Source organism: Ambystoma mexicanum, chromosome 2q (genome assembly GCF_040938575.1).
Source record: "Ambystoma mexicanum isolate Mex_15411 chromosome 2q, UKY_AmexF1_1, whole genome shotgun sequence".
NCBI classification, from domain to species: Eukaryota; Metazoa; Chordata; class Amphibia; order Caudata; family Ambystomatidae; genus Ambystoma; species Ambystoma mexicanum.
In genome coordinates this window covers 496,594,983-496,667,071 of record NC_090924.1, presented here as the reverse complement: position 1 = coordinate 496,667,071, position 72,089 = coordinate 496,594,983, and positions in this window count along the sequence as shown.

Genomic DNA, 72,089 nt, shown 5'->3' with positions numbered 1-72,089 from the left:
ATGAAGTCACAATGCAACCATTGAAATGTACAAAGCACCCATGCATGCCAACGAACAAAAGCAACACAAGAGGGGCCAATGGGAGCTGCAGGGCACAGATGGCACGAATACAGAAGCCATCCCAATGGACATGACCACAGTCCCCCACCAAGAAACGCACGCAAACACAGGCACCTGTGCCCAGCAACATTCCGAAAATCACATCATTCCACCAGTCCACCTGGCTGACCGCCATCTGTTACACAAAACCCAATCCCCCGCCCCTGAGCATGACAACATCCAAACTGTCATATAGGCAGCCCCCATCCCTGACCTCACGGGCTCAGTAGGCAAACGCGCCCAGCACAGTACCACGCAACTAAACCCCGAAGCAGGAACCCAATGCAGATCTCCTCACAATACATCGCCCCACAAATAGGCACATGCCACATCACTTGCAAAGAAAAACGCTACACGGGCCAAATCAGAATAGAAATTTAATGCACAACAAAATCACCAAGCCCATACAGCCATCAGGCCATGAACTCCAAAACACATTTCACCATTGTGGGCTGCATCCGCAAGAAATGACCAGCCACTACTTGTGTGACGCCCTGTCCCATCATGGTACACAGAGCCACAATCACGTACGAAAAGGCAACATGGAAGCGCACACAACCGCAGGGCCGTCCCAATGGGGAGGCACTAGTCCAGCTGAAAGGCCGAAATGTTGCTCCGAGCCACCAGTACTGCGTAAGGGCATGTGGGCCACTGGCGATCGTCCCATAAGATCGTAATGCTGCTCCACCGATTAACACGAAGCAGCAGGTGTCGGGAGTAAAATCCATCTGCAGGAGTGGCATACAGATGGCAGTGGCAAAAGGGGAGGAGATACCTGTCAACCAAAAGAAAAGAACAAGAACAGAATGGCCATCAGAACTACATTCGAACAACTCACTTCAATGAGCACACGAAATCCACAGCCATATGCATGCTAGCCCACTCCAAAGGATCATCACCACCCCAAAGCCACTTGCGACTCATAACCATCTATACCTAGGTGTAAACACCATCACGAACGAGTGTACCTGTGCATGCGTCTGCCAAAACAGAATCCATCAGATGGGAATGTTAACGTGCATGGACACAAGTGTCTGAGGGCGCGTCGAGACAGGGAGGGCTCAACAAGGCCAGATAGACGATGGTCCCACTATGGCAGCCCTGCATCACATAGCGTAGGGGAGGCGGATAGATCCCAAGAAGCCCTGTACATGGCAAACTCTGCATCAAATCACCTGCCCATGCATCCATTCATCATTCCCTCATCCCGGGATCAAAACGCCTGAATAATTACTCACATGACATTAGAAACGTCCATTGAGTCTGTGCGTAATGCAGCCTGCTAAATCCACAGTGCCCCAGCCCGTAAATCCAGTGTTGTGAAGTAACATGTATTTGGGAATGGCCGGCCTCATCGCCCACGTAGCTATTGCGCATCCCAAACTATTCATATCAATCATTGCTCCCTCGCCATGGGCCCTGTCTCAAGGACATAGAACAATAGAACGTTATATTTGCAGTCAGACCTGTGGGCATCTCCTCGCCGCTAGCTGGAAACCGAAAGCGCCGCCCTTCGAATTCCTCATTTGCAACATCACGTCGAAAAGGCATCTGTGGCCGTTTGAAATCACTAATTATTCCATCGAGTGCGGCTGTGTGTGAAAATGGCAACTGCCTTCACCCACAAATGGGACGCCCCGCCCGTCGTTGCAACTCGGTACAGTGATGCATGAGGGCCCACCGTTACTCGAGTACTACGTTCCACTGACCCTTCACAAGTCCGTTCGCGACTGCACAGATAGTATGGGAAACAATGGGACCACAGCAGAATGAACATATCAACCAATCTTACACGCCCATCGGGTACAAATACATGATTGCAATAGCAAGATACCATTACCCGATTTGCAGCGTTGTGCGCGGGACGTGCTCGGCCAAAGGGGAGAGCAGTTTGCACAGGTGGAATCAATCACCACAGGTGGAGGCCATACAGCCTGGAAACACATAAATTGCACAGCCAGTCTCCTCCCACAACCACAGCGAAATGCTACCGGCAGGACTCGCGATGTTGGCCCTGGGGGACCTGATAGCACTGCAAGTGCTCCGACTCCAAGAAGAAGACGAACAACAACTACAACCAGCCGCACGGAGGAGACGCAGGAGGAGGAGGAGGCCAAGGCAGGGCCAGCAAGGCCCAGCAGCACAGCCACTACCACCACGCAGGCAGCCCGCAATCCCACGCCTCCGAGCACATCCGTTCAACCTCACTGATGAGCAGATCCACACCCTCTACCGTCTGGACCGGGACACCATAGCCGCCATTGTGGACATGACACAGGCTGACCTAGTCAGCATGATAGATAGCCCAACCGCCATCCCACCCCTACTGAAGGTGGTGTCTGTACTCCACTTCTTGGCCACAGGCACCTACCAGCACACAGTCGGACAGTTGCATGGCATTTCTCAGCCACTGTTCTCACGGACACTATTCCAAGTGCTCGATGCCCTCCTGCAGCACGCAGACGACTACATCTCTCTACCACGCTCGGAGCAGGAAATAACCAACACAAAAGTGGGATTCCATGCACTTGCCGGCATACCGGGTTGCATTGGTGCCATCGACTGCACCCATGTTGAATTGGTCGTGCCACATGCCATGGAGGCCCAGTACCGCAACCGAAAACAATTTCATTCCCTGAATGTACAAATGGTGTGTGACTCCAACAGGATCTTTACGCATTGTTGTGCCCGATTCCCTGGATCAACCCATGATTCCATGGTCTTGAGGAACTCTACCATACCACGCTACATGGAGCGACACGCAGGGAACAGATCCTGGCTACTCGGTGAGTCTCATTGCATGCATGATGATGTGGGGTATGTGATTTGGCAATGTACTGGCAGGAAGGGGGGGGGGTGTGCGTACGTATCAATGGCATTCCACATCCTACGTTTCTCGTCCACATACAGGTGATGCTGGATATCCACTGAAGAGATGGCTCCTCACACCAGTCCGGAACCCACGGGACCAGCATGAGGAGGACTACAACCATGCCCACTCACGTACCCGTGTAGTCATTGAGCAGGCATTCGGCCTACTGAAGGGCCGTTTCCGCTGCCTCAGCAGGTCTGGCGGGGCACTCCTGTACCGCCATGAGAAGGTTGCAAAGATGGTGATGGCATGTGTCATGCTCCACAACATGTGCGTACGTAGAAATGTGCCCATGCCCCCTGACGCAGAACTGCAAGCACCGGATGATGGTCATGATGAGGGTGGGGATGTGGCAGCACCTCAAGGAGTCTGCGAGGCACCGGAGGCCCGTGACATTCGTCAGCATCTCATTGATGTATGCTTCTAGCACTCATGCCTGGTGGCTGATACATGGACACGGGACACGTGGCACTGTGTGTGTCTGGAACATGCACAAAATGGACTGTACGCCTATGATGGCCTAGTACACAAAGATCAATGTCCACACATCTCATTGGTTGATCGTGCACTGTTTATGGCATATGTGATATCATGTTGTACACCCTATCGACCCGCCACCCAAGTGAGCCCAACACACCCCCTCCACCCTCCTACCTCCCCCCCGAACACCAGTGTTCAAAGATGCTCATTGTCAGTGGGCTGTCGCTATTGCATGCCCCCTCTGCGGGTATCAGGGGCACCCCTGCCTGTGGAGCGCCGGGTCCTCCCAGATCTACGTTGGGGGCTGCCCTGGACGGAACTTGCAACGGATGATGTGTCTGCCTGCTCACGTCCATGCATGTCCCTAAGGGTTTGCGAGAGCTCAGTGAGCACACGGCGCACTGCGGCAAGTTCGGCACATACGTCTTTGGACGTCGCATGCAGTTCCCCCCTCAGGCTCTCGGTGCTTCTCTCAATTTGTGACCTTAGCGTCTCTGTGCCTCTCTCCATTTCTGCCCTAAGTGTCTCAGTTGATGTTTCTATGTCTGCCTTGGTGCCCCCACATTCATCGGCATGGTCCTTGAGGAGTGTGGCCAGTTGCTGCTGTTGTTCGATCAACTGGTCGAGGGACTGTTGCCTCTGCTGGGCCATGGCCATTTGCGGGGGTGTCGCAGAGGGGCTGTTGACCTCATGTTGCCTTCCCACAGGGCTTGGGGGGGATGGCCAGTCGTCGTCTTGTGGGTGCCCCTGCGTGGTATCCTCATGTTGTACAGGATGGGACAGACAGGGGGATTGGGACAGGTCATGGATGGATCTGACTTCGGCATCCCCGTTTTCTGTGTCCGAGCATGCTGCCATCAATGGGGTGTCACCTATGGTGCTGCTGCCACCAGAGGCAGTGCCTTCTGTGGCATCCATTGGGGGGACCTGTGGTGGTGGTGTTGTGGGCATGCTGGCTGCTGGGGTGCCTGTTGATGTTCCCTCCTCTGTGCTGCCACCTGATTTGTGCTGCTGCCGTGTCTTGATGCGTGCAGCTGAGGTGGAGGGTCTCTGGCCGTTGGTCTTGGCCCTCTTTGCAGGTGTGCTGGTAGGGGTGTCCTGTTGCTCGTCGTTTGGATCGGACCCTGTGGTGGAGTAAAGGAGAGCGAGGGTTATTGATGGGTCTGTGGGAATTGGAATGGCATTGTATCACATGCTTTGGGGTGGTACCTGAGGGTGTTTTGGGTCGGGGCCTTGGAGGTGCTTTGATTTGTGTGTGGAGTGAGGGTGCAGTTGTTTGGCAGCCTGCAGTTAGGGTGTGCCTGCTGCACGTGTAGTGCGTGTTTTAGGGGTTTTTAATTATTTATGTATTTATTGTGGTTTTTAACGTGCGCTATCAGGCCGATGTGTGTGGACGTTCTCCTGGACATGTGTTTCTGTTGCACTATGTGGACGCATGGTACTTCACATGGATGGACTGTGTGGATTGTTTTATCTGGCCCACCTACCTGAATCTTCGGATGTCTGCACTCCTTTCTCCATCCCTCCGACTCCCTCTATGCTCTCCATTCCGATGGTGGAGGCACATATTTCTTCCCAGGGGGTCAACTTGATGGGTGATTCAGGACCTCCCCCGGTGGCTGTGGCAATGTTGCGGTTGGCAGAGAGTATGCTGCGGACGCGTATCCGCAGGTCGTCCCATCGCTTGCGGCATTGCTGTGGGGTGCGGGGTGCGGTCCCCACCGCACTTACCCGCTGTGCCACCAGAGCCCATATGGCCTTCTTGTTTGCAAGTGCCGTCCTGGTCATTTGCGTGGAGAAGACCACGGCAGCATTCTCCTGGAGGGTCTCTGTTAGCACGGTGAGTTCCTCACGGGAGAAGTGGACCTGCCGCTTGCGGTCGCACGCTTTCTTCGCTACTTTTCCCATTTTTCTTGGTTTCGCTAGGGTGGTTGACGGGGTGGGGTGTGTCTCAGGGTAGTGTTTTTAGTGGTTGTGTGGTTTTAGTGTATTTATAGGTGTACGCCGGGATGTTTCCCGTTCCGGGCCCGTGTTTTAACTTCCGTTTCCGTATATTTCCGGCCACCGTACTTTCCGGTAGGCGCACACTGCGGTGACCGCTAAGAGGGGTGGCGGTATTGCACCTGGGGCGCCGTACGGCGGCGGTGTGGGCCGTTTTGGGGTCATTTCCGCCATTGCGGACTTTGCACTTCCGCCATGCCGTGGTGCTCGTGCCCGATGGGTCGGAATGGGCCGCACTTTGCTCCTTCGTGCAATGGCGGAAACGCTATTTACGCTGTGGCGGTCCGGTCAGTCGCTTTCCGCAAGGGTCGTAATGAGGGCCCATGTCTGGTACAGAAGGCGGTCTTCCACTCATCCCCTTGTCTAATTCGAATAAGATTGTAGGCCCCCCTGAAATCAAGTTTGGTAAAGATAACGGCATGAGTGAGGTTGTCCAGAAGAGGATTAATTAAGGGAATCGGGTATCGGTTCTTTATGGTGATTTGATTGAGACGGCGGTAGTTTACACAAGGGCGTAAGTCGTCTTCCCTCTTGGGGACGAAAAAGATGGGACTGGCAGCAGGGGACTGTGATGGACGAATGTGGCCTATTCTTAAAGCGGTTTGAAGGCAGTCTTTGAGGGCCTGATCTTCCGTGGGGGACAAGGAATATATCCCACCACAAAGGTATTACAGCGTCAGGGACGAGGTCGTTAGGGCAGTCATAAGGTCTGTGTGGCGGGAGATGTTCAGCCTTTTTTTGTCAAAAACATCCAAGTAATCCCCGTATTCCGCAGGTATGCCAGAAGCGGTGATTCCCACTACATGATTAGGAGTGTCGGACTCCATATCATGCTCATCCATGAGCTGCAAATGGGCCAAAGCGCCCAAAACTTGAGAAGGGGAGGCCACCGACTCAGGGTATACCAGGCAATGATTTTGGCAATAGGGGGATTCGAATAGCACTTTGCTCTGGGCCCAGTCAATGACTGGATTATGGGTTCGCAACCACAGAAGACCCAGGATGAGACCAAATTGTGGTGTCGTGATGAGATCAAATGAAAGGGTTTCTTTATGTTTTTCGTGGATGACAAGGGTCAAGGGGGCTGTCTGCTGCTTGATTGGGCCTGAGATGAGCGACGAACCGTCAACAGCTTGCACAGGTTCCGGCCGTCGTTTATTCAAAATGGGTAAATTAAGTGAGGCGGCTAGCGCTATGTCTACATAATTTCCCGTAGCCCCTGAATCAATCACTAAGTGAACCTGATGTGGAGTGTTGTCAGTGGAAATCAGAAGGGCCTGAATGTGCATGGGTCCCAAAAATGTTGAAAGTGTTTCTGAGGAGGAAGAAGAGGGAGGACCCGTCCGAACCCCCTCGCTTAGGTACGGGCTTTCAGAAAAGCCTCTGCTTTAGGTTTAGGGTATCGGGGGGCATTCCCAGACGTAATGGCCATTCAACCCGCAGTAAAAACAGGCGTTGGAGGTTCTACGGCGTTCCCTTTCGGTAGCTGTGATAGGGCTGCGGACCCCGCCGATTTGCATGGGCTCACTAGTGGAGTCGTTGATGCTTAGGTTTGAGAAAGGGACAGATTTTCTAGATTCATATCTTCTCTCAGCCCTTCGGGAATCGACCTGTAGTGACAGTTCCACAAGTTCGGGATATTGTGCAGGCAACGAAGGCACAACTGCCAGTGCATCCTTCATAGCCTCATTAAGACCACAGTAAAACACCACAGCCTTTTTATTTTCCGCCCATGCTGTCTCAACTGACAGTAGGTTGAAACGTGTAATGTAATCAACAGAGCGGACTCTTGCCTTGAGTTAGTTCTAATAATTCTAGATCCCGTGTTTGTGCTTTGTGTCTGGTATCAAACACTCTTGTCATTTCAGCGATCAACAAATCGAAATCGTATAACACGGGGCTGTTGGTCTATAGCAATGGGTTGGCCCAAGCGGCTGCTATGCCCCCCAGGTGTGAAAGTGTGAATGCCGCCTTCATTGTAGAATCGGGGAAAGCTTGAGGGCGGCATAAAAAATGAAGTTTGCACTGATTTATAAAAGTGCGGAACTTGCTAGGATCGCCCTGAAACTTTTCGGGAGAAGCCAGGGGGAACGGCGTGGGAACGTAGACCGGGGCAGGAGTTGGAGCAGGAGCAGGTGGGTTCATCTGGGGAGAGCTATCCCCGAACTCAGGATCAGGAGGGAGTGCGTGGTGTTCGCTTTGTATAGTGTCAAGTCGCTGATGAATGGCGGCTGTAGCAGCAGACATATCAGCTCTGAGAACCGTAATGGCCTGGACTAAAGCAGCCACCTGATCCCCGGCGGCGGTATCCATAGCCAAGGCAGAGAGGGCTTCTCAGTCTGTCATGCCGAAAACCTCTGTACAAAGCAGAAAAGGTCCAAGATCCGTGGAAGGCAAAACCCAAAAGTTCAAGAAGCCAGAAGTCCGAAATCCGTAGGGAGCAAGTCCAAATGTGCAAGCCAAATGTCCAAAGTCTGAGAAACTGAGTCCGAGCAACAAATCCAAGGAGCAGGCAAGGCAATCCAAAATCACCAGAAACCAAGGTCCAAAAGCCGGAATATCAGGTTCTGAAAAAACACAACGCCACTCGAGATGCTGAGAACAGCTGAGAAGTGCAGAAGATCGGCTTCAGTGTGCTTTTGAGCCGGTGCTTGGGTCATGTGATCGCTTTCTCATTGGGCCACGTGAGGGTGTTGCGTGTCACGTGACCCTCGCAACCAGGAAGCAGCAACAGGATTGGCTGGGCGGGCCGTCCCTTTAGTATCACGTGAGCGCTGCACACGTGACCAGGAAGCCGGGTCAGTGGAGACCGATCCTCCCCAGCGCCACCGCGGCCATAGTTTCCATGACGCCATACGCCGCGTACCCCATGCGGGGAACCCGGCGCCATGGACTCTGAAGGGGCGTGCCCGGGAAGGGTTACTGCCACAGGTATGGTGCTGCTGGGAAGTGGTTGGTGTTGTGTGGGTTGTGCGTCTCGTGACAACGATTTGCGAAAATCCTGGAATAAACCGCCGATAGAAATTGGCAAATCCGAGTACACTCTGTACTCCTTTAATTGATGTCGGAGATGGCCATTGAAGAATTGCTTCCACTTTCGGAGTATCCATGTGTACCCCTCATGGGGTAAGCATAAAGCCTAAGAACTCAACTTCTGTAACGTGAAAAAACATTTTTCTAGTTTATCGAATAATTGGTTCTTGCAGAGCTTTTCCAAAACATGGCCCACGTGCTCTTCCTTGGATGCCGAATAAATAAGGATATTGTTGATATAAACAAGGACACAGACGTCTAGCAGTTCGTGGAGTACGCCGTTCATAAAGAACTGGAATGCGGCTGGTGCATTGCATAGCCCGAAGGGCATAACCTGGTACTCGAAAAGCCCATATTTGTTTCGGAATGCTGTCTTCCATTCGTCGCTCGTCGCCCTTTTTCACTCTGACCAGGTGGTAAGCTCCTCGTAGATCTAACTTCTTATAGATTTGAGAATTCTTTACCCGGTCGAGTAGCTCAGGAATGAGTGGCAGAGGATACCTATTTTTTACGGTAATCTGGTTTAACGCCCTATATCTATACAGGTCCTGAGGTCCCCTTCCTTCTTTGGTACGAAGAAGAGAGCTGAGGAGGCTGGAGACTTGGATGGGCGGATGAACCCATTAGCTAGATACTGATCAAGATATGTTTGTAAATGCTGATTTCCCTGCTCAGTCAGTGCATAGATTCTGCTGCAGGGAACTTGTGCCTCGGGAACCAGATCGATTTGGCAATCGTAAGTTCTGTGTGGTGGTAGGGTGTTGGCTTGTTCCTTTTGGAACACATCTGCAAAGTCTTGATATTTGGCAGGCAATGAGCCCGATATTCCCAAAATGGGTTTGTCCTTCTGTTGTAATCTCCTCACATCCTCAAGGTAGCAGCTCTTGGTGCACTCTCGAGGAAAGGTCAGCTTTCTGGTGCGCCAGTCGATCCTTGGGTTATGGGTTTCTAGCCACGGCATTCCTAGAATCATTTGGAACTGGGGGGCCCCTATGAGATCAAAAGTGCTTTCCCGGTGACCATCCTGACATGTCACCATTACCTGGTCGGTTTGTTGAGTTACTGGCCTCGAAGACAGCTGAGAGCCATCCACTCCAGTGACTTTTTCCGAGTGTGGTTTTTGCTGAAGTGGGAGGCCTATCCGTACAGCCAATCCCTGATCGATGTAATTTCCCACCGCACCACTATCAATGTAGGCTTCTAGAGCATGTACTCTCGATGGTTGCTGTGGGTGGCTATTAATACTGGAATGACCAGGTATGAGGTCGTTACAACTTTCTTGATTCCGCTCGACAAGTGGACCTCTACACTTGCCATGCGTCCAAGTTTTCTGGCTCCTGTTCCTTGTCTTTGTTGTCATTGTCCGTGGCAGCTACCACCTTCTTGGGAGGTTTTGTAGGGCAGTCCCGTAAGAAATGTCCAGCTTTTCATCAATATAAACAAAGCCGCTGTTCCCTTTGTTTTTCTCTTTCAGCTTTAGAAATGGGAGCCTGTAATCCTAGTTGCATAGGTTGAGGGGTTTCATGACCCCTGGTCTGAGTGTCCCAAGGCCTTATGTAGACTGATCGTCCCTCAGCCCTTGTGCAGTCCATTTTTCGGTCTTGTAACTGGTGATCTAACTGCACAGTTAGGTTGATATAGTCTGCACAGCATTCGAGTGGGTTAACAACTTGAGCTAGTACGTCCTTTAACTCACCACAAAGCCCCCGGTAAAACAGTGTGGTCCTTTTCTCCTCCAGCCAGTTGGTCTGTGCTACTAGGCAGTTGAAGGTGGCAATATAAGTCAATAAATCCATCTGGGTGGCGCCAAATGTGCCCTTCCAGATGCTACAGGCCACGGTGGAGCCGGATGGGAGGATGATAGCGATTCGGGGGCTGCTAGAGAATAGAGAAGTGTGTATCATAAACACATACGCACCTAACCAAGACGCAGTGACCTATTTTAAGACACTATACAGCAAGATCAGTCCCCACATAAGAGGAGTGGTTATATGGGGGGGGATTTCAACTGTACGCTGAACCCCAAAATGGACAGGTCAGACACGAAACTAGATAAGCCCACCCCCGCAGCAAAAACTCTACAAGCCCTGTTGAGAGACTTCGGACTGGAAGACATATGGAGGCAGCAACACCCGAACGATAGGCAATACTCACACTACGCCACCCCACACAACCTGTACATGAGGCTGGATTACATGTTTGCCACTCCGGAACTAGTGGGGGAAATAACGTATTCAGAATATAAATCGAGAATATTATCGGACCATTCCCCTCTGGTTCTGACGTGGCGACATCAGCCCCCCAGAGGCAGGATCCCAACATGGAGGCTCAGAGCCGAGGCACTGAAGGACACCGCATTCCGAGAGGACTTAAGGGAGGAGATAATTGGATATTTTTAAAATAATACAGGAAGCGTGGAGTCAGAGGGCACCCTGTGGGAGGCCTTTAAGGTGGTGGTGAGGGGAGCGGCCATATCCATATCCAGAGGGCTTCAAAGAGGAATAGTGCGAGAGCTACAGGAGACAGAAAAGACACTAGAAGCATTGATGAAAAAAGGGGGCACCTCACAGGAGGATGCTGAACACATAAGCCAACTACAACAGGCATGCGCTGGGCTCTGGGAGAGATTATTCAACCTGAACTATAAAAAATACATCGAGAGACAACTCGCAGGGGGAGCAAACCAGGGAGGCTGCTCGCTTATAAAAGAACGAGACACCAAGGACAGCAATTAGAGAGGTAATGGGAGAAAAGGGCAAAGTCTGGAATACCCAGGAGAGTGTGAACGAGGGATTCCTTAGATTCTATAAACACCTATATGAAGATACAGGAGAGAAGGCAGAGCGGGAGACTTGGGAGATGCTAGAAGACATAGGACTTCCCAAATTGAGCGAGGAAGAGAGGGAGAACCTGGATGCCCCTATTACAATAGAGGAACTAGAAACAGTGGTAATACACCTGCCCACGAGCAAAGCCCCAGGGGCGGACAGGCTCCCCAGTGAATTTTATAAAACATAGACAAGAAGTGCTCTGCCCACTACTAGCAATGTTAAACGAGGCCTTCGATAAAGGGAAACTGCCGGAATCTCTGAGGGAGGTGATAGTTATTCCTCTCCTTAAACCGGACAAGCCAAGCACAGACTGTGAATCGTATAGACCACTGTCCATGCTAAACCAGGACAGCAAAATTCTCACGTTGGTGCTGGCGAATAGACTTAAGCAGGTAATAAATAAACGTATACACCCGGATCAAACTGGATATGTCCCAGGTAGGAGCATATCTGATAACCACAGGAGGCTCCACCACATTATAGAACAGGCAGAGGGCGACCCAAGTGAAATAACAGTATTTTCGCTAGATGCAGTGAAAACCTTCAACTCTGTAAGGTGGCCTTGGATGATAGCGGCCTTGGAAGAATGTGGGATGGGACCGGGGTACCTGAGGTGGGTGAAAATGGTGTATAGTTCCCCATCAGCCAGGGTCAAAACAGGCGCGATAATTTCAGATAAATGGCAACTTAGTAGAGGCATGTGACAGGGCTGCCCATGGTCCCCAATGCTGTACATCCTCGCCTTAGAGCCACTAGCGATCTGTTTGAGACAGCAGCATGAAAAAATAGGGGTCCGCACCAAGGGGGGACCGTACCTTGTATGATTGTACGTGGGTGATATGCTGCTATACCTGCGATACCCAGAGGAAAACTTATCTATCCTGGAGGTGATGGAGCACAATGCGACTCTCTCGGGCATAGCGGTGAACCCCAAATAATCATGTATGCTCCCCCTGGCGAGGTCTAGAGGAGTTCCGCAGGAGAACCTACCCATTTTGCAGATAGCCTGGCATTCAGATACCTGGAGATTAACATATACCATACGATTGCAGATGAGCACAAATATAACACGGAAAGAGCAGTAGAAGGTATCAGGAACAGCATGGGGTTCTGGGCAAAGCTCCCCCTAGCCATGATGGGGAGGACGGCCCTACTCAAGATGGTGGTCCTGCCTAGGCTACTACACTGTTTTGTGAATTTTCCACACATGCCGCCCAAAAGATTCTTTACCAAACTTCAGAGTTTATGTAGAGACTTCCTGTGGCACAACTCCAGAAACAGGGTGGCCCTATGGAAACTACAGAACACTTATGACAGAGGAGGGATAAACCTGCCGAACTTCGAGATGTACCACGTGGCAGCGCAGCTACAATATGTCGCCAGGGGGCTGTCGGAAGACGAGACAGCAGAGTCTAGACTGCTAAGGGGTGAATGCGACCCTTATTTCCTAAAAGAACTGATATGGTTACTGTGATGTGGAAGCAGTAGTGGCCGCCCTGGATCACGGGAGAAAGGAGGGGGATGGGGAAGAGATCAGCCGGGTGCCAATGCTGGCCTTTAAGGGAAAGGAAAACAGGAATAAGACTACAGATCCCAGAATGCCCCGCGGAATACCGCATCAGGGAGGGGGCCCACCGATGGGAAAAGAAAGGAAACTAAGGAAAGGATAAACCGGGGTTCCTTATCGTATCAGACCCACCAGAACAGACACGAAGTACAGGGTTAACCCACAGCGGGCAGAGCAGGGAGGAGGTGGGGAATCAGGGTCAGGTGAGATAAAACGGTTGCTGGGAACACCCGAGGCTGATTACGGGGGGAGGAGCGGGGCAAGGGTTAAAAGCAACTCCAAGAGACTCAGAGGAGGTCTTCTCTTGCAGGAACAGCCCATGGCGATGGGCGCCGCACCCGATTGGAGTGAGACCAGCGGTGAGTACGAGGGGGTTTACTAGGAAGAAGCGGAAAACCCACAGATTGACGCCGTACCAGGTCCGAGGCTCAAGACAGAATTCCAGAGAAGAAAAGCGGCAACCGGAGGAAAAGTATTACGAGGGGTGAATTGTGGACAATTGCTATAAAAGCATAAACCGCTGAATTGCAAGTAAAGCAAGTTGCAGCACCAAGGCCTGCGAGGTGAAAGGAATCGTCATCAGTTTGACTGAATTCAATGACCTGTGAATTGCTAGTTGTGAAAATAAACAACTTTGAAAGAAAAACCTTGTTTGTCTACGCCTGACCACTTAACAGTGGTGGCAGCGGTGGGATTTAAGAGGAACGCAACTCCCCATCAGCATGGAAGCTGTTTTAAAAGCACTGGCTGAAGGCCAACAGCAGCTGCAACAGTTAGTGCAAGTACAAGGGCATCAAGCGCAAGCAGGCCCTACAACAGGCTCTGCAAGTGCAAACAGCAGCTCAGGAACAGGGCAGGGACGCATTGAGGATTCTGGGTGAATCAGTGGCGACACAACAAGCCCATCCGGCCATTCCACCCTCCGTACTTCAAAAATACCAGGCAGGGGGATGACAGTAGTTATTTCTTTGTAAACTTTGAAAGAATAGCCAGAGCAGCTTTCTTTTTGGCGCCCCTGCTTACTGGAGTGATGCAGGGCGCATATCAGGCGGCTAATCCCACAGGGGAAACCCATATGCGGACATCAAGAAATCAGTGTTGGAAAGACTGGAGATGGATGAGGAGTCCTATAGTCTCCAGTTTCGAGAAACCAGACTCAAACCCGGCGAGAGCCCCAGGCAATTGTTCTACCGCATTCAAGATTTAGCAGAATAATGGCTACAACCCAACACAGCCACGATTGGACAGATTAAGGAAAAGGTGATGTTGGAACAATTCATTGACGCCCTGCCTAGTCCCATCCAACGGTGGGTAAGGCAACATCACCACCTTACTCTGTCTGAAGCCATAGATGTGGCCACCGCCTATCAAAAAGCCGGAACACCCCGCACCTTCACAGCACTACCAGCGAGGCCCCACAATGAAACTCCTATCATGCGCAGCAATTACAGGGGAGCCACCCAGGAACCACGGAATAGACCAGACCCTAAGCCCACCAACGGAACCAGCGTCCTAAAAGGACAGGCACCCCAATGCTTTGAATGTGGGGAATGGGGCCATATAGCCCGGTTCTGTGCCAGAAAAACCAAGGCAGAACCAATGGACATTGGAACGTTACAAGCACCAGGATATCGGAAGAAACTGCCCTATGTGATCGAGGTAACGGTGGATGGACATCCCCAACCAGCCATGATGGACAGCGGTAGCAGACAGACGGCCATACAACCGCATGTGAGCGAGCAAGACCCTGGAAAGGTGAGAACCAATGACATAAAATGTGTACATGGGGATGTAAAAAGGTACCCTACAAAAGACATTAGGCCTCATTACGAGTCCGGCGGTAACCGAGGTGGTAAAACCACCTGGTTACCGCCGGACTCGTATTACCATTCCGCCTCTGTGACTCCCGGAAATACCAGGGCATTACGAGGGAACATCTTCCCTCGTTTCAGACCGAAACCGGACTGGATGAAACCCTAAAAAGGGCCAGGGAGCAAGCACAAGCAATGAGAGGGACCCCAGTTACCACTCCCTACTTCAAGGAAAATCAAGGGCTAATATATAGCTTATCCGAGGCTCGGACAACCAAGAGAGGGAGCAATTGCTGGTTCCCCAGTCATACCAAAAAACTCTGATTCAACTAGCACATGATCACACAACAGGGGGCCATTTAGCAGAAAACATGACAGTGAAAAGGGTGTTGCAGAATTTTTACTGGCCTGTAGTGTATGAGGAAATAGCCAACTACTGCCAGGAGTGTGCCATATGTCAAAAAGCGAGTCCTCATACACCGGCTCAAGCACCTCTTCAAAGAATGCCTCTGATTAAGGAGCCCTTCCAGAGAATAGGAATGGACATTGTAGGGCCATTGGAGCCCAACAGTAGAGGGTTCCGGTTCCTCTTAGTGATTGTGGACTATGCCACTCTGTGTCCCGAAGCTTTTCCTTTAAGAGGAATCTCAGCAAGACAGGTATGCGATGTGCTTATGCCGTTCTTTGCTCGAGTGCGAATACCCATGGAAATAGTAACAGATCAGGGGAGTAATTTCATGTCGGTGGTTATGAAGGAGGTGTGCAAAACCTTAGGAATTCAACACTTGAAAACCTCAGTGTACCATCCCCAAACGGATTGGCTGGTGGAACGATATAATGAAACTATTAAACAGATGATAAGAAGAGCCACCAGTCCCACAGGGTTGGTATGGGATCAGGTTTTGCCGTGGGTGTTGATGGTACTAAGGGATACCCCGCAATCCTCAACCGGATACTCCCCTTTTGAATTGTTATTCGGAAGACAGCCCAAACCCCAAATTGGGATTACTAAAAGACACCTGGGAACAACAGGAGGAAACCACGCTCACAGACTATGTTAATGAACTTAAGAGAACATCTAGGTAAACTGAGAGATTTTGCCTAGGAAAACCTGGGGAGGGCCCATGAAAGACAAGAGAAGTATTATGATCAAGGGAGCCAACCTCGTTCTTTTAAGGTAAGGGATAAGGTGCTGGTTTTACTACCTACCCACACAAGCAAAATGTAGGCCCAGTAGAAGGGCCCGTATCGGATAACCAAAAACCTGGGCCAGGTGAATTATGAGGTGGAACAACCGGACCGGAAAAATTGTTTCAGAATTACCACATTAACTTGCTGAAGTTGTGGAAAGAAGAAACACCGGGCGCATTATTTGCAACACACTCAAACATGGCAGTCTCAGAACAAATGGTCCCTAATAGCCGTAGTAGCCTGCAAGAGGTGGAAATGGGCGAACAGTTGAGTGAGACCCAAAAGACCAAATTATTGGATACCTTGAAACCGTGGGCCGAGATCTTTTCAGGAATACCAGGACGAACACATATGGCTACCCATTCAATACCCACGGAAGAAGGAAAAATTGTACGTCTCAGGCCTTACAGAATTCCGGAGTCAAAACGTGGGGAAGTAGCCAAAGAAATAGATAACATGCTAGAACTGGGGACCATTGTGTCTTTCAAAAGCGCATGGTATTCGCCCGTGGTCCTAGTACTTAAACCTGATGGTACTACCAGGTTCTGTAAGGATTTTAGACAGTTGAAAGCCATATTCCAATATGAATCCTACCCAATGCCCAGAATTGATGAACTGATAGAAAAGCTGGGGTCTGCAGCATTCCAGAGCACCCTGGATTTAACAAAAGGGTATTGGCAGATTCCCCTCAAACAAGCAGACCAAGAGAAAACCGCTTTTTCGACCCCTCAAGGCTTGTTTCAGTTCACGGTCTTACCCTCTGGGTTGCATGGGGCACCTGCTACATTCCAAGCCTTAATGGATAAAATCCTGAGACCGCACAAAGAATATGCCGCGGCTTACTTAGACAACATAATAATCTTCAGCCATGCATGGAACAAACACCTGGCACATTTGACCCAAGTGATACAAGCATTAAAAGCGGCTGGTCTGCACATTAACCCCAAAAAGTCCAAACTGGCAGCACACACCACCAAATATCTGGGGTATGCAGTGGGAGGGGGTGATAACCCCACTGTTGGACAAAATTCAAGCCCTACAGAAGCTGTGGCCTCCTGAAACTAGAAAAGAAATACGAGCCTTCCTGGGATTTGTGGGGTATTACAGGAGATTTTTACCACACTTCTCCACCATAGCTGCACCCCTTACGGATGCGCTAAAAACAAACCGTCCCCTACAGATCACCCCGGAGGCCGTGCAAGCTTTTCAGGAACTGAACTGGATGATTTCCACAAAACCTGTTCTCCATTGTCCTGATTTCTCAAAGGAATTCTATTTACAGGCGGATGCCTCGGGATGTGGTTTAGGAGCGGTGTTGTCACAGGGTACGGAGCAAAACCTTTGCCCAATAGCCTTCATCAGTAGGAAATTACTTCCACACGAGATTCCGTACTTAACGCTGTAGAAAAAATGCCTGGCAATAAAGTGGGCGGTGCAGTCTCTCCGGTATTACCTACTGGGTAGACGATTTACCATTTTTACCAATCATGCTCCCCTGAAATGGTTAGCAACACAAAAAGACTCAAACCATACGGTTCTGCAATGGTTTTTGACGCTACAGCCTTAGCAGTTTGTGACTGTTCATAAACCAGGAAAATATCAGATGGTGGCTGATTACTTGTCACGTGCCATGGACCTGTCCGAACGGCATGGGTCCTCGGGGGGAGTATGTGATGTGGAAGCAGTAGTGGCTGCTCTGGATCACGGGATAAAGGAGGGTGTTGGGGAAGAGATCAGCCGGGTGCCAATGCTGGCCTTTAAGGGAAAGGAAAACAGGAATAAGACTACAGATCCCAGAATGCCCCACGGAATATCACATCAGGGAGGGGGCCCACCGATGGGAAAAGAAAGGAAACTAAGGAAAGGGAAAACCGGGGTTCCTTATCGTATCAGACCCACTAGAACAGACACGAAGTACAGGGTTAACCCACAGCGGGCGGAGCAGGGACGAGGTGGGAATCAGGGTCAGGTATGATAAAACTGTTGCTGGGAACACCTGAGGGTGATTACGGGGGAGGAGCGGGGCAAGGATTAAAAGCAACTCCAAGAGACTCAGAGGGAGTCTTCTCTTGCAGGAACAGCGCGTGGCGATGGGCGCCGCACCCGAATGGAGTGAGACCAGCAGCGAGTACGAGTGGGCTTACTAGGAAAAAGCGGAAAACTCAAAGATTGACGCCGTACCGGGTCCGAGGCTCAAGACAGTATTCCAGAGAAGAAAAGTGGCATCCAGAGGAAAAGTATTACGAGGTGTGAATTGTGGACAATTGCTATTTTATTTTATTTCGTTGGGCCGGCAGGCGAGCAGGTTGAGGGGTGAAAGCCTATACACGCCGGGGAAATATAAGAGACTATTTGGGACTTATAAAAGCATAAACCGCTGAATTGCAAGTAAGCAAGTCGCAGCACCAAGGCCTGCGAGGTGGAAGGAACCGTTATCAGTTTAACTGAATTCAATGACCTGTGAATTGTTAGCTGTGAAAATAAACAACTTTGAAAGAAAAACCTTGTTTGTCTAGGGCTGACTACTTAACAGTTACCCAAATCAGAGATGCATGGCCGATCAAGATTGTTGGAAATGGGGTGGAAGATGTGGCAAAAAGTGTGTCGCGCTATAGGAAACCTGACCCCAAGCTCCCCGCAGGCGCCACTTGTGGCGCTACACGGGGTGGATGAGCAACTGAGGAAAGGGATCCGTAAATAGTGCGAGCCGGTAGGCTTAGTGACCTTGGGAGACATATGGCAAGAGGGGGAGGCACTGGACTTTCAAACGATGGTGAATGAAACTGGGATACACACGCGGCAGTATATCACATATACTAGAATAATTAAACGGGTGAAGGAAACGTGGCCCGAAAGAGAACTAGCAGAACAACCTGATACCGCCATAGAACTATGTATGATATCTGGGAGGGAGGGCATGAGACATCTCGGATCTACGAACTGGTAATGTCCAGAGTGGGTAAAGAGTTGCTCCAATTGGGACAGGACTGGGAGGAGGAGGCGGGAGAATCTATGCAAGATGGACAGTGGAAAAGAGCTCAGAGATACCACAAAAAGGTGTCCAGGAATGCAAGGCTACAGCAGATACAGTTATATGTCACCCATAGGGCGTACATGACTCCTCGAAAGATTGCCAGGTTTGGAAGTGCAGAAGTACAAAAATGTCCAAGGTGCGGGGAGGTGGATGCCGGGATGATTCACATGTTCTGGGCGTGCCCGGTGGTGGGAACATTTTGGGATGAAATCAAGCTACGACTATCTGAAAAGGGAATCAACCTAGATGTGGAATCGGTGTGGGCGTGCATGATGGGGGATTCACTAGACCACGCAACCATAAACATGTATGCAAACTGAAGGACCTGGCCTACATTTTGGCCAAAAAGAGAATAGCCATGAGCTGGAAAACAGCTGGCAGACCCAGATTAGAGGTATGGTGGAATGATCTCCTGAAATGGGCAGATGCTGAGACAGTAGCATGGTATGAGGCAGCTAACAGGGGAGAGGTTGATGAAGTAGGATCTCTGATAGCATGGAGACAAATGGTAGCCACTCTGTCAGGATCCCCCCCGGCCAACTACAGTGAATGCGACACGCCCGAGAGCGGCGAAGGGGATTAAACCCGGATAATGAGGTGGAAGCTCGAGTTAAAACGGGGGAGGGAGGAAGACATTAATAAATAACATGCAAATGTACGCTAAAGAACTTGTACCTGAAAATGTCTGGTGTGATGGTTATGTTTTGTTTGTTGTGAAAACCAATAAAAAAAATTATAAAAAAAATAAGTCAATAAATCGTGGTTTCCTTGCCTCAGAGACAGTAGCTCATTGTCTAATGCTTGCCCTTGAGGGTGTCTGGCGAACAGTTTCCCATTTACCGTTGGAATTCTGCAAAGTTCTGAAGTATTGCATCATCCTGAGCCACCAATGGAATGGACCAATCAGCTGCGCAGCCTCCCAAATAAGAAAGCACAAAGGCCACCCTAGCACTGTCATTAGGGAAGGCTCCCGGTCGACACAAAAAGTGGAGGTGGCACTGATTCTGGAACACAGCGTATTTGTTCGCGTCGCCAAAAAAGCGTTCAGGTGGAGCAAGTGGAACTGCCCCTGGGAGTACCACCTGTACTGGTGGTGAGGGCTGCGGCAACGGGGTTGGTGTAATTCTGGGTAACGGGACTTGTCCTGCGTGTGACTGAAGCATTTGTCTTGCCAGGTCATCTGTTAGTTCTCGTGCTATAAGGTCTCTCCTCAGGGAATTAGTCTCCTGTCTTGAGGCATGCACCTCGGCCCGTAGCTCTCCCAATAGTTGGGCTAACTGGTCGGTTTCAGAAGTTTCCATAACGCACAGACAGAAATTTGGAGTAGCTTCACGTTCTGTTATGCTCACCTGGTCTCCGCGGGGGCGTTGGGGCACGGTTGGAGCCCTCCCTTGACTTGACTCCTCGGAATCGCCTTCCCCTCCAGATAGCGGTTGGACCTGTGGCTCGGGAGAGGGATGTTGACCCTGAGTGAAAAGGAGAGGCAATGAAAAATGGAGTGGGGATATCGTGACTTCCCCCAACCCTTTCATAACAAAATATGGTGTGCAAGCGCTTTCCCATATAAACTCACCTGTAGTTTTGTAATGTTGAGCTATCTGTCCTGCTTATCCTAGCAGGGGCGCGTAGAACGGACCAAGTTACGTCACTGGTCCATGGGGGTGTTGATCCAGACCAGCTGCGACCAATCCACTTAGAAGGTAAGTCTTTTGTTATTTATTTATTTATTTATTTATTTATTTATTTATTTAGGATTTGTAGCGCGCACTACAGCCCACAGGCATCGAGGCACTTAAAGGATACTTAAGAAGGCTTGCTTGAGGGTTACAATAAGCGGGCCAAGAAAATTTCTTAGATACAGTTAGTTAGGTTACAATTGTTGACACATTTTTGTTACATAGTACTGAGTGATGCATAGAGAGGTGTGACATATTCATGAAAAGCGACAAAGTGGTCACGGGTGATGACGGGTAGCATATGTAATACATGACTTATAGGGATGAGCTCATTAGACAAAGAGCCTCGTTTTTAAGGCCTTGCGGAACGCTGCGTGTGAGTCGATGGATCTGATCTGTGCTGGAAGTTTGTTCCACATGGTTGCAGCCATTGTTGGGAAGCTGGCGCCTCCCGCACGCACTCTGCGCGTGTGAGGAACCGTGATACGGTTGGCATAGGCGGACCTTGAAGGTCTAGAAGCTGTTTGTTTGGTAATCCTCTGCGCTAGGTACATGGGTGCCAGACTGTGAAGACATTTATGTGTTAGGCCAAGTGTTTTAAAGACAACCCGTTCTTTGATGGGAAGCCAGTGTACCTGCCTCCTGACACCCGAAATATTCTCCCTGCGTGAGATGCCTGTTGCAGCCCATAAGGCATTATTTTGGGCAATCTAGAGTTTCGCCAGGTTTTTTTTTAGAGGTTCCAATAAAGAGGGCATTGCAGTAGTCCAGTCTGGAGTTATGAGTATAGTTCGATTAGACTGTCCGTATTTCGTCTAATAATGATTCTTGCAATGTCTCATTCCATTTCCATAGGTACGGAGAAGTAAATCGGGACCAAAGAGAGTCGGGAAGACCTTAGAGGCTGATGGTGTTTCAACAGTGACAGGTAAGTTGGTCTTTATAATGGAACTCTAGTCTCTGTATGATGCGGCCACGCGTTCAATATGCATATGAGTTCTAACCTGTTGTGTTCTTATTTCCTCGCAGGTGCAGGCCGACTATGAAGAATGGAGTCCGGATTCTCGATGAAGATTTGCGGTTGCAGGATGAAGACTCCGACTCCGACCGTGATGGAATGCCAGTGAGAAAGAAGATAGAATGCAGGTAAGAAGCACACTCAGCGATGTAGCGGCTGGCATCAGGTAAGATGAGCGCCCAGCGATGTAGCGGCTGGCAGCAGGTAAGGAGCGCCCTCAGCGATGTAGCAGCTGGCAGCAGGTAAGATGCGCGCCGAGCGATGTAGCGGCTGGCAGTAGGTAAGGAGCGCCCTCAGCGATGTAGCGGCTGGCAGCAGGTAAGATGCGCGCCCATCCATGTAGCGGCTGGCAGCAGGTAAGGAGCGCCCTCAGCGATGGAGTAGCTGGGGTGAAAGGCCGCGCGCATCGGATGTAGCGCTAGACTGCAGGTAAAGAGCGCTCTCAGGAAGAGCTTCAGGATGGGGCTGCAGGAATCCAGTGATGCGCAGGTAAGGACAACAGAGAGCGTTACACTGCTGAAAGCAGAACAACGCGAAACGAAGGCATGTGGATGGGCTGGCCTTATATAGGCTGGCTCGGGCCCCTCCCTTTAGTCCCGCCTACTGACTCCACCTTGCCCTTCTTTGGGACTGTAGCACGTGCCTTCCAGTTCTGTTCTATGGCCACGCCCGGCCCAGCTGCACACGCCCTTGGCATAGAGTGTGCAGAGCACACTTTTAAATGAGCCTGGAGCCATAGGTGCCAGGACTGGGTCCAATGGGCCCCTGGGGTTGAGGAAAGACTGGCCCCTTGACTGGTGGCCATGACAAAGACTCTGCCAATAGTGAAAAAGAATCAGACTCAGGTTTACATGTACCTTCTACCTTTACTCCTCAGGAATACCAAATTCCACGGGATATAATCCACGGGATATAATCACATTTGAAAAAAGTCTAAATCCTTAAAAAAAGAACATTCCTTAATATAATGGGCCTCATTACAACCTTGGTGCTAAGTGCACCAACTTTACCACCATGGTGTAAACTTTGTTTACACCATGGTGGATGGCGGATTTACCGCCCCATTCCAAGGTGAGTGGGGCGGTAAATCCCCATTTCCCATTTTCCCTTCCCCATTCCCATTTTTGCCCCATAGGGCATAATGGGAGTGGGGAAGGCGCTAATTACGCCGCCGTAAATTACGGCGGTGTAATTAGCACCATGGCAGGTTAGAGTCATGGATTTTAACGCCTGCTAGAAGCAGGCGTTAAAATCAGAATCAGGCGTTAAGGGTTAACGGTGGCGTTAACCCTTAACGCCTGAGTTGTAATGAGGCCCAATATCTCCAAAGATGAAAATGTAGCTCTTAAAGGCCTTTCAAAAAATCCCGACATAATCATAAAACCAGCTAACAAAGGTGGAGGGATTATTGTCCACTTCTTAGTATCAACAGATAGTAAACACCCTGTTACAGGACACAGAGAGTTATAAAACCTTGAAAACCTTGAAAGAAAAAAAACCCACCAAGGCTCTAAAAACAACTATTGAGGAAACAGTCATATTCAGTTTTGACCAAGGATGGATCACAGACAGAGAATTTGAGTTCCTCACAACCAGTCAGGGTCGCATCCCCACCTTTTATGCCTTACCTAAAATTCATAAAGATCCCGTCACCCTGTCTGACAGACCGATAGTCTTGTCATTCGCCAATTATTTGAATATCTCAGAGTAATTTCAGTAATTAGAGTTCCACTAACCTTGGTTCCTGGACACCTTGGTTCCATGACAACCATACGAGGTAAGGAAAGCTCCCCCGACTCGCCCTACCCCCGCTTCTCATAAATGAGCTGAGAGGGCAGGACTTCCCTGTAAATTCTCTGGGGAATAAAACCTGGGGATGTCTTCTCAGATCTTCAATCTTCGGTCATCAATTGCTTGCGTAGTTTCTTTTTGTCATGGATTCAGGGAGTTGGCGGACACCTCTTCAGCAGTTACTGTGGTAATATAGAATGAGGACTAAGTTTAATAAAGGCAAAGGACAAGTGAACGTTTTACGTGGAATGGAAGAAATGTTACCTGGAAGGTGTACTCTATACTCTCTTATTTTGGATGTAACTGGACGGAGAAGAAAGCACTACTGTGGAAGAGGGCCGAAACGCCTTAAGAAGGCTTAAGGAGAGAAGGAAAAATAGATGTTAGTAATCCGCACAATGGCGTTCCCGCTACTATGGAAGCGCCTAGCGAATCAGAAGAGAAGGGGTAAGTTTATAGAATCAGTAATGGTACCTTTGCACTTCTGTCGGATTGCATTTAATTTCAAGAATGATTGGATAAGTTCCGTTGCAATCCTAAAGAAAGAACCGCATTTAGAATATGTACTACGCTGTAGTTTGGGAAGCCTGAATAACGGTTGTTATGGTAACCGAGTGCATCCTTAGCCAGAAGGATGGAGAATTCTTTGTCAGAGAGTGGCGTTCGAATGGTGCTAGATTGCTTTGTGTTCGTCTGCGGAAAGACTGTAAGTACAATATTAATGTGGCAGGGAAAGAATCGTGAGTGAGAGCACGTCTACCCTGCAATCGGAGGCGTCTGATCTCCTGTGTAGCCGGGATTCCCTGCAAGACTGTGTCGGCCCCTGGGTGCGGATTTCTGAGCAATCGGAGAACAAGAATTGATTATTAATACAGAGAGAAAGCATAGAATGAAAAGATCCAGGAGTAGTTAAGGGGCAAACTTACGAGCGTTGGCAGTAGAAAGTAGCAACACAGAGAGGTTTCCAAAACACCGGCAGAAGAGGCGTCCGTAGTGTAGGGGGCAGAGCTACCGGAGCCTGATACGCCAAAGAGGTGGAACAGCACAGAAGGGAACGGGTGCCATATTGGATGTAGAAGGAAATACAGCATTACTATAACGCCATCTATGCCAGAGGGACCAGCAAAAGCGCTTCCTCATAACAAGGCTCAGGTTGTGTCTCAATTCCCAAACCACTGTGCAAATTTGTAGATACTTTTCTCAAACCAATGAGTATGTTGACAGCAACATATCTGAGAGATACCATTCATAACATACAAACTTTTGAGAACCAAGAATTTGACCAATCCAGACAGTGGATGGGGACTATGAACATCAAGTCACTCTATACCAGTATACCTCAACACTTGGGGAATGAATGTATGCAGGAACACCTGACGAGTTATAACTTACAAAACAGGGTCCCACACAATTTTATAATTGAGTTAATGACCCTGGCGCTTTGCCAAAACTATTTTGAATTCAACAAACTATTCCATCTACAAACAAAAGGAACAGCAATGGCAGCAGCCTTCGCCTCAAGTCTAGCCATCCTATTTATGGAAAACTTTGAATCCATCAATATCCTCTCAGATAATAATCCATTTCACGATCAGATCATGTGCTGGAAAAGGTACATTGACGACATCATCTTTATCTGGGACGGATCTGAAGATAGACTCAAGTCCTTTCTAACATGGTTGAATAATGTAGACATCAATATCCAATTTACTATGGAATATAGTAACATTGAGGTCCATTTTCTTGACCTAAAAATCTAACATCATGTAGGAAAATTAAAATGCGCCCTATTGTGCAAGCCAAGTTATAGAAGCACATTATTGCATTTCTCCAGCGACCATCCTCGACATCCGAGAGAGAATCTACCTTATGGGCAATGTCTCTGCATCAGGACAAACTGTACATCACTGGTAGACTTTTACAGCCATGCAAATGATTTGGACTCAAGATTGAAGCAACAGGGTTATCCCAAAAAGATTCTAAATAGATAAAAGATAAATGGGCAAGATTTACCAACCGCGATACCCTACTCACCCCAAGCCTCCTCCTAATGTGGAACAAGAAGAAAGAAAGATGACATGTGTGATCACACATGGCCTCCACACATTTCAAGTGAAAAAACGGATCAAAAACTTTGTCCACCGAATGAACAGATTCCCAGATTTGCATTCAAACAAGCGCAGAACCTGCGAGACAAACAGATACATTCAAAATGTACAAAACATACATGACGGAATGGCCTTTGGAATTTACGAAACCCTACTGGACATTTTTCATGTGGCAACTGCATAGTATGCACATTTACAAAAAAGATGACATTCTTTAATATAGCAGATCACATCTGGACCTTGTCTAACTTTACCAATTGTAAAACAAAACAAGTGGTTTACTGTATCAAGTGCACCTCTGGTCTTAGATACGTGGGACATCCACATAAGGATTTCTGAACACAGGTCAAAAAATCGTGTAAAAACTTCTCTGCACCACTTGTCAACCATTTTATTGAATATCAGCACTCACCTAATGATATTCTATGGTGGGTGTTAGACACAGTAAAAGAATCATCCAAGATAACAAGAAGCCTTTAAGTGAAAGACGTCCGCTGGATTCACAGATTTGATACCCTTTGACGAGGCCTCAATGAACAATTTTATCCTTTACCATGAGCATCTCACTGATTTGCCACAATGGACCCTCTAGTTAGGCATATTTAGGCCTCACAAACTAAACTGACACACTAGCACCTCCCACAGAGGTTCCATTAAGCTCAATCATTTTATAAATCCACTTTGTGTAGTTGGAAACAACATAACACAACCAATATGCGTAACATACACTTGCTTCATTTAGAGGCACGGGACAAAAATGCAGAACCGGGGGAATACGCCCACACATAATAGCCCTCAATACTCACATCCCTGCATCACTCTGGAGCATTCTAGAACTGCCTCCTCGATCACACCATCATGAGCGCCAGCACCCGCTTTCACCAGAAATAATCCCTGCCCTTCAGTATTAACTTTAACTTGGGACACAGCACACGGCATCCGCGCTGTGGTTACCTTGATGATGCGTATCCATAACTAGACGCAACTACGTATCACTACGCCAGTCGCCTGAATGTGCCCAATTCAGATGGAAGCTTAGGTTTCCATAACAATGGCTATGACAACAACCGTGTCCACTCTGCGGAGAATCACATAGATATGGCAGCTACTAAATGTCATGCCTGCCGGACATACCCCTGGACCAGGAACAACTTCTCCATAAAAGATGAGTTACGCCCACAGAACCAGTAGACCTTTTTACTCAAAATGGAGGTTGTTCGATACATTGCCCGGAAAACGATGTCTGCATTTTTCACGTCGTTAATTTTCACGTGACTTAGGTCCGTCACGTGCATCACGGCAGTGCGTACGAAAGCAGCGTGGAAACTCCATTCGCTGCTTCTGATTAAGTCAATTTTGGCGTTTGTAGCTGAACTCCGGACCTGCGTTCTCGCAATCCTTTCAGCAAACTTCTTTGGCCTAATTTGAGCTTCTTTTCCTCCACACGCTAATTCCAGGGTTCCGTGTATCCTGTTCGCGTGCCAAATCTCCACGCGGACGCTGTCTGCAAGCGCGGCTGTCCTGAGCTGCGTGAATCCTGTTCGCGTGTCAAATCTCCACGCGGACGCTGTCTGCAAGCGCGGCTGTCTTGAGCTGCGTGAATCCAGTTACGTGCCAAATCTCCACGCGGGCGCTGTCTGCAAGCGCGGCTGTCCTGAGCTGCGTGAATCCTGTTCGCGTGCCAAATCTCCACGCGGACGCTGTCTGCAAGCGCGGCTGTCCTGAGCTGCGTGAATCCAGTTCGCGTGCCAAATCTCCACTCGGGCGCTGTCTGCAAGCGCGGCTGTCCTGAGCTGCGTGAATCCTGTTCGCGTGCCAAATCTCCACACGGACGCTGTCTGCAAGCGCGGCTGTCCTGAGCTGCGTGAATCCAGTTCGCGTGCCAAATCTCCACGCGGACGCTGTCTGCAAGCGCGGCTGTCCTGAGCTGCGTGAATCCAGTTCGCGTGCCAAATCTCCACGCGGACGCTGTCTGCTAGCGCGGCTGTCCAGGGCTGCGTGAATCCTGTTCGCGTGCCTAATTCTTCACGCGGAAACGCTGTCTACCGGCGCGGCTGGCTTGGCTGCGTGTATGCTGTCGCGTGCAATCCTCCACGTGTTTTTCTGAACTACTTCGAACTTTTGGTACCTCTGACAGTCAACAGGTGAGATTCTTATTTTGTTCTTTGTGGGAAAGGAAGTATTTCATGAACTATTGGAAGGTGAATGTGCACAGTACATTGGACGCTACCCTGTGGTGCACCAACCCAGTATCTAGCGAGAGCCTCGTGCCGTTCGGGATAAGTCTCCCTTACTAATCTTCCCTTCCTTTGTCGTTTGTTCAACTCTTGGGACTCTTCAAGATATTGTCCTGGAATTCTTCAGTTTAACCTTAAGGTCAGTGTCTGAATTAATCCCAATTCTGTGTTTCTTAGTATTTAATTTGGGACAGTGTCTTATGATACTTATCTTTCGAAGGGATTGTGTCCTCCGACGTATTCCTCATCTTAGATATCTCCTTCCAGCTCTGCTGGCCTCGGAATTTTTTTTTTTTCTCTAGAGGGCGCTGCGGGTCGACGTCCTCCGAGTCGATGTCCCTCGACAGCCGCCGTATCGACTTCGACGTCATCCTGCCTATAAAGGCCGCGCGCAGCGTCCTTTGCTCAATTCCGTTTTTCCGCGCTTACTCAGTGCCTCGGAATACCGTTGCTCAGTTCTTGTCAGATTAAACCTATTTACCTCGAGTTATTCGATCCGTACTCGATGGCTTCCTCGTCGGAACCGACAACTCCTCGATCCGGCTTCAAAAAATGCCGAGATCGTGGAAAAAAGATGTCACTGACTGACCTTCACAGAGTTTGTCTGTGGTGTTTGGGAGCTGAACACCATTGTTCGGAGTGCAAGGACTGTATGTCCATGACAGCTAAGGCCCTGAAGGAGCGTAAGGGGAAGCTGGAGAAAGGTAAGACTTTTAAAGCTTCTTCTTCGTCGACGAAGTCGAGACATTCGTCTCCTCGTCACCATTCGCGCTCCAGGTCTCGGAGTGGGTCCCATCACTCCTCGAGATCGAAGCACTCGAAGAGGAGACGTCAAAGATCCCCTTCTCCGTCTTCCTCTTCCTCTGTTTCGCCAAAAAGAATCCCTTGCCCCACGAAACATAGTTCCCGGGCTGAATGGGAGGAATTCTGCAAAAATATGATGAGCGTCTTCGAGAAAGCGGCCTCGACCCCCTCGAAGACTGCCGAGAGCGATGCTCTGGTCGAAAGACCCGAAGGTCAAAAACGCCGCGAGTCGCAGTACCCGGCGAAGGAAACCTCTCGAGCGCGTCTCGAACCCTCGAGTAGGACTATGACCTCCAAACCTTCCTTGAAGGTTCCGTCGACACCGTCGACGAGGGTTCCGTCGACGCCGAGGTCGGTGTCTTCGACGCCGTTGTCGAAGGGACCTTCGACACACGGGTCTGTCGACTCGACGCCAGCTTAGACACCGGCGTCGACGCCAAGAAAAGTCACGGTCACGACACACCCAGTGACTATCCCAAGGTCCTCGATGACTATGGCTTTGAGATTGTCGAGTAGAATCCAATTCTGTCGAGGTCATCGAGGCCTCCGCCTTTGTTTTCGACGCCACGCTCGAAGCCTTCGACGTCGGCGTCGACGACATCGATGTTTTCGAGGCCGATAATGACAAGTTCGGCACCCTCTGCCTTGGAAATGGGATTTACACCCTTTATGAGTTCAGAACAAATGAGAACTATGTCCTCAATTTTGGAAGAGGGTGAATTGTCTGAACAGGAAGACACATTTGAGTTGCAGGGACCTGTAACCCCAATTAGAGAGGAATTTTCCTCTGAAGAACGCAGGTTAAAGGATCTTCATGATTCCTTACATGAGGCAAGTGGGTTAGACACTTCCCCTGAGGTGGAGTTTGCTAGGCCAGACCCGGGGGAGCATGCTGAAACCCCCTATAGAGCCTTAATGGCCAGGATCACAGAGTTTATGGGGTGGTCTGCACCTTCACAATCTTTCCAACAAGATGACCTCACGGATATTCTTGATAAAGGCCCACAGGAGGATCCTGTGGTGCCTTTCCATAAAGCTCTTCAGAGGAAGATTATGACGAACTGGGAAACCCCAGATGTCGTCCCGGCAGTAAATAAAAAACTGTCTACAAAATACAGGGTATCCTCTACAGACCCGGAGTTTTTGTCAAAACACCCATCCCCAGAAAGTCTGGTGGTACAGGCAGCATCTTCTACCGATGTCAAGACGGCTTATCCTACCGTCCCACAGGACAGGGACTATAAAAAATATGATGCTATGGCAAAGAAAGTTTTTTCGGCATGTAGCATGGCGTTAAAATCTGTGAATGCTACTTGCACCCTTGCTAGATTCAGCCATACAATTTGGGAGTGTGCTTCTACAGCGGCTGACTCCATCCCGGAGGGAGAAGAAAGGGAGGCGTTCCTGAATATCATACAGGACGGTAAAGACGCTATGTGCGAATCCTTCTAGACGGGCATTGATTCGGCTGACAGTATCAGCAGAGCAATGGCGGCAAGTACAACAACCAGGAGATTTGCTTGGTTGAGAAAGTCTGGTTTTGCCCCAGATGTGCAAGCCAGGCTCTTGAACATGCCATTCGATGGCTCTTCTTTGTTTGGGAAAAAGGCGGATGACAGTTTAGAAAAACTGCAAACTTCAAAAGCAGCAGCAAAATCCCTAGGCGCTGCAATCCGTCAGACACCTTTTCGTCCCACAGGAACCTCTGCGAGAGGCAAGTCCTTTCGCTTCTACTCTGCATTCGGAAGAGGTAGAGGGCGACCGGCTCAAAGGGGACAAAGAAGAACTACCCGAGGTGGACGGGGTAGATATTCAAAGGCCGCAGCAACAGCAGGTGCCTCTTTACCATCGGCATCTGCATCAGCCGCCCCAAAACCACTCTGAGGTCTTCCCTCATAGGACACCTGTAGGAGGCAGGTTGACTCAACATCTGGCGGAATGGCAGGCTATCACGTCAGATGCTTGCGCATTGGAAACAGTTGCCCAAGGTTACTGCCTGCCTCTCCTACGCATACCTCAGAGTCATCCACCGGGGATCAGCTCTCAGAAAGCTCCAGATCCGCTCCTCTTGCAGGAAATTTTGGACCTGCTAGAGAAAGGTGCCATAGAACCGGTACCTGTAGCGGAGAGGAACAAGGGCTGGTACTCCCCTTACTTTCTCATTCCAAAGAAAGACGGAGGACTGAGACCCATCTTGGACTTGCGAGAATTGAACAAATTCCTCAGAAAAGACAAATTCAAGATGGTCACTCTTTCTCAGATCCTCCAGGCCCTTCAGTTCCAGGACTGGTTGGTATCTCTGGACCTTCAGGACGCTTATTTCCATGTGCCTATCCATCTCAAACACAGGAAATACCTGAGGTTCGCAATTAGCAACTCTCACTATCAATTTCGAGTGCTGCCATTTGGGCTGACCTCCGCCCCGAGGGTCTTCACCAAGTTAATGTCGGTAGTGGCGGCAAGTCTTAGGAGGGAAGGGATTCATGTCTACCCCTACCTGGACGATTGGTTGATCAGGGCCGTCTCTTCGGAACAAGCTCAGATCCAACTAAATCACGTGTGCCACTCCCTTCACAGACTGGGCTTCTCCCTCAATTTAAAGAAGTCACAAATGATACCATCGCAGAGACTTCAGTTCATAGGAGCGATCCTGGACACTTCCCTGGGAAAAGCCTCGCCACCAGAGGTGAGGGCTCAAGATATTCTACAGATGGTTACCAAGTTTCAAAATGCCCAACGTCTCCCAGCCTTCGACTTTTTGAGGTTGCTAGGCCTCATGGCATCCTGCATTTTCCTAGTGCCAGAGGCTCGCCTGAGAATGAAATCCCTCCAGTGGGCACTGAGGACTCAGTGGTCACAATTCTCAGGGAGAATGACAGATCTTCTTCAGGTTCCCGACAGGGTGGCTCGAGACCTTCAGTGGTGGGCCTGTCAGGAGAACATTCTGAAAGGAGAACATTTTTGGCAACCCTGGCCGGAGATAACAGTAGTCACGGATGCCTCACTCACAGGGTGGGGAGCCCACGCCAACGACTTGACCATCAGCGGTCGTTGGTCTCCATCGGAGTCCAGACTACATATCAACCTGTTAGAGCTGAGAGCCATCAGACCTGCGCTGAAGGCGTTCCTGCCAGCTGTACAAGGGAAAAATGTCCTGATAATGACGGACAACACAGTGGCCATGCATTACCTCAACAAAAGAGGAGGCGTAGGATCACTACCCCTGTGCAGAGAGGCGATGCAGCTCTGGCTTTGGGCAATCCAAGAAGGAATCTCTCTATTGGCAGTTCACCTAGCCGGAGAGAAGAACTTGACAGCGGACGCTCTGAGCAGGCAGAGCACAGTCTCCCACGAGTGAGAACTAGCTCAGGAAGTCCTTCAAGAGATCTTCGCCCTTTGGGGAACCCCTCAGGTGGATCTGTTCGCCACCAGCGTCAACAGGAAATGTGATCTGTTCTGCTCAAGGGAATTTCCCCCGAGAGGAGCTCTGGGAAACACGTTCATAGTGGACTGGGAGTTTCCGCTTCTGTACGCGTTCCCACCGGTCCCTGTCATTCCTCAAATGATCAGGAGGTTGAGAAGATTCCGGAGAACCATGATCCTAATTGCCCCGGATTGGGCCAGGAGAACGTGGTACCCGGACCTTCTAGACTTGTCCATCTGCCCTCCAATTCGACTTCCACTCAGAGAGAACCTACTCTCACAGAAGGGAGGTCAGGTTCTCCATCCAGACATCAAAACCCTCAACCTTCGCGCTTGGCTTCTGAAAGGTTGAGGTACAAGGATTGGGACCTCCCTGATGATGTTATGGAGGTGTTGCTTTCGGCAAGGAGGCCAGCAACAAAGTCTTTATACCGCTGCCGTTGGAACAGATTTTGCAGCTGGTGTAGAGAACAGAATATCGACCCTTTTTCATGTGGTACACCAATGGTTTTGTCCTTCCTTCTATATTTGGCAAATTCAGGCCTTCAAGTTGGCACCATTAAGGGCTATCTCGCAGCGCTATCCATCTTTAAGCGCACTGCGGAAGAACCATCCTATTGCAAATTACCCTTGGTAATACAGTTTCTAAAGGGGTTAACCAATGTTTATCTCCCAAGACCATTCCAAGTTCCCCTATGGGATTTAAACTTAGTACTAACTTTCCTGATGGGCACACCTTTCGAACCACTCCATTCTTGTTTGTTAAGATTCCTTACCCTTAAAACTGTTTTATTAATAGCACTTACATCTGCTAGAAGGGTGAGCGAATTACAAGCTCTTTCTTGTAAACCCCCTCACACAATATTTCACAAAGACAAAGTTGTCCTGCAAGTGAAGCCTAATTTCCTCCCAAAGGTGGTTTCTGAATTCCATATCACTCAGAAGATTACCCTACCATCTTTCTATCCTCCTCCTCACCCGGGGAAAGAGGAAGAGAGGTTACACAGGCTAGACCCTAGAAGGGCTTTAAGTTTTTACATCAGTAGACTAGCCAGGATAAGACAGGCAGACCAGCTGTTTGTAGGTTACGCAGGTCACAAGCTGGGGTTACCAATAACTAAACAGACCATTTCCAGATGGATCGTTCTAGCCATTCTGGAATGTTATAAACTGGCAGGGAAAGAGCCCCCTCAAAACCTTAGAGCTCATTCGACCAGAGGTATTGCAGCTTCATCGGCCCTCAAAAGAGGCGTGCCAGTTAAAGACATCTGTGCGGCCGCTACATGGTCGTCTGTCCATACCTTTACACGTTTTTACAATTTGGATTCCTCCTCCAGTCAAGAGACTAGGTTTGGAAGGGTTGCACTGCATTCTATTCATCAATAGAAGACAGCGTGAAGTCAGTACTCCCTCCTCCAATAATAGAATACTGCTATGGGAGCCTATCTAAGATGAGGAATACGTCGGAGGACAGAATCCCTTCGAAGAACAAGTTACTTCTTACCTTGTAACGTTCTTTCGACGGGATGTTCCTCCGACGTATTCCTCATCGGCCCTCCCATCCATCCCCGCAGTTCTACTTCCCGTGTTGTTGCAGTTTACGCTCCTTCAGGGTGATTAGTCTAGTCCAGAAAGTATTATTGTGGGCTACAAAACGGAACTGAGCAACGGACGCTGCGCGCGGCCTTTATAGGCAGGATGACGTCGACGTTGATACGGCGGCTGTCGAGGGACATCGACTCGGAGGACGTCGACGCGCAGCGCCCTCTAGAGAAAAAAAAAAAAAGATTCCGAGGCCAGCAGAGCTGGAAGGAGATATCTAAGATGAGGAATACGTCGGAGGAACATCCCGTCGAAAGAACGTTACAAGGTAAGAAGTAACTTGTTCATTTACAATTCCCACGCCCTTTCCAGTGATCCATCTCTCTGCCTGTTTTATTCAGTCAGAGAGTTGTATCATTTGGAAGGTCTAATTTGACCTGCCTTCAGTCAAGTCGTGCGAAGATAGGATCCGGAAAGCCCTACCAAATTGTATCCTTTTTTGGTTACTGTATCCTTTTCAGTTGATACTTTGGTGATTTATGACAGAATCAGAAGCCATGGAGGGTACGGATCCTATAACTGTTTTGACTCAGTTAATTTCTGACTTGAGAAATGAAATGATTACGGCACAGGATATGCTACGGCATCGAATGGATGTTATGCAAGATGCCATGCAAGTCACTCCTCAGGGAGTACAGATTCCAGCAGCCATTGCATCTGGATCTGGGACTACGACACCATCATTATCACAAGAAACTCTTAAAGTGGTTATGCCCACACAGTTTCCCTTGGCTCCTCCGGAAAGGTTCACAGGTGATCCTAAAACCTATAGAACCTTTGTTAATCAGTGCCGACTTCATTTCCTTTGCCAGCCTAATTCATTTCCTGATCTTACTACTAAAGCAGCATTCGTGCTTTCTCATTTGGGGGGGTACAGCTGCTGCTTGGGCAAATCCTTTATTGGAGTCAAATAGCCCCTTGTTGTACGATTGCGATGATCTTCTGGCGGCTATGAACAAAGTCTTTGATATGCGCTATGCTACTCAAGCCACAGATCTGGAGTTGTTGAATTTACAACAAGGTACTCAACCTCTGTTGGCTTACATTGCGCGATTTAACCAATTAACGGCCGAAACCCGATGGCCGGAAGACAAGAAGACGGCTGTTTTCTACAAGGGTCTTTCAGAAGAACTCAAGGATGCTTTGTTCACGGTTCCAGTGGTTCTTACAGGTTTTTCAGAATTTCTTGATTTAATTTTAAAAATTGACGCCCGAAGAAATGCCCGCAAAGGAGAGAAAAAACCTTTTCTTCCGGCACCGGTTCGTTCTGATACACCGGCACATTCTTCGAATTATCCTGAACCAATGCAAATTGGCGCAGTGAGAGGCCGGTTGTCTAAAGCCGAAAGAGAGAACCGAAAAATAAATAACTTATGTATGTATTGCGGTTCCTCCGAGCATTTATTGGCGGCATGTCCTAAAAGACCAAATAAGCCTTCGGGAAACGCCAAAACTCGACAGTAGCAGGAGTCCCTGTGTCGAGTGTTACATCGGACTCCATTACATTTCCAGCTCATGCATCGATAGCTGTTGAGATGATGTTACGTTTCAATGATCAAGACTTGGCTTCCAAGGCTATGGTTGACTCGGGAGCCACTAATAATTACATTGATATCACATGTGCCAAGAAATTTTCTATACCCCTTTTAGACAAGAACAAACCTGAAACTGTTAATACAGTGGATGGATCAATCTTGATTTCCGGTATGGTAACTCAGGAGACTGTACCTATTCAGATGACTTTATCAAATGGTCGTTCGGAGGAAATTGTCTTCGATGTCATTGCGGCTCCTCAATACCAAATAATACTAGGACTTAATTGGTTGACTCTTCATAATCCCGCCATAGACCGGGTTGCGGGATTGATCCAATATCCTTCAGTTTTTTGTAACGAACATTGCTTTACCAGCCAGGTGGTATCAAATAAATCACATATGTTGACCTCTATTGAGGGAATCTCTGCTATCAATGTGGTACATCAAAAAGGTACGCATATACCAAGTGAATATGCAGATTTTGCCGATGTGTTTGACAAAGGTCAGGCAGAACAGCTTCCTCCACATAGGCAATATGATTGTCCAATTGAATTGATTCCTGGAGCTAAAATTCCTACTGGTCGAGTTTATTCTTTGACTCTCAAAGAAGATGCTGTCTTGAAAGAATATATCGATAAAGCTCTGGATATGGGATTCATACGGCCATCTCAATTGCCGGCTGCTTCTCCATTATTCTTTGTTCCAAAGAAGGAAGGAGACCTAAGGCCTTGCATTGATTACAGGGCTATTAATGACATCACCATAAAGAATCAGTATCCTTTACCATTGATTAATGTCCTGTTAGACCAATTAGGAACTTCCAAGTACTTCTCTAAATTGGATTTGCGCGGCGCTTACAATCTTGTTCGCATTCGTGAAGGAGACGAATGGAAGACCGCTTTTAAGACGGGGTACGGCCTTTACGAATATTTAGTGATCCCTTTTGGTCTTTGTAACGCTCCAGCCACATTTCAGTTCTTCATGAACGATATCTTCAAAGATATGATGGATCAATTCATGGTGATTTACTTGGATGACATTTTGATATATTCATCATCCTTTCCAGAACATGTTAAACACGTCTCAGCTGTCTTACAAAGACTTAGAGAGAATAAACTTTTTGTTAAAGTCGAGAAATGTGTTTTTCATACACAAGAAGTGGAATTTCTGGGTTATGACATTACCAATCATGGTGTTCGAATGGGTCATTCTAAAGTGAAAGCTATATTGAATTGGCCTATCCCACACAATGTCAAGTCACTACAGTCATTTCTAGGATTTGCGAATTTCTATTGCAGATTTATTCGTTCTTTTTCCAAAACAGTGGCCCCATTGACAGCTTTAACTAGCTCTAAAATTCCATTCTGTTGGAACCAAAATGCCCAAGCTTCCTTTGAGAAGTTAAAAGAAGCATTTACAACTGCACCTGTACTTCAGCATCCTGATCCGGATGGTCAGTTTATCGTTGAAGCAGACGCATCCAGTGTCGCTACAGGAGCAGTACTCTCGCAGGTTTGTGCAGAAACTAAGGAGGAGCATCCAGTTGCTTTCTTTTCACGTAAACTCACCCCAAACTCACCCCTTATGAACAGAACTATACTGTCACTGAGCGTGAATTACTTGCAATCAAAGATGCTTTCCGAGAGTGGAGACATCATCTTCTTGGGGCCAAACATCAGGTGATGGTGTATTCCGATCATAGAAACCTTCAGTCATTTAAAACTATGAAATGTCTCACAGCTAGACAGGCCAGATGGCATGTTTTCTTTGCTGAATACGATTTTCAAATTACTTATCGCCCTGCCAGACAACATGTCAAATCTGATGCTTTGTCTCGCATCGGTGAAGAGGTGAAAGAAGAATCATCGGTACAAAATAAGCTGTTGGCAGATCACGTGATATGTAGTTGTCATACATACCTTCTCTAAAACTCGAATTACAGGAGTGGGTGAAACTAAATTCACAATTGATCCAAGAATTGAACATTGATTTATACAATGGTTTGCCTTTTAAAAAAGGAGTACTCTATCTACCAACTGATACCATTCAGAAAAAAGCCCTCAGTTGGGGTCATGATTCTTTGATTGCCGCCCATCCTGGACAGAAGAAGATTCTAGAGCTATTGAAAAGATGGTGTTGGTGGCCGTCTATAACACAAGATGTTATAAATTATGTTTCAACATGTTCGGTATGCAGTCAATGCAAGATTACTCCTGGCAAACCAGTGGGTTTACTTCAGTCTCTACCAGTTCCCAAAAAACCATGGGACATGATATCAATGGATTTTGTGGTTGAACTTCCAAGAAATAAAGGCTACGATACCATATGGGTGGTGGTGGACTACTTTACAAAATTGGCGCTTTTCATTCCCTGTATTGGTGTACCAACAGCTGCTGGTCTGGCTGATCTATTCATCCAGCATATATTCCGGTTTTTTGGTCTACCTTCAGTGATCATCACTGACAGGGGATCACAATTTGCATCACGTTTTTGGAAGGCACTAAATTCGGCCTTATTAATTGATGACAGGTTGTCTAGTGCTTATCACCCTCAAACGGATGGACAGACTGAGAGAGTCAATAGCACTATGGAACAATATCTGCGATGTTTGGGCTTGCAGTTTCAGTCAGATTGGCTCAATGTTTTGCCGGCAGCAGAGTTCGCCTATAACAATTCCTATCATAGTGCTATAGGTACTTCACCTTTCTATGCTTTGTATGGGCAACACCCACGTTCCATTCCTTTTGATTCCAGTTTGTCTTTGGATACTCCTGCAGCAGGACGCACTTTTAGGGATCTTAAAAGTCTACAGAAAAAAGTTGAGCAGCAATTGGAACAAGCTAAAAAACGAGACAAGTACTTTGCCGACGCTCATAGAATTCCTGCACCTGTCTACAAAGCAGGAATGAAGGTATGCTTGTCCACAAAAAACTTGGGAATACCCGGCAAAAGGAAATTGTTGCCTAAATACATTGGGCCATATGAAGTTCTCCAAGTTATAAATCCGGCTGCTGTCCGTCTGGCTTTGCCACAACGGTGGCGAGTGCATCCCGTTTTCCACGTATCGCTCATCAAACCGTGTTCGGATGCCACTAGATTACCTGTATGGCCTGTTGCTATTTCAGTGAAAGGGTCTGACGAATATGAAGTGCATGACATTCTGGACATGAGGTTGCGGTCTGGAAAACCATTTTATCTGGTAGATTGGAAAGGTTATGGTCCCGAGGATAGATCCTGGGAACCTCTGTCGAACATTCATGCTCCTGCTTTATTAAGGTGATTCCACTCGAAAAGGGGAGAAGCTGCTCCTTTGGGGGGTGGCACTGTCATGCCTGCCGGACATACCGCTGGACCAGGAACAACTTCTCCATACAAGATGAGTTACGCCCACAGAACCAGTAGACCTTTTTACTCAAAATGGAGGTTGTTCGATACATTGCCCGGAAAACGACGTCTGCATTTTTCACGTCGTTAATTTTCACGTGACTTAGGTCCGTCACGTGCATCACGGCAGTGCGTACATAAGCAGCGTGGAAACTCCATTCGCTGCTTCTGATTAAGTCAATTTTGGCGTTTGTAGCTGAACTCCGGACCTGCGTTCTCGCATTCCTTTCAGCAAACTTCTTTGGCCTAATTTGAGCTTGTTTTCCTCCACACGCTAATTCCTGGGTTGCGGGTATCCTGTTCGCGTGCCAAATCTCCACACGGACGCTGTCTGCAAGCGCAGCTGTCCTGAGCTGCATGAATCCAGTTTGCGTGCCAAATCTCCACGCGGACGCTGTCTGCAAGCGCGGCTGTCCTGAGCTGCGTGAATCCAGTTCGCGTGCCAAATCTCCATGCGGACGCTGTCTGCTAGCGCAGCTGTCCAGGGCTGCGTGAATCCTGTTCGCGTGTCTAATTCTTCACGCGGAAACGCTGTCTACAGGCGCGGCTGGCTTGGCTGCGTGTATGCTGTCGCGTGCAATCCTGCACGTGTTTTTCTGAACTACTTCGAACTTTTGGTACCTGTGACAGTCAACAGGTGAGATTCTTATTTTGTTCTTTGTGGGAAAGGAAGTATTTCATGAACTATTGGAAGGTGAATGTGCACAGTACATTGGACGCTACCCTGTGGTGCACCAACCCGGTATCTAGCGAGAGCCTCGTGCCGTTCGGGATAAGTCTCCCTTACTAATCTTCCCTTCCTTTGTCGTTTGTTCAACTCTTGGGACTCTTCAAGATATTGTCCTGGAATTCTTCAGTTTAACCTTAAAGTCAGTGTCTGAATTAATCCCAATTCTGTGTTTCTTAGTATTTAATTTGGGACAGTGTCTTATGATACTTATCTATTTTAGGCATACTTCCTGTACAATTCCCATGCCCTTTCCAGTGATCCATCTCTCTTCCTGTTTTATTCAGTCAGAGAGTTGTATCATTTGGAAGGTCTAATTTGACCTGCCTTCAATCAAGTCGTGTGAAGATAGGATCCGGAAAGCCCTACCAAATTGTATCCTTTTTTGGTTACTGTATCCTTTTCAGTTGATACTTTGGTGATTTATGACACTAAACGAGGCTCCGACTTTCGATTCAGGGTACGTTCATAAGCGTCGCTTTACCCCAGGCATGAGTTGGCCTCCCATTGGATGCGCCATTTCGCTCTTCTTTTCTCCCTGCCTTTCTAATATGCAGGATCCATAGCCACCCATGCATTTGAAGTTGCGTACTACCTTACAGTGTCACAGCCACAACACATCTGACTTGGTACTGAATGAATACCAACAAAGGGAATACTTCCACTTTTTTCCAAACTATTAGCAACTCACGCACATATATACAGTCTTCTACGTAAGAACCGGCAGCATAGTTAGTTATGCCCACTACTCGAGTTATATTTCTCTCGAGCCACCGGCAATCAAAAACTAATGAACCCCTCTATTTACTTTATGTGCCATCTCAACAGAATTCAAACTACATCAAACAAAAATGGAAGGCTCAACTCGGATTGCGACGCAGCCACCTGTTGGAGATGTAATATTTATAACTCCCCGGCGCACCCATCAGAGGCTAGATTTATCCGGGGAGGTTTTGAAGTACAGGCATATGTAATCATATAAGGTACACGTAGCAGGTGTCAGTTACACTAACCCACTCCCCTTTGTAGTCTGATTTACCATAGGGTGTTCCCACCTGCCCAGAGGAAGGCATTATAGACTGCCAACTTGCTGGCACCCGCCGAAATGTGAGGCTGAATCACATCACCATAATTGGGGTTCACAACCCCAGTCAGGATAGATACATCCACGTAGGCAGACTCCAAAATGGACACTCAGACATAATGAATGAAATAGAGATTAGTTCTCCTGAAAATCAAGGCAGAAATTAATTGTACATTAGATCTTTCTGCTTAATTATCTGCAATATTTATTCATAAATTCTGATACCTGTAACCAAGTGACTGTTATAAGTTCGATCACAAATAGGGTAACTAATGATCCAGATGCAGCACATTGATTGATGTCTATGATTAGTAATTAACGAATGACATATGGAAATACATTTTTCAATTCTTTCCCTGTTCATCTATTTACAATGTGTATGTTATAAGTCACAATGAATTGTTTCTCTTTCTTGAGTTTTATCGAGTTTTACTGTATGATTTCCTTTGATTCTTTTTGTACATTGTGCAACTCTCATGTTATAGCACTTGTGTGTGTTCATCCATTCATGAGTAACTGAATAAACTACTCTTCAACAGAATCTAGCAGTTATAGGTTCCTTATCATTTTTTTCTAAATCTTTCCTTTTGTGTTTATTGAGCACTTTTCTGTGAATATACTCAATATTTTTCAAAAGACTATTGATTAACTTTTTGAAACAATTCAATGTGTAAAATGTTCTGTTTTTGGTGTTACCCAGCGTGATATCCATGCTGATACATACAACTATTATGAGTTAATTTTCTTCTAAAGTTAGAAGTACTCAATACAGCGGGACTACTTTCTTGATGATAGTTCTTTCAGCAACAAACATAAAAGCAGATCCAGCCCAGCCTCCATTGAAGATAGGGAGCTGAGATTTGGGAGCAGGTGACTTATGGCACAACTTGAGGACCCACCCAGTTTCAAGGCTCAACTCGCAATGGCGATGGCTGCAATGAGGTAGCCCAGGAGGTAGCTGGTCAGTTCACCGGGCAGTCCAAGGACACCTCCAAAGGACTTGCGGGCACGGATCCTCAAGAAGGGGTCAAGACTAGTTGATCACACTAGTCCAAGGGTTGAAGCACTCACAACGGTCTGCTGAGATCAGGCAGAGGAGCACTCAGAACCGGGCAAATCACTAGAGTTGATGCTGGTCAGTTGCAGGAGTCATCCTAGAGTCGTCAGCAGGCTTCTCTTCTTCGTGGGAATCTTAGCTCCAATGTGGATCTAGAGAAAGGCTGCAGGAGAAGTCCTTATACCAAGATTTGGGTCTGAAAGCAAGTTTAAGCCCACCAATGGTAAGAAACTGCCACATTCGAACAGCGAGTGGTTTTACAAACCTGGACGCCACTGGTTTGTACATCTGCCCAGCACCAGACTTTTTGGTACCAGGGGATGTGGACTGGGACCAGACAGTCCCAGACCCATCCCCTGCTCACACACACAAAAGATCACTATCCCGCAAAAGCAGCGGCTTTCCCGAGCAAGTACAATACCATATATCTGATTTTCTGACCTTCAAGGGCAGGAAGAAAGATAAACTACAATATGGCCAAAGACAAAAAACGAAAAACCTTGTGGCACGGCCATCTTTGGGTGCTAGCCACCTTTAGTAGCCATTTGTCCTGGATTTCCTATTATAAATCCAGGACAAGTCTCAGAATGCAAAGTTAAAACCAGGAATGGAATAAGGTCTCCCGAACGGAATGGTTAATGTTTGCATGGATGAACTTGCATCAACATTCTATCAGAATACAAAATTCCAATACTATCGTAATAGAAAGTCATTATTCTATTAAAGACATGGAGGCAAAGGTTTATGCTCAACTCAACTCTTTACTTCCCGAGCAGCCATTAAAAAAACACAAACAAACTGACGAAAAGAACTACAATTCCCATGAATTGATCAAATTTTGTAGTTTGTTTTTAATAGGTTCCTGATTCCACCTGACTTCATATTTCCAATCAGTGTCCATAGTCCGGTATAACATCCCTTGACTTCCTTCTTTCCTCATCTTTCTTTAGGTGATCCATAGCTGAAACTTCTGTCCCAACCGGTTAACACCTGAACTTCAACTAAAATATCTCCTGGTGTTCATGACCCAGAGGCTTTGGGCTCTGCACCTGACAAGACATAAACTTTACTATTGAAAACCGCCATTGACTGGGTGGGCAATCGCATAAAAACATATCAGACTTGTAATCAGTGCTTTAAGTGGGCCGGGGCCAGGTCCCGGCAGTCTTAAAAAAGCGTGGCTGAGCCGGGGCCCCCCGGCCCCACCACGCCATGGCGGGATACATTATCCCACCACCGCCGTAGCCGCGACTGGACATGCACCCGCCATTTTAAAGTCAGGCAGCTGTGTGACTGTCAGCCACAGCATCGCTGAAACTGGAGGTTGCAGGTTCAACAACGGTGTGGCTGGCTGGCACTTCTGTAAGTCACTGTAACTTCCTATAGTGACCCTTCGTGATGGGTCACAAGAGGAACTTATGATCCCTTTGTTTCCACTCCCCAGGTCACTGACATTCAGCGAACCCGGGGGCTTCGTGATCTAATCTGCAGATTATATCACGGAGCCCCTGGGTTCGCAGAGGGTCAAATACGCCTTCGGGCTCAGTGATGTATCTGCTCTGGAGAGTGGAGCAGAGCACAGATCACCAAGCCGGAGGCGTCTTTGTCTGTTGGCAAAACTTTATAAAAGATGGCTTGAAAAGTACACAATTTAAGCCATCTTTTATAAAGCTTTGTCGACAGACAAAGACAGCTTGGGTTTTGTCCGTCTTCAAAGCTTTATAAAAGATGGCTTGATTTGTGTAAGTTTCAAGTCATCTTTTATAAACATAGAAATATGTAACATATTTCTATGTTTATAAAAGATGGCTTGAAAAGTACACAGACCACAATAAGGTACGCATACAAATATATAAATGCTTACATACATTTATATATTTGTTTGCGCCCTTATTATGATTTGTGCACTTTTCAGGCCACGCCCACCATGAAAGCCCCACACACAAATGAGGTCCCCCCTCAATATCATACTTGACTTGAAGCACTGCTTGTAATCAATGCTTGAACATAATCTGTCTTCTCCATTGAAACCATGACAGTTTATATTCACGATTGTTAGGATGGGATAATCCTTCGCCTCTGTGTCTTTAATAGAGTCATGACTTTCTATTAATGATAGTATTGAAAATCTGGATTCTATACCAAGACCCGGAGGATCAGCTTGTGCTTGTTTAAAGATGCCTGTTCCAAAACGGACCCACATTTGAGAAAAGTGCAAATAACAAAAAAGTGGGGGGTAACTGTGTAGTGCGCTCAACTTCCTGGAATCTTGTCAAAATGCAGCAGAAAATACACATGAGGTTCCCCTTGATACCTCAAAGGTAATAGACAGAGGTAGTTGTTGAGTGTACTTATACTGCGCCGTATTCTGGCACTGCGGATAACACCAGGGAAGGTGAGAATGACAGAATAGGTCATTGGACCTGTGTTCTGTTGGTGTGATATCATGCTGGTCAAGTGGCACAGCGAGTAGATCGCTCGCTTTGACATCCGTGCAGAGCTTGCCAACGCAGGTTCGAATCCCGGCAGGGGCAAACTCAGCTTTTCATCCTTCCAAGGTCGATAAATGAGCACCACACACCGTAGGTAATAATAAGCAGTGCTCAGATACCTGCGGGTTTGTAGTGCTATATAAATGAGAAATTATTATTATTAAATTATTATTATTACTCACCACCAACATAGACACCTGGTCAAATTCTTAAAAGTCGACCCGTTCGACCAGTCAGCAGTCTTCAAAATGTCTTACACGTGTGTCCCCATCTTGAATGCCCTGGACGCCATGGCACCCCTAATTGAGTGTGATCAACATTGTTCTACACCGATGCGAGCCTGACTCATGCACCATTTTACCCATCTTGCCAGGGTAGCTGTAGATACCAGTGTAAAACATTTCCTCAAAGCTATTAATTAGAGATTCCCCCGCGCGTCTGAATTGTGCTGACATAATTTCATATGCCTTCAGACTTCTTACCGGACATAGTTTAGGCCCATACAGAAATGCTGCATAGTCAACTGTCTTGATCCCTGTCGTAGTCCTTCTTGTTATATAAAAGGTTACACCTATTGGCGAAAAGGACTTTCTGTCAACCTCTAGAGCTCTGACGTCCGATGTCCTCTTCCATGAAATTAAGCAGAGTAGGGTAGTGTTACTCGCCGCCTGTAGGACTGGCCGGGGCGTTGAGAGGAAGGAACACCAAATGGACCTGAACCTTCTGTCACTGCTGACTATAGTCCAGAAAAGGACCCCTCAGACCGGACTGGCTCTCTTGAGGCGGCTCTTTAAGATAATGGACCCCCTTGACTGTGTAATAATAGAACTGGCTGGTTGGTGTATTACCCAAAAGAGCAGGGAGAAACAACACCGCCACAACAAGCTGCAAAAAACACAAGGTACAGATTAGAGGCAATAAATCAGTACATAAAGGGATTGATGGAAATCTAGGATGTGAGCGAGTACCTGGAAGAGGTTTGGCAGCTATTAGTTTAGGAGGAATTCTAAAGGAAAGAAAGAAAAGAAAAGGCTCAAAGTTGGAAGTTCTAGTTGGGTGGGTAATATTGATAGGAAAGTAAGGAGAAGGTTTTACCCCCTTATGGATGAAAGGAGGTCCAAAGAGAACACAACAGAGGTATAAAACAATAAACAGGGACGGTTAGTAGAGGGTAGCTTCCCGAATGGCAAAAGGGTCGCAACTAGATTCGGGATGGTGCAAGAAATCAGCAGAGCATCCAGCTTGCACAATGAGGTATCCACAAAGTCTAATCACAGAATACTGCAGTATGTTAAGAAGACAAGTCACAATGGCTGAAAGTATCTTACTGTAAACAGTAAGAAGCGTAATCAGGAAACAGAGGAAGCGGTAGTCCGGCCAGTGCTTGAAATGTAAACAGAAGAAACGGATCAACAAGTGTAACGAAATACACAACCAGCGGGAAGGAGAGGCGTAGTCAAATAAGGGTCAGACAACAGGCAGGTCAGAAAGCGTTCTGAGGTCGGGCTTCAGGTAATCTTGCACGGAGGAGAAAAACTGGCCGTAAAGGATAACACAAAGGCAGGTCTGGAGGCGTTCCGAAATCAAGTCAACAGCCGGCAATTCCAAAGGCAGACAAGGGGCGCGCGAGATGCAAGTCCCATAACAAGTACGGGGTCAGGCACAGGAATCATCCAAGAGAGTACACACGAACGATGGCGAGATTAGCAATGCTAATTAGAAGCACCCTGTCTTGTGCGATGTGTGTTTTTATTTGGCCGAAGGAGCGTCAGAGTCAGCTGATTATGAGACACCGCTTACTCCTGCGGCGTGGTTTCCCTGACAACCGCCAGCGTCTCCAGAAAGGGGAAGCAAGAAAGGACACCCGACCTCTTTGAAGTCGGGAACGCCGTGAACCGAGCAAAGCCGCTCGGTGCCCATGTGTAACAGCATCCGCCCCCAAAGAGAGCGGCAACCCCCGAGAAACGTGGAACTCCTGCAAGAGGTCAGGCGAGTGGATGTGCGACAAGGGCTCCCAAGTCCTTTCCTCCGGACCGTAGCCTTTCCAATCAACCAAATAATACAAAGAACCTCTGGAGATCTTGACATCTAAGATCCGGGCCACCTTGAATTCCTCTTCCCGATCCACCAAAACAGGTGCGGGACGGACCTGTAGGTGGGTGTCGGGCGGACAGGGTTTCAATAGAGACACATGGAACACTAGGTGAAGCCGCCATTAGGCTGGCAAGGAAAGGCGTACCGCCACAGGATTAATCACCGCCGATACCCGAAAAGGACCCACAAAACGAGGTAAGAGAGACCTTTTGCCGGGAATGCGTAAATGACGCGAAGACAACCACACTGGCATGCCCACTGTATATGTCGGAGCAGGGGTGCGACGAGCATCCGCAAACCTCTTGGCCTGCGACGGGGCCCATAACAAATGCCCCCGCACATCCTGATGCAACTGATCCATGTCCTGCACACAAATTCGAGCTGCCGGGTTGTCAATGAGCAACGTGGGATCCAGCGGCAGAGAGCGGGGATGAAAGCCATACAAGGCATAGAAAGGTGAGACACTAGTTGCAGAATGCATAGAATTATTATAGGCAAATTCTGCCTGAGGCAGGGCAGCCAGCCAAGTACGTTGGTATTGCAGGCATAAGCAGCGCAAATATTGCTCCATAGTGGAATTGGTACGTTCTGTGAGGCCATCGGTCTGAGGATGGTAAGAGGAGAAATACCTGCCATCAACAAGCAAAGCAGCGGTGAGGGCCTTCCAGTAGTGCAAAGTAAACTGGGATCCCCTGTCGGAGATCAATATTGATGAAGTCCAAAACGCTTGAAGATGTTGGTCACAAACAATTCCGCCAGAGCAGGAGCCGTTGGAAGACCAGAACATGGAATGAAAACGGCGTACCGGGTGAAATAATCGATAACCACCAAAATGGTGTCGATGCCTTTTATTCTAGGCAATTCAACCACAAAGTCCATGCCAATCATTTGCCAGGGTCTGTAGGGAACCGGAAGCGGGTGTAACAACCCCACAGGTTTTGACCTGGATGACTTACATTGGGCACAAATAGAACAAGAGGCCAGATGGTCAATGACGTTGCGTGTCATCGAAGGCCACCAGGACCATCTATGCAACGACTCATGGTTTTCTGTTGACCATGATGTGCTGCTACCGCTGAGTCATGAGCCCATTGAAGAACAAGGGTGCGTGCCCGGCATGGCGGAACATAGATCCTTCCTTTGAAGTAGGGCATCCCGTGAAGTATTTCAAGCTCGTAATCTGAGATAGCTGTTGGATTGGATGTAACCCATTCTTCCAGCATAGCCCGCAAAGAAGGTTGAACAGCGCAACCACATACCACATTGTCCTGTAGCAAAGGAGTTGGTTCAGAACAGTGCCGCAGAGTACTCAATGGTAATCGAGACAAAGCATTCGCCGCCTGCAGACGCGCAGGACGATGTGTAATGGAAAACTGAAATTGTGAAAAGAACAAATGCCATCGAGCCTGTCGTGCAGTCAGGCACTTCATAGATTTGAAGGCCAAGAGACTCCTGTGATCCGAGTAGACCGTGACCAAATGTTTGGCTCCCAACAGGTGATGCCTCCACTCGACGAAGGCCTCTTTGATGGCCAGAAGTTCCCTTTCGGTCATGGCATAATTCTGTTCATAGATTGTGATCTTCCTCGAGAAGTAAGCTACCGGGTGGATGTCTCCGGACTGAGGACAAGCCTGAGACAGAACAGCACCAATAGCAAAACCTGATGCGTCCGCTTCAACGAAGAAAGGTAGATCCGGATTGGGATGTTGAAGAACAGGGTCAGATGTAAAAGCAGCTTTCAGCCTTTCAAATGCCATCTGGGCTTTCTCAGACCAGGCGAAAGGAACCTTAGAACTGGTTAGAGCAGTAAGGGGGGCCGCCAGAGAAGAGAAGGAATGGATAACGCGCCGATAGAAATTCGCAAACCCTAGGAAGGATTGCAAAGTTTTGACAGAAGTTGGGAACGGCCATTTCAATACTGCTGTCATGCCTGCGCCATGGGTGCACACATTGGCAACCATCATGGACTATTTGTTATTCATTTATCTTCAGAATACTTTTGGAACAACTCCTATTCACACTTTGGTACTTAATTCCCATTTGCGTGACTTTGGTGCCTTCTTATAAAACTCAACTAACTACCACAATGCACCTTGCTACAGCTATCAATTCCTGGCCATTCCCATTCATCAGCATTGGAACCACAATCCCCAGAAGCCCTAGGGATCAGTGCTGCTTCCACCATCTCAGGACCAGAGAGGGAGGAGGCAGATTGTATTCAGGTGTGCTGCTCCAGGTGCTGCCAATTAGCCTGCCTCAGTACAGGGCAGGGCGGTATTTAAGCAGCTGCCTGCAGGAGCTCAGTCTCTTGCATTAAGAGTCCTCCCAGCCCCTTTTTGCCTTTTGTCTCGAATTTGTATGCTGTTCCTGCTGCTGCATTTTCCTGCTTTTGTTCCAGTGCTCTTTCTGGGCTTCATGCCTTGCAGCCTGCTACACCCTGCTGCCTACAGCGCTTGCCTTTTGGGATCCCTGCCTCACAGCCCTGCTCCGCTGGGCTTCCTGCCTTGCAGCCTGCTACACCCTGCTGCCTTCAGCCCTAGCCTTTTGGGCTCCCTGCCTCACAGCCCTGCTCCTCTGGGCTTCCTGCCTTGCAGCCTGCTACACCCTGCTGCCTACAGCCCTAGCCTTTTGGGCTCCCTGCCTCACAGCCCTGCTCCTCTGGGCTTCCTGCCTTGCAACCTGTTACACTCCGCTGCCTACAGCCATAGCCTTCCGGGCTCCCTGCCTCGCTGCTCTGCTCCTCTGAGCTTGCTCCTTGCTGCTCTGCTCCGCTGGGCTCCCTGCCTTGCAGCCTGCTACTCTCTTCTGCTTTCAGCCCTGACCCTCGGGTCTCTCTGCCTCTACGCCCTGTTCCTTTGGGTTCGCTCCTTGCTGCCCTACTCCTCTGGGCTCTCTGTCTGCCGCCTCCTACAGCTCTCAGTCCTGCTCCTCTGGACTCTCTGCCTAGCAGCCTACTACAGTCCTCTGCAATCCACTACAGTTTTCTGTACCTTGTACCATTTGGTACTGCAGCCCTGCTTCCTTGTTTGCAACCCCTTGTTCTTGATCCCTGTCCTTCTCTTCCTTGACTCCTCTATCCTCCTCTTTAGTTTACCCATTTCTATTGTACTGTTTCTTCCTTCATTCCCTTATCCTAGATTTCTCTTAGACTTCCTTGTCCCTGGTTATTTCTGTTCTTGTCTCTCTTGTGTCTTATGTTGATCCTTTGTACAGAGCTTGACTGTTGGTTTCCGGCAGGCAACCTCTGCCCCTTTGCTTGTCGCGTTTTCTGTTTAACAGACACCCACAGCTGTTGTTCCCAGCCATGAGCAGACAGAGTGGGCCTCTGTAATAGTAATCCGTACAGAACGTTGGAGTTTCCAAAGGTCAGTGGAACACTCTTTTTCCATATCTGCATACACCCCAAGTGGGAATCCAGTTTGTTTGTATCTTTGTATTTCCTGCCCCTTTCTGTTCACAAATACAGTTGCCTACTTTTCTTTCTTGATGAGTTTCCTGCTGTGTGTGTACTTATCTGTCACCTTACATCAACACAGCCACCCATACCCTACCTGGGGGCCCTGTGCCACTCTTGACAGAGTGCCATCTTTGACAACAGCCTTGACCTTAGAGGAACTCATTCGAATTCCCTGGCTATTGATGTCAAATCCAAGAAACTCGTCTTCCTGAGTGTGAAACACGCATTTCTCCAGCTTGACAAAGAGCTGGTTTTCATTGAGCCATTGGAGAACCTTGGAGAAGTGTTTTATGTGTTCAGTGAGGGATGGAGGATAGATGAGGATATCATCTAAGTATATGACGCCATATTGATCAAGGATGTCACGGAACACATCATTCGTGAACGCCTGAAACGTAGCCGGGGTGTTGCAGAGACCAAAAGGCATCACAAGATACTCGAAAAGGCCAAAACGAGTCTTGAACGCGGTCTTCCACTCGTCTCCGCTTCTGATGCGCACCAGGTTATACGCTCCGCGTAGGTCCAGTTTAGAGAAATATTTAGCCTGACCCAATTGATCCAGTAACACCGAAATCAAGGGAAGAGGGTACTGATTTCTTACAGTTACTGCATTAAGGGCCCTGTAATCAATACAAGGCCTAAGGTCCCCTTCCTTTTTAGGTACAAAAAAGAGGGGTGAGGCCGCCGGAGAAGTCGATGGACGTATGAAACCCATGGTTAAGGCCTTGTCTAGATATTCTTTAAGTACTTTGTCTTCCTGTAGAGACAATGAATAGACTCTGCCCGAGGGCATTTTAGCGCCCGGAACCAACACAATAGGGCAGTCATAAATGTGATGAGGAGGCAGGATCTCAGCTTTTTTTTTTGTCGAACATGTCGGAAAAGGACAAGTACTCCCGAGGTATCTATGGAGTGCTTCGACCGACAATGCTCCGACAGAAGGTGAAAGAGTCGCCAACAATTGACTGGTAGAGCTAGAGGCAACCTCATGTGAAGTAAAACACTGACTGTTATAGAAGGCAGAAGGGAATTGGATAACCCCCAATGCCCAATCAATATGGGGGTTATGCAACTGTGACCATGGTATTCCCAGAATAATTCTGTAGGCTGGGGCTTTGATCACATCGAAAGTGATCACCTCAGAATGACCGTCCTCAGCGCTCATAGTTAATGATTCGGTTTGCTGGACTACCATTCCAGAGACCAATGCAGAACCATCAACAGCAGAAACCGACTCGGGTTGGGGTTTAGCCGCCAAGGTCACCCCAAAGGTTTTGGCGTACTCAAGGTCAATATAGTTGCCAGTGGCGCCTGAGTCTATGATCACAGAGGCAGAAAAGGACAAACCAAGAACAGTAGAAAAGGTAGCTGACAAGTGAAACAAGGAAGGAGGACTAACAATGATTGAGTCCAGGGCAGATTTTCCCGACAAAGGGACTCAATCTATTGTCGGGACCTGGCGTTTCCCGGCTTCCTCTTGGGTCTTTTGGTACAGTCAGGTAAGAGATGGTCTGCTGATCCACAATACATGCAGAGATTGTTTTTCCTGTGATGTTCCCGTTGAGTGGGAGTTAAGGGACCCCTAATGGTGCCAATTTGCATGGGTTCCCGAGTGGACTGCATTGAAGGTATTGAATCTGAGACCACAGGAGGTAGCATGGGTCTCTTTTCACCCTTCCTTTCCACTCTTCGAGTGTCGGTTTGAAGCACCAAATCCAGTAGATCACTAAAACCTGTAGGGACTACTGGAACGGTAGATAGAGTGTCCTTTAGCTCCTCGTAGGGGCCTTGGTAGAAGACCGCTGATCTTGTTTCTTCCGGCCAGTCGGTTTCATCAGCCAACTGATTGAACCAGGCCAAATATGTGAGGAGAGTGGTAGAACCCTGTCTGAGTTTGAGAAGTTCGAGGTCAGAAGCTTGGGTAGTATAGCGGGTATCGAACACTTTACTCATGGCGGAGAGGAGGGCATCATAATTATAAAGAACCTGGATGTTAGATTCCAGAAGAGGGTTAGCCGAAGCAGCTGCTGTACCCCCCAAGTTTGATAACACAAAAGCAGCCTTGGTGGTGGACGTAGGAAATGATGAAGGCCGACATAGAAAGTGAAGTTTGCACTGGTTAACAAAAGTGCGGTATTGCTTAGGGTCCCCGGTAGAGCGCTCTGGAGGAGCAAGGGGAAATTAAGTAGAGACCACTACTGGATGTGGGTCTTCAGTAGCACCAGGAAACCCTGAACCAGAAGCAGACGAGCTTGTTGCTCCTGCCCCCTGTGCAGCAGATGACATTACCAGGCCTTGTAAATCGTCCACCCTTTGACGAAGAGAGTCTTGAGCAGAAACCATATCTACCCTTAATTCAGACATCATCTGCATCAATTGGGCTAGAGTGTCTGAAGGTTCCATTGGTGACCGTATATATGGCTTCTAATTTTGTCACTCACCGCCTGTAGGACTGGCCGGGGCGTTGAGAGGAAGGAACACCAAATGGACCGGAACCTTCTGTCACTGCTGAGTATAGTCCAGAAAAGGACCCCTCAGACCGGACTGCCACTCTTGAGGCGGCTCTTTAAGATAATGGACCCCCTTGACTGTGTAATAATAGAGCAGGCAGGTTGGTGTATTACCCAAAAAAGCGGGGAGAAACCACACCGCCACACCAAGCTGCAAAAAACACACGGTACAGGTTAGAGGCAATAAATCAGTACATAAAGGGATTGATGGAAATCTAGGATGTGAGCCAGTACCTGGAAGAGGTTTGGCAGCTATTAGTTTAGGAGGAATTCAAAAGGAAAGAAAGAAAAGAAAAGGCTCAAAGTTGGAGGTTCTAGTTAGGTGGGTAATATTGATAGGAAGGTAAGGAGAAGGTCTTACCCCCTTATGGATGAAAGGAGGTCCAAAGAGAACACAACGGAGGTATAAAATAATAAACAGGGAAGGTTAGTAGAGGGTAGCTTCCCGAACAGCACGAGGGTGTCATGATCTCTGCTTCCAAAAGGTCAGGGTTTTCACAACTCCCTTGGAAGCAGATCCATAACCCAGGTTCCGAGTGCCAACCAGTCCCAATTGGGACCTTTTGGACCCAGTCCTGGCGCCAGTGGCACCAGGCTCATAAATATGCCCAGTCCCAGCGCTGGAAGCGCCGGGCTCATAATGCTTGGGTGGACTTACCTGCAGCAGACCATGCTGCTTACTTGCCTGCCAGTTGAGCCTCTGATCCTCTTCTGTTTGGAACTACTTTTCCTGTTGGGTGGGGCAGGAGCCACTCCCTAGATTCAGAACACTGGAACTCTTCTGGAAAGCAGGAACTCTTTTCTTACCTAGGCGTGGCTGTGGAAGGAGACACCTAAGCACTACAGGAGGCTATTTAAACCACACCCGATGGATGAATCTTGCTTTGCGTTATTCTGCATCCTCTGCAGCAGAACGCTCATCGTGTCTTCTGCATCTGATCCTGGGCCTAAGGAAAAAGGCTTACCATCCTGAATCCAGTCTTCAGCAACACCTATAAAGACAAGAAAGAACAGGTTAGCATTACGGTCTTCAGTGACAGCTCTTCACTTACCTGGTCCATCGGCTGTCACCAACGCCTCGCGCTGCTTTTCGGCATCTGAAAGACAAAGGCTTACCTACTCTTCGTGCGCTCCGGAGGTCTTCACACTGCATTCCGGCATCTGAAAGTCAAAAGCTTACCAACTCTTTGCACGCTCCAGAGGCCTTCGGCGCTGCATCCCGCATCTGAAAGACAAAACAAGGTGCGTTTAAAGACATTGGGGAACTTTAATACTCACGTGCCATTACTCCTTTCCACATCTAACCCAGTGGGTATTCCGGCACTCTGCAGCCGCTCCGAACTTGTACCTGCAAAATAAAAAGACAGTTAGAGCGCATCGTGAAGCAGGCAACAAGCGCTTACTTACGTGCTTCCAGGCGCTTCTATTCATCACACGGGCTCCATCTTCAACTCACTTCAGCCCGTCATCCGCCATCGCCGGAACCCTGCAAAACAAGAGACATCATTACTAAAGACTTTAAAGACATTAGAATTACTCGAAACTTACCGTTCGTGCAGTAAACGACGGACAGCAGTCCTCTGAAGTCAAGAGGCCTGCTCCCCTTATCCAGTGAAGAAACTGGTTACAGCACCCTGCCCCGAGGCAGATGGAGAGCACGGCGTTCACTTACCTAAGGTGAGAGCGTTAACCTTTGGGGTTCTACAGGAGAAGAGAAAGGGAAGAAGAGAGAGACATTCAATAACCCAGTTCCTTAATCCCATATTTTCTATCTGCAGACATCTTACCCTTCGAGTCAGACATACAGTGCACAGAGGTCCAGCCCAAAGAGCCAGCCGTGTGTTACACATCACCTTTGAAGATACGGTATACGCTCAGTCAAGACCGGCGCCTCTACGGGAATCAGGTGAGCGTTACAGAGGGTCGCAACTAGATTCGGGATGGTGCAAGGAATCAGCAGAGCGTCCAGCTTGCACAATGAGGTATCCACAAAGTCTAATCACAGAAGACTGCAGTATGTTAAGAAGACAAGTCACAATGGCTGAAATTATCTTACCATAAACAGTAAGAAGCGTAATCAGGAAACAGAGGAAGCGGTAGTCCGGCCAGTGCTTGAAATGTAAACAGAAGAACCGGATCAACAAGTGTAACGAAATACACAACCAGCGGGAAGGAGAGGCGTAGTCAAATAAGGATCAGACAACAGGCAGGTCAGAAAGCATTGCGAGGTCGGGCTTCAGGTAATCTTGCAAGGAGGAGAAAACTGGCCGTAAAGGATAACACAAAGTCAGGTCCGCAGGCGTTCCGAAGTCGAGTCAACAGCCGGCAATTCCAAAGGCAGACAAGGGGCGCGCGAGATGCAAGTCCGATAACAAGTCCGGGGTCAGGCACAGGAATCATCCAAGAGAGTACACACGAACAATGGCGTAATTAGCAACGCTAATTAGAAGCGGTGTGTCTTGCGTGACATGTGTTTTTATTTGGCCGAAGGAGCGTCAGAGTCAGCTGATTATGAGACGCCGCTTACTCCTGCAGCGTGGTTTCCCTGACAACCGGCAGCGTCTCCAGAACGGGGAAGCAAGAAAGGACACCCGACCTCTTTGTAGTCAGGAACGCTGTGAACCGAGCAAAGCCGCTCGGTGCCCATGTGTAACAGGTAGTCAGCTTTGCCCATAGAGCCTTCCTGGATAGATTTTAATTGTCAGGCCATACCTCGAACAACCTCAACACCTCACTAACATCCCACAGACAGGAATATTTCGGAGCTGGTGGTTTCATGTTTTTTATCCCTTTTATCTACCTATATACCAATGGATGTTCACCTATAGGGTTGCCTCAACCCTCTTATGTCCAGCAAAAATGGCTGAACGATATGTTTTCATTGTTCGGTATGCTCTACCCTGAGCTGCCTGGTTGGCCAAAAAATTCACTACATGAATTATATCTGTTCGAACAGGATGCACATCCCTCTCCATGCACCAATTATGCCATTCAGACTGTGCGCCTTTGTAGGCCGTATTGGTTCCAGGAGCCCAGGATTCTCGGATGAACTTCTGAGCCTCACCCGAAAGTCCAGACTCCCTGTCTGAACCCAAGGGTGGTATTCTCCTTCTGGTCCCTGCACGATATACTCCAACTAGGGCAGTAAGATCGGTATATTGTATGACATCTCTAATACGTCCAGAACCAAGCCTGACCTCCCAATCGGGCTCTTGCTTTTTTGTCTCGTTACTTGTGCCAGTGTTCGCGGTATCATGGCGAATGGAGGGAAAGCGTATACTGTGGCTAGGCCCCAGACCTGAAGAAAGACATCCGTCGTTGCTGCTTCTGGAGCCAGTCTCCAGCTGAAGAACCGTGTCAGCTTCCTGTTCAATCTTGACGCGAACAGATTTGCCCGGCATGGGCCCCTCCGAGTCATGATCTCTTGGAATACTGTCTCGTCCAGCTGTCAATCACTGGAGTCTCTCAGGTGTCTCGAATTCCAGTCTGGCACTTGGCTCTGGACACCTGGCAGGTGATACACGTCACGCTGACCCTCCTCTGAAGGCATAAATGCCCAAAATCTTTTGCTAGCTCTGCTAGCATCTTGGACTTCATCCTGTCCAGGCAAATGATATACCTGGCTGCTGAAACGTTGTCCATCTTCAGAAGAATGGAACATTTGGTGTTCTCTTGGGTTCAGCATTGTACTGTGAAGGAACTTGCTAGCAATTTGGGACAGTTGATGTGGAGGGCTAGCTCTTCCTCCGACCATCTCCCTACTGTTGTCAAATCGCTGCACCGGGCTCCCCAGCCCCATCAGCTGGCTTCCGACTCTATAATGAGGTCTGGGGATGATCCAAACATCGCCCTCTTATTCCAGGCCTCCATGTGATGATACCACCACTCCGGTTCCGTCCTTGGCTCCTGTGAAATGGGGGGACACTGCTCGTAAGGCAGTCCATGTCTGAGATGTTGAATTTTTGAGCACTGCAATGCTCGATAATGAAGGGGGCCTGAAAATATGCCTTGTATTGATGATGAAAGACAGCCTACTAGCATGGCTAGTCCCCTCAGGGATATTGAATCATTTACCATCATGACCTTTATCTCCTTCTTGATGGAGTTCACCTTCTCCAGGGGCAATCTGCGGTTTCCCTGTTCTGTGTCCACAATGAAATGCAGAAATTCCATTGACTGCGCCAGGATTAACTCAGACTTCTCCCAGTTGATCAGAAACCGCAACTGTTGCAACAAGTCGGCCGTGGTCCTCACCTGCTTCACGAGCAGTTCTCTGTCCTGGCACATTAGACATATGTCGTCTAGGGATATAATCAATTTGATGCCTTGCTCCCTGAGATGTCCGGCCACTGGCTTCATCAGCTTGGTAAAGCACCAAGGAGCCGATGCCAGCCCGAGCGGGAGAATTTATAAACTCCCATCTCTGTCCTCTCCAGAGGAATTGAAGTAGATGACGTTGATCCCGATTTATGGGAACCATCAGGTAAGCGTCCCTGACGTCCACTTGTGTCAGCCAGTCCCCTTTCTGTAATATGTCCCTCCGCAGATGAATTCCTTCCATCTTGAAATGCCTGTGTTAGGGAGAATTCTCAGAAATGTGCTAAATCCCTTCTAACTTAGAGAACCCCAGCGCTTATGCTGGACTTTATGACTTTTGATTTTTATCCTGGAGAGAGTGAGACCTTTTTCCACTCTCTCATGTATTTTTATTTGATCTGAACTGTTTCTTTTGGATTTGGAGTCTGACAAACTCCATAGGCATCATCTGTTTACATTGTGACACATAGCACCTTCAGTGCAGTGGCACAGGGAAGTCTTTCATATTTCCCAAAGGTTTTTAAATACCTTCTCTTGGATAAACTACTGTTTCCAAGAGTAGTGAAGTGAAATTGACTTAAATGTGTAACTTTCTAGACCCAGCACACACTATCCTAGAATAAGGTGCTGGAGGGGTTACTTAGTATCCCCTTTGTCTAGTTTCTCATCTAACATTTTTATGTTACCCTTTCTACAATTATTGACTGGTGGCAGTGGTTTACCTTTTACTACCATTGAGTGTTTCTACCGCGGGCTGCAATTGCAGCTGCAGTAAAGCATCCAGGGGTGCCCATTTTGTCAAAATGGCCCCGTCTTCTCTTTTCACCATTTCTTATTCGAAAGGTCCTTCTTGAGAATTACTCTACGCACCAAACCAGGTTTGGTCCCTTTGTTCACTTTGTCTTTGGCTGGATTCACTGGTGACGCCCGCTTCTGGCTCCAGCGTGTCTGGCAGGGCAGGAAGCAAGGGAGGTGCCCAAATCTCTCTGTGCTTAGTCTCAGTGGTTACAGGAATGCACCCAAAGGTGATTGGCCAGCTGGCTGTCCTTGGAGGACAGCCTGCCTGCTGTGTGAGTGACAGCTAACCTGCGAATGAATGGGAAAAACCTGCATAAAAGTTGAAGTCTTTTAGACAGAAGGCAGAGTCGACCACTGGACAAAGGAATCTGAAGAAGAACTTGTAAGAGACGCTTGCTGCAACTCCTGGAACGTTATTTCGCCAGGTGAAGCCCTGCTGCAGTGCTGAAGCTCCCAATTTTCCTCGACTAGAGAAGCCCTGCAAAGGACGACTTCTCCCCTTGGGGATGGTGGGACCATTCGACCCCAAGACAAACTTATCTGGAAATCCTCTCAGTGCTGGCTGTACTTCCATTGCTCCTGCAGGAACTGATAGCCAGGGAGAGGAACACCAGAATTGAGTGTGTTGTCTTTAAGTCGGACCCGAGCTCCAGGAAGATCCTCTGGACTCCCATGAAGCAGGAATAACCAAGCCTGAGCCATCTCAACAGAGTGCTGGACCCAGGGTGCGAGGAAAGCCCATAAGGTATCTGAGAACCTGTTAATATTAAGTAACTCACAATCACACTAACCTGGTCAGACGGCCAACACGGGAGCAGCAACTGCAGAAAGCAAGACTCTCCCGGAGGAGCCTGCACCCCCACCGCAGCTCGAATACCCACGGAGGGGAGGCACGAACCCCAGGGAAACCCTGTGGGGGAAGAAACCCTGATGAAGCGGATGGAGGCTTCTCGGATGAATGGAATCCCTTCACATGTGTATCTTCAATGGGTCGAGGCACAAGCCCTACGGGAGAAAATAGGACAGGTAAGTGATGGATGATGGAGAGTGAGAAAACTATGAAAGGAGAGGAAAGGAGAATCCTTACTGGAGTCTGACCTGAACGGTTGTTAGTGATGAAGAGGGTGAGCGTGGAGTAAGGATCTGCTCGTGGGCCTGGTTCTCGAAGCGCCGGGGGGGGGATCCTGAAAAGACTGAATGGGTAAGTATGGGAATGTGAGGAGAAACCCGAAACCCAAGAAAGAGACACTCACTGTATGAGAGGGGCTCTGGGTCCTACTGAACACCGTACACTTGAACGAGCGTAACGGATAGGGAAGCGCGGGTGATGCCGGAAGAGTCTGGCGTGTTGGAGAATTGATAGTGAGAAAACCTGGAACAAAGTCTCTGAGAAGAGGGAAACAAGAGAGAGAGTGAGCAACGAAAGACAGAAAGTTGGTCAGGAAAGGTTTAACCCTAGATTTGAATTTACGGAGCGTATCTGGCAACAGTAGCGACGCTTAGAGGCGAGTATAGACGATCCATTAATAGGGTCACGTGACTCTCTGCCAGCGTGCGCTGACAGCGTGAATCAACTAGAGCGCTAAGGCTCATTCTGCCGGGTTCTGCAGCCCTCCGTCTTGTAGAATGAAGCATCTTTCTCCTATAGATCACGGACCAGAGTTGGAAAGGTGTAACAGAACCATGGTGGTGCTATTCGTGAGAAGCTGAAATTGCGAAGTGCTGCTGATCTGCAGTTTGGCCATTGCTGCCGCCGACCTTTAAACCGTAGGGCAGGAGTCCCCAGACGTCCTCCCTCTTGTCCCCATGACTGAGGCCCAGGAACAATAGGATCTGCCATACTACAAATGGAACAGAAGCCAGCTGGAACCAATTTCTTCAGATCTAAGGTACTGTAAACTAAGGGGTACTTACCTCTTGTTGTGTAGCCTTGCTAGCTCTCAGTTGAGACTTGCCTTGGTTGCCTTTTGCAGAGTTGCTTGCAGCTTTGCCCTTCACAAGCCTCCCAGCTTGTGGCTCAACAGTGATTTCATTTTCTACAAAGATTTCTAAAACATTGTGCAAGACTTTTTACTTACCTTCAAGAAGTGCTTCAGCTCTCCTAGACTGCTCAATTGACATTGGCTGTCCTGGCTCCCTGAAAGACCCTTCCAACCTCTGACTTTGTGCTTTAACTATACCTCCAAAAAGTCACACATTCTATAACTTGTGCAGCTGAGAAAAGGGTTAATCTACACTGCATTCAGGGGTTCAGAAGTACGTACCTGCTTAAGAATATTTGTTAACCATTGTTTTATTCCCTAACCTTTTCCTTTTGACACCAAACTCAGTATTGCTCTAAATGTGCAAGTGATATATCAATGTCCACAGTGTCCTAGTTATTTAAGTCACCTCAGGGTGTAGTAAGTGTCTGTGTGCCATCCCAAATGGGTATCTACTGATTTATTGAAAATGAAAGTGTGTATTTATTGACATATATTTGTGTGCTACATATTTTCTCCCTTCTAAGGAAGGCTTATTCAACTGACTGTTAAATTAATACATAATTGTTTAATCAAGAAACCTTGAGTGTAAGTGTTTATTTGGATACTTGTCACTTTGAAGCTCTATGTTGCAACCCTACAGCTCACATTGACCCCTCTTGAGATAAGCCTGGCTTCTCAGTCACTCTACCAACTTGTGTAGTATATGCTTATACCAAAGGTTGGGTTAACTATTGCCAAGAGGACAAGGCTGGTGCAGTCTCCCACAGGGTACTGCGTACAATCTTGCCTAGCAGCCTGTATATCGTAAAGGAATTCAGCACCCTGAGGTTGATGACTGGTCTGATCTTGTGCTTGCCTCTTACTAAAACCATGTTTCTTAGGAAACATCCCTGAACCACTGCTGCTATGGCCTGCTTTTGCCACATTTTTTCTATCTGACTGCCCAATAGTAATTTGTCTTGTCTGGGAAGATTGACTGGTCTCAGCGGATATGCCTGCACTGGTGCTTGTAAGAAGTCTAATCGGAAACCTTGTACGATTTCCAATACCCAGGAGTCTCCAGATACCTCTCTCCACTTGTACTCTCCTCCCACAGGTGGGATGCCTGTGCCTAGTGTGCATTATTGCGTTATATGTCCAGCTGTTACTTGTGTTATTGTGCTGTTGTTTGCCATTGGACCTCCAGCCTCTGTCTCTACCCCTTCCTCTCAATGGAAAGAAGGGGTTGATTTGTCGGTCCTCTTGCCACCTCCATTGTGCTCAATTTCCAGAAGGCCTATACAATGAATATCAGCTGGCCGAGCTGCCCTTGCCTCTTCCAGCCTTATCAAAAATGTTCCTGCCAAAATTATTTTTCAAGGAGCCCTGCGCCTTGTCTGGCGTAGCATACGTATTTGCAAACTTGGCCTTGTCCTTATTGAAATTCTCTCCGAATAGCTTCCCCTTAGCTGCCACTTCTGACTGTACCAGCTTTGAGCCAATTTTTGCGAGAATGGACGGCATCCTCTCGGCCGCTATGGCACTATTGGCATTACCCAATAGACAGATCATTCTCTGTGCACAACCTGATACCACATCAGGATCTGCTGTTTCTTTCTTTTGTTTGGCCTCTTCTGCAAGCTGCCATATCTTTGTGATAGGTCCAACCACATCCAGGAGCTTGTCCTGGCATGCTCTCCATGATCTGTCTATGCCCATGAAGGTCAGCATTCGTCCATCTATTTCAGGGGCCTCTGCCACCCCTTCCGGCACCATCACCTGGGGCACTCAGCCCACATCTTATTTCTGGCCTCCTTACTCAGGGGAGCCCTCAATCCCTTCTTCAGGTAGGCTGTGCTGCTCTGCTAGCTTTCACATGTGGATTCGTCTGAGCTTTCGTGGTTATGCTTGCCCAATGACTTCGCCTTTCTCTTGCCACTATGCTTTTCATGTGGCGTACCAGGGGGGACTGGGCGCTTTGTGCCCTGTGGGTCTTCTTTCTTTTCCCCTTCTCTATGTGCCTCTCTCCAACTCAATTCCTCCATTACCTGGGAGAAGGCCAAGAGCTCATCCATAATGCCCATTCCGCTGTTCAACTGTGCCCTGCCGGCACTCAGTGCCCTTTGAACCGCCTGACTCATTCTGACGCCACTAACATGTGGGCCGTCTGAGTCCTCGTCCAAGATCTCTCTCCTGCTCATATTTCTTATCTTGATGGTTCAAGTAGGTCAGGTAAGTGCAGTTCACTTGGGATGCCCCTATTTAACATGTTTACTTCACAGCTAGCCGGGTCTATGGGTATTATTTCACAGTTTCACTTGGGACTGCGTCCTGGGCTTTTGGCCCTTCAGAGCTGCCAACAGTTTATCTTGGGGCTGGGCTGTAATACTAACACTGTGCTAGTGTTAATGTGAATTAACTTCCCAACTGCAGCAATGTGTACCTGTGGTGTGCTCCTGCTGCCAGCATATGGTCCCTGTGAGCTGATCCTCACTGCAAGTCACTGCACTGTGTTCTGTATAGAGTTGACTGAGGCAGGGTATTTTGCGTGTCTAAACACTCCCGGAACGTATCTCTGTGTCAGTGAACTGATAGCCCTGTAAGCCGACGTCTGTTTCCTCATCGACCTCTAAGGTCCCGTCGTGCCCCGCTGCAACTTCTATGAGGCTACTGCCTCCTGTTGTCTATAGAACGCAGGGGCCTTCACAGCCCGTCCTGTTCTAAAGTAAAACTGCTGCGGGTGTGCTTGCCACGCTCTAATAAACCTCTGCTTGCCACGCTTTATCTATAAAAACACATAGGGCCCGATTCATGGCATCTGGTGCACAAATGGTGCAAGGCCCGCACTGAGAAGGGCCCTGCGCGAGCTGTGGTGCGGATATAAACATGCGCGGCATGCATATTCATGGATTTCAACAGGCATCAGTAGCCGTCGCGCAAGTAATAGGAAGCTGTGTGAGTAACATCACCAACACGGATCCAAACACACCAAAAACCAAGTGAAAGGCCGAACACGGCACAAGCCTCTGCGCCATCCGTGGCCCAGCATCCAGCACCCTAGCGAAATTGCACGCTAATACCTTGCAATCCACGGCCACACCCCAGCGAAATTGCGTGTTACCGCCTGGCAATCCCCGGCCGCACCCCAGAGAAATCGCATGCCCTCCCACACAAGGCCAGGCCATAGCCCAGCGAAAACGCACACCAACACCTTGCAATCCCTGTTCGCACCCCAGAGAAAACACGCATTAACACCTGGCAATCCCCAGCCGCACCCCTGAGAAATCGTGTGCCCTCCCATGAAAGGCCAGGCCGTACCCCAGCAAAATCGCATTCCAACACCTCGCAATCCCCGGCTGCACCCCAGAGAAAACACGTGCCCTCCCACGCAAGGCCAGGCTGTACCCCAGCAAAATCACACGGCAACACCTCGCAATCCCTGGCCGAACCCCAGCAAAAACGCACGTCAACACCTGGCAATCCCCGGCCGCACCCCAGCAAAAACGCGCACCCCCTCGTAAGTGTAGACTACACCCATTTCAAAAACATGACTCCCCCCACACCCTTGGAACCCAGCCTGCCCACATAACCACCCACTGCACATAAACCACTGTAGAACACACACCACCCCCAGACCCCCTTACCTGTGACACCCCCTGCAGGCAGCACCCTCCAGAAGGGACACCAGCCCCTAGCCCCTATTACCTTTGACACTCCTGCAAGGCAGCCCCCTCCAGAAGGAACACCCCCTGCAGGCATCTTCCTCCAGAAGGGACACCACCCCCAGCCCCCATCACCTGTGACACCTCCTGCAGGCAGCCCCCTCCAGAATGGACACCACCCACAGCCCCCATCACCTGTAACACCCCCTGCAGGCAGCCCCTCCAGAAGGGACACCACCCCCTAGCCCCCATCACCTGTGACACTCCCTGCAGGCAGCCCCCTCCAGAAGGGACACCCCCTGTAGGCAGCCCCCTCCAGAATGGACACCACCCACCAGCCGATTGTATAGGCATCCTTGCTGCTTTGCTCCACAGCACTGTCTCCGCCCTCTTCCTCCGACACAACTGTGGATAAGGAGACATAGAACACAAACATCAGGGTACTAGAACAATGTGTGCGTGTCAACACAAACATGCACATGAAGTTCACTAGTAAAGGGAACAGCCATCATCCTCCATCACAACACACATGTACATGCAATACACATACATGCGCATACATGCATGTCCATCCCAACAGACATTCACATCAGGGGACATGGTACTGTCACAACCTATCAATTGCGTATGCTACACACACATGTATCATGTGCCCATACACATGTCTTGAACACACATCAACTGACCGTCCTCAAGCAGTTCGATGAGCAATCACATCAGAGTACCATCAACTGCAATCCTTGCACATGACTACGTCACACATTGAAATGCACCTGTTTCATCCTGCCATGAGTTATGGTCAGCCACACATTTCCATCTTTGACACATACACATGAACATCATGTATGCACATGACGTGGCCAACACTACCTCAACTGTCACACTTGTCACACTGGCATGTCTCATACACAAGTAACAAAACACGTGCACATTCTGAAAGTCAGCAGTACAGTATACAATGCAAATTACATCCCATCGAAATCACATATGGTGCACTGCACACATGGAGTGCACTGTCAGGGTCATGCATGCAGACATCCGTATCAGGGGCATACTTTCTGTAAGCTTAAGGTGCTCACTCCCAACATGCAGGAACATGCACATGCACTGTGGAGCCTAGCAACACTTGGATACTGACCTGATGACTCCAGACATTGTTGCAACTCACTGACCTGGGTGTGCAGCAAAAACGCTAAGGTAAAACTTCTCCAGGACCCGCATGTTGGTGATAGACAGCCGGCACTTGCGCCCCTCTATGGTGGCATCAGCCTCGAGGAAGCGCAGGGCCTTGCTGTGGGTCCTGGATTTAAGGTGCTCCCAGTGTTTGTGCACATGCTTGAAGGACCGTGGTGCCACCCCTTCCGTGTTGATGGCATCCACGATCCCGTTCCAGATCAGCTGACGTCCTACCTTGCCGAGTTGCATCGATGGTTGGAAGAGGGCTTCAGAATTCCCCCACGTGCTCCATCAGGATGTCAACTTCCCTGTCAGTAGAAGTATGCGTAGAAGCAAATCAGACCGTACGTGCTATTGGGAGTAGACGGACAAGTGAATTTTGCAATTTTTGAGGTGCCACGCAATACGTTTACATCACGCACACTGCCCCCTGACTCTGATTGCCCAGGACAATGGATAGGTGGCAGAGGTGGCCGGGGACGTGCAGGAGGAGCTGCTGCCCCCTTGTTACTCACCGGACGGTGAATGACCGAGGCAGGAGTCCACGTCTGTGCTATTCTGGAATTGATTGAAGAGCCCAGGATGGAGCCTCCACCCGAGCCTCCTCTCTGTGAGGGATATAGATCTTTTCAATGATAGGACTCTCTGCCGTATGAACAGTAAAAGAGACTGATCACTTAAAAGAGCGGGGAGAACGCACCACCATGGAACCAGGTGCAAAGAAAGAACAAGAAGTGAGACTCAGTGGAATCAGAATTCTAACAATTCTCAATACTGTATCGGACTCTACCTGGTAGTTTCTCTGACTGCTTAGTCACTAGGAATACAGTAATACTTCCTCCTCCCTCCAATACAGGGTACAATTTAGAAAACTATCAGGAGAACAAGAAGTAAATAAGAGAAATGAAGCTTAGTCTTACCACTTGATGAACAGTGAGTGTTTTAAGGTGAGAAACAACAACAGTATAAAATAATAAACAGGAATTTTAGTGAGGGTACTTATCCCGATCGGCACGAGGAGCGCGCTAGGTACGGGTTGGTGCACACTCTGCGCAGCGTCCACTTGTGCACAGGTAGAATCAAGGATATGCAGTCCCAATAATATGGAAGAGGAAAGTAGATGTAAATTAACTCCCAGGTAGCAAGTTCATTGAGGCGGATTTAGTTCATTCAGAGTGATTGTAGTTCTCAGTATACACAGCAAAGTAGTGTTGTGGCTTCCCCAAACACACAGTAAAGCACATATTGCAGATTCCCCAAGCACACAGTAAAGCAGTGATTGCAGATTCCCCAAGCACACAGTAAAGCAGTGACAAAGCTCACTGTATTTGGAATTAGGCTCAATGGGAGCCTCAGAGTGTTGAACCACTGGAGCCCAGGGAAGAAAAGGAGCTGCATGCAACTGTTTAGGAAAGGGCGTCCTCGGCAAATAGGAGGAAGTAGTGCAGGAGACTGTAAGTATGAAGACAAAGGAAAGAACTGTGCAGACAGGCAAAATTCTGTTATACTGACTGACAGCTTTCTGATTTAAAACGGAAGGCAAACGGAGTCCATGTCAACAGGCAGAGGTACGGTACACGGCTGGCAATTTCAAAGGCAAAACGAATGGCAGGCGGATTCCGTGAAAACAGGCTGGAGTCTCGGTAGACAGGAATGCAGTAATAATGAAGACGTAACTTCAGGGATAAGGTTCGCAACTTCAAACAGAAGCAACATGGTTAAACGCCCGGCTGCATCGGAAAGGGGGCAGAACAACATGATTGGTGGAGTGTTAGTCCTGAACAGAGAGCTGCATGGGAAATGTAGTCCGTAGTATCTTGTTCTGCACTGCAGCTTCCACCGGGCATAGAATGGTGAAGTAAAGCGCTGTATGCCGTGATGCAGGGCAACAAAGCTGCGTTTGTTGGAAGAACCCCGTGACACAGGATGAGGCTGCGAGGTGAAAAACCCATCCACGTGTAGGGGAGGTGCAGGGAAAGCTTCTGTCCCCACCCCCCCCCCACCTCCCCCCCCCCTGTCAGGGAGCTGTAGGGCCAGCTGCTGTCCACCACCCAAAGTACAGGGACCTGCAGGGGAAGCTCCTGTCCCCACACCCCAAGGTCAGGGAGCTGCAGGGACAGCTGCTGTCCACCCCCACAAGGTCAGGGACCTGCAGGGGAAGCTCCTGTTCCTACTCCCTCACCCCCGGGGTCAGGGACCTGCAGTGGTAGCTGCTGTCGTCGTCCCCAGGTACACAAACACATGCAAGGGCAGCTGCTGTTCATCTCTCGAAGGGTAAGGATGTGCTGGGAAAGCCCCTGTCCCAACCCACCAGGGTCAGGGAGCTGCAGGAGCAGCTGCTGTCCCAGCATCAGTGGGTGATGACATGGCCGAGGCCACTAGTTGTTCAGCATCTGGTTCCAAGTGATCCCAGCCACACAGGGTCTACACCACATGCCAAGAAGGCAAAGCGTGCACAACAGGAAGATGCTCACCCCCAATGCACGGCACAGGACACTGCCACATCGAGGAAGAGGAGCTTCAATGATGAGAAACTCCAAATCCTCGTGAACTACGTGGGCGCACACCACTGTGACATGTGCACGCAGCCAGGGAGCACACATTCACCTGCTGAGCGTATGGTGCCTTGGCAGCAAGCCACGGATGAGATCAACCCCTTAGGGAATGAAAGGCGCACTGCTGCTTAGGTCATGAAGCAGTGGAATGACCTCAACCGTCGCAACAAACACAAGATGGGTGCCAACCTTGCCTCTGCTCTGGCAACTGGAGGGGGGTCACCAGAGAAGCAGGACCTCACCCCGCATGAAGAGGCTATGAGCCGCTTCATTCATGTAAATCAGGTACATGGCGTGGGAGGCCTGCCAAGTTATGAGGACACGTCCGTGTATGTAGATTAACAAAGTATGATTGTATTGCACTTGTGCCTGCATTTGAATGACTGCCCTGGATGAACCATGTCAATGTGTACTGACTCATGCACAGTGTACTGTACAGTGAATCCAACCCATGTGTCGTACATCCGTTGCACATGGCATTGTGACAGTAGTCATCACCAACCAGCATACACAAACAACATTTTCAACATGCTACCACAACGTGGCATCTGGTTAGTTGTATCAGTGATGTTAGTGACTCTGCTCTGCTAGACAATTGTTTGTGTCTGAAGAACGTGTTACACATCATGCACTGCATGGTGTAGATAGTCCATCCACCCATGTACGCAGGTGGTTCCATGCTACAGATAACTTCCATGAAGACTGCCAGCTGGCCTCATAGTATGCCATGAGTGATATTGCATTTTTCAACACTGTGCACATGCCCGGTGCAGCTTGGCACTGACTCCTTAGGCAAATATTTGTCAGGATTCATCCCTGTTAATCTCCCACAATCAGCACACACTCCCGGGGTCCATGCCTGTGTCCCTCTTGTGTGTCACTGTCCCTTCTTCCTATCTCCCAGTGCATGTTATTACTCTCTCCACATCACACACCTGGGACTCCACACTCGGGCCATGTCCACATTGTGTGCACTCCCTGTGCCAGTTCTACACTAGTGTGTCATGTAATTGCTGTGCACTTGCCTGTGAATTTATGTGTACGTTTTCACATGTAATGTAATGTAATGTTGCATAGCCACATGACGATGCACATTTAGCATGTATTTGTCTATAGTTTGCTTTGCCATGGGCCAGAATGTGCTTTCAGAGAAACATGTCCGTTGGCAATGTGTCCACTGGCTACATGATCAGGGACATGGGATGTTGTTACAAGTCTGCATACACCATGCTCAGATGGCTTCTTATACATAGTGTGTGTATGCGATGTCTTGCATGCTAACATGCCCGGCAATCTGTTGCAAGACAGCAATGTGATACAGATGTTTGTTGTAGATGCAATTAACACTTCGAGGCCTACACGTGTGCTGTGGTGTACTTGCCGGCATGCCTAGTGAAGTCAACAGGCATGTTTGCATGGTAGTGTGCAGGTAATGATGGGTTTGATTTTCCATTGCACATGTGTGCTGTGTCAATGGCTGTATTAATGTCTTCTCCCATGTTGTTTCAGTAATCCATACTGTGGCAGTGACTGCTGTCCTAGGGGAGACACCCTCCACCCTTTCACGTCCATGCTCCCCATGCCCTCCACCTGGCACTGTCCTTCCTGTACCAGATTAGGAAACACAGTTCTAGGTGAAGGTGATGCAGGATTGACACCATGCCAGCACAGTCAGCAGGTAAGCTTCAGCAGTGTCTTGCATGTTGAGCATGCATCTTTGTTTTGCATGTTTGCTGCATGTTTCGGTTTTCTCATATGTCCTTTGCATTCTGACATGCCGTTATGGTAATTTTGGTGGTGCTCATGCGACTGTGTTACTTACCTATGTGTATTCTACTATGGGTGTGCTTACTGTGCTGTGCAGCATGTCATTGTACACATGATGACCGGGTTGTGTACTCCTTGATCTGTTTTTTCTGTGGGATTCCCTCTCTGTGTCACTCTCTCTCCCTCGCTTGTGGTACACTGTACTTCTGGGATGATCACTATCGATTCCCATTCACCCTGTGGCGCCCTGTGTTGCTCATGCAGTGTGTGTTGTCTGCATTTTTCTTTTTGTAATTATGTCATCTCATGTATGTGCATGTTGTTTGTGCTGTTACTCTGCATAGTATCAGTTTAGGTGAAGCGTCTCCCGATGGTGTGCATAGTATGCAAGGCAGGTGAGGTCCCGGGACAGGTACGTGCATGGCATTTGCTGACACTTGTGTGTTGTTTGCATGTCAGTGTGGCACTGTGTGTGATCACTTTGGAATGACTTAGCTTGTGGACAAACACTAATGTGTAATGGGGGCATGTTTCACAAGGGGTGATCAAAAGTATTTGTATGGTCATGTTCTTCTGATGGATTGCTCGGGCCACTGTTCACTGATTATGATAACTGTGCTTTCTAACTTGAGGGGAGGCCTTTCATGGTTGTATGGGAGTGTGTAGCATGGCCAACAGTTTGTGGACTATGGCAGGTGCAGATGTTTGGGCTGAGGTGTGCCTCATGGGACTTTTATCATGTCTAATGACTGACACATCAGATCCCTAGCAGGGTTTGTGGGATTAGGGCTGTATGTCACGTTTGGAATGTCAAAATTATGGATCAACTATTAGGGTGTGCTACAGCATTGTAAAGCCACAAGCATGTTGCTATGTCTGATGTTATGTGGGATTTTTGGTGTAACAGCACGACAGGGTTCATGTTATTAGTCGTTTTTCTTTCATTTCTCATGCATGCAGTAACATAGTGTATGCAGCTTCTAGTGCAACACGTCTGGGTGCATGGTAGTGTTGCATTGGAATAGATGCAGTATTAGACCATTGCTATGCAGTGGCAATGAAGTCTGCATTGACCATGGTCTGGTGGTTAACAGTGTACTTTTAGCATGAATTCATTGTTGATCAATGTATCACTTTGCTTTGTGTTGTTAAGGATTTCAATCAGGCGACACACACCTTGGTCTCAGCCTAGGGTGTAGCGCTCACTTGATATGCCTTTCTCCTTATTTTATGTGGATTCAATTTGAGATGGAACACTACTCGTATCACACCACCTCTTTAAAATACCCCAGGTCACAATGGACCAGGAACCATTCCGGTTGGTGAATATCCAATATTTTATTTATTTTTAAAATTCAAATGAAATCATACACTTTCTAATAAGGGGCAGCAATCACTGATGGGGTGATAATTACAGTGAAAATGAAATCATTGCACTCGGTTAACCTTCTCCTAGAACATATACACAGCACACGTACATAGGAGCACTTTTTGGGTTAGGATAGATAGCACCCAAGTTAAGGTTGCCCCTTGCAATGTTCCTTCAACCCACAATTAATGCAATTCTGTGTGGATAGAAAGGAGCAGCAGGTAGTCAGGAATAAGAGGCAGAAATCCGAATCCGACCTTCCCTCGCAAAATTTTAGACCCTTAGCAAAGGCCTAAAATAACACTCAAATTTTACAAATAATTAATTAATGTGTGGTTAAATTATAATATACATATGTTTTATCACAATAGCATGTATGTTCTGTCACTGGCAATCATAAGGCAATGGATCAGCTGAAGGAATACAATTCGAAAATGAGTGAAAAGTTGAGAGCATGCAGCAGCCAAATGACACATTGGAAAACTTGCAATTTTCTCAATTCCCGCTTTAAATGACCCAAACAGTTTTTAATAGAAACAGATGAAATACTCTGAATTGGAGTGCGGTTTTTGGGCTGGGGGATAGATATATATCACAGGTACAACATAGAGGTCAAAATAGGTCTCTGGCTGGTGAATTGAGAGAGATTTGGAAGGTAGAGTGAGGTTCGTTTTTAGGAAAATAGAGCAGTTAAAGTGAAAACTTTGGTTTTAAAACAAAGGCAAAGGTTACTTAAAACAAAATTATCTAGACTATATTGTTAAAGAGGAACACAGTAAGCTCTGAGGTTGATTCGCAAGGTCAACCTTGTCCCCCCAGTGCTCAACCCCAACAATAAAATATATGGAAATTAGTTTGATTACTCCAAATATAACTAAGGGCTTATAATTTACACCAGACACAATTGAAAATAGATGGCGCTAGCACTTAAACATTAAGGACAGGATACGAGGATAATTCTAACAGTTTCAAAAAGTTTCCAGGGTATGAATATGACTACTTAGAGAGTGGGATAAGGACAAAGGCAATGCAAGGTAAGGTAGGTGTTTCAGTGGGGTGGGGATTATACTCACAGTCCACTTTTTAGTTTTGGGATTTTTGGACAATCAATAGAGTCTGGTCACCACACGGCGGCGCGCCTGGCAAAAGTCAGCTGGGCAAGGTCTGGTTCCTGGGTAACAAACAGCTGGGTAATTCGGGTCACTGGATGGTACAGGTACCGCTGGATGCAGTTAGTGGGCAAGCAGTGAGTGGGCAGAAAGCCAGGCTGATTTCAGGATGCAAAAGATACCACAGCTTTCCCCTTTTTGTGAATAGGAGATTAGTGGGTTTATTCTGGATTAATGGGCTTGCTGGAGTTGGAATCAGCTATGCTTGGGTTTTGCAGTGGGCTCTGGAGTACGGTCAGCAATGCTTTGGCCTTATAGTTGGAGTCAGCAAGATGAATGGAGATCAGGAACGCAGCACAGGAACTTCAGCAAGAGTGTGTGTGTAGAGTCCTGTCATGGAATCTTATTTGCAATGCCTAGTGACATCATATAAGTATATGGCTGGGCAGGCTTAGTTAAACACACCTCTAACCCAGTGGATTGGTCAGGGGTGCTAGTCTCCGCCTCGCTCTCAGCTGGTTCGATTTCAAGGGCAGGAGGGCAGATTTATGATGGGAGTTTTACAATGTCCAAAAACCTCCCACAGTTACTTTAGCTAAAATCCGATTTTGCCACAAATGGTACATTTATACTGTTGAGGTCTCTTAGCAAATTACATAAACATGTTACATATTTTATGTAGACAATTGCAGTCCAACCACCCTGCAATCTGTGAGACATTTAATAATCTTTGGTCATATTCAGTGTGAAATGTCCGGCCTAACAATCTGTAAATGTACACGTGCGTACATACTATTATGGGACCTATTTCTGTTAATTTATAACATTCCATCATGTGTCCTTTCCCCAAGACACACATTCTTCTGGCGTTCGTGTCCCATACATGCTATTGACGGCAAAGATCTATTATTTGAAAGCCACAAAGATCACATTTAAACTACTAAATTATTACATTTGTGTAAAGTCTTGTTGCAAAGATAACCGTCTTCAAAGTTTCTTAATAAAATAGTCTTTTGAAACAAATGGGCATCCTTTGTCCTGCACTAGACCGTTTTTTTTCTTTGTCAGTCACCACCAACTGTCACTTCCCCCAGAGGGAGGATGGGGTTTTCCCAGCTTGATTGAATGTTTATTTGACCTTTTCCACTTCGCACCTCTGTGTCCTGGAAATTCCATTGTAGAGGGCTCAGCCCAGACCAGATTCTGTCCAACCTAGTTATTATCCCTGGGGTGTTAGTATCTACTGAGAGGACCCCCTTTTGTTTCTGTCATCCTCTCAGCAGAAACCTGTCTTGGGCTGATTCCTCCCCCCATGCAGCCACTGAAGTTTAATTTAAATGTATTTATTTTTGTTCTGAATTGGAAGAAAACCTGCAGAATAGAACCATTTCATACATTGTATTTTCACAGTACAATCCCCTTTCACATTGTTAGGCAGGAAGAAGTTCTTCTTC